Consider the following 56,144-nt stretch of genomic DNA (forward strand, 5'->3'; position numbering starts at 1 on the left):
AAGTCTGCTTTCTGTCCTTTTAAATTGAAAATGTCAGTGGCATATTTTTATTGATGTTCAGGGTCAAGTGGGAGCATCTGGTATGGGGACAGACCTTGAGGGCAGAGATAGCATGGGAAGGTGTGGGATGGTTTTCCTGTGGGAGGAGGTGTCACGGAGGTCCTGAAATGGGGAGGTACCTGAGGAGGCGGGTCACATGCAGAACTACGAATGGAGTCAAGTGCCTAGGTTGGCACACGGGTGGTTATAGAGCTAAGGTTTTTACTTCTGTTACGAAAGAACTATTTTCATACTCTAAGTTTTAAAATTTAGATTATTAAACTGTGCGTAAGTTAAGCCACACTCCTATTTTATTAGCATTTAATTAAAGTAGTACTTTGGCAAAGCAAATACTGGAAATGAAGTCTCACCAAGTCTTTTTGTGTAGTACTTTAGTTCTCTTGCAAAGGGCCAGGCCTCAGCTCTTCTGAGAAGCACTGACTTGGGTGCTTTATAGATCTGTTATCGTCTACAGAGTTCATTCTGGAAAACTGTATAATTGAGTCACAACAGATTTCAAAAGCTCATCTCAACGTCTTCAGTAAGTTTACAGCTTTGCAATGGCCGCATTCATAGCTGTCCTCTGTCACATGTGGCTGCATATACTGTGCAGGTTGGACATGCCTGTCTTAGGGTTTGAACTCTGAGCAGAAGACAGGACCAGAATATGCCAAGAAGCATTGGGCATATTGCAGTGACTAGTGTCCTCAGTCGCCAAAAAAAAATGGTGCAAATCTGTTTCGGTTGGAAACAAAGCCAAATGTGTAGGCAGATGTCATCTGATAAAATGTACAGCACATAGAGCATAGCTAAACTTTCTCATTTTTCCCTCTCATAGCATGAGAGCTGGGTGGTTGACCCTGCTCCCACTACACCCTGCCTGGTGCTCACATTCTCCTCCACCTTATCTTAGCTTGAGGTGGCTTCCCCTCTGTTTGAGGATCTTGTGCTACTAACACACGGGAGCACCTCAGGTCTCATTCATATAGCTGGGCTTCCTCTTACAGCATGTAATGAGCACGCCTGCAGTTTTCTCTAAGGAAGTCTTGTGGCAGTGTCGCTGCTGGTGACAAATGGTTGAGCCTGATCTTCTCGTCCAGGACTGACCTCGGTACTAGAAATGCACAGCCTCGTGTCCCATGATTCCAGGACTACTCCATTTGTTCTAGCGCTCTGGAGAAGTTTTCCAAAGCAGTTTTGAAAGCTTGCAGCAAGAAAGTACCAAGTTCATTGCTGGTTTCATGAATGTCTGGATCAAAACTTCCAAAAAGTGGGGTGGAGGCCTGAATGTCCTCCCGGTTAGCTCGAAGCAGCACTGCTTGCAGATCCTCTGCAATCATGTCATATTTTTGTTGGTCGAATTTGGACACTGACAGCTCGTCCTGGGGGTAGATGGCACCCTCAGGGTAGCAGTCCTTTGGCACTGGGAACTCGATGCGGCGCAGCCTAGGGAGTTCGCAGAGTGCAGCAAAAAGGCGCCGGAGAGCACTGCCTGACAATGGGTTCCCAAGGAACTTGAACTGCTGGAGCTGGCTGCAAGGGCTGAGGCCCAGAATCATCATGTTAACATGGCTGTCCGTGATGTTGCACTCCTCTAGGGTGAGCACTCTCAGCGTTTGGGCAGCCTGGCTCAGCAGCCTGAAGAAGGTAGAAGGGTACAAGTGTACCAGGTTGTGTCCACTGAGGTCCAGCACCTCCAAGTGGGCAGTGTGGTTACAGTTTGCTAAGAAGGATATGTCTTCATGATTAAGGGCACAGTTGGCTAGGTCCAGCACTCTTAGTGGGGTCTTCAGGGGGCTGTGAGGTAGGCAAAAACATCACAAACGTCATGAGGGTCTCAGTTGAGCTAAAGTTTTGGTGAAGGTGAACAATCTAACCACTTTTCTATCTTAGAGATCACTGACTGCAGCCTGCTAGGAACTCCAGCTGACATTTCATTTCACATTGGCATATAAGTTAAGAATGATATTTTAGGGCTGGAGAGATGGCTCAGCGGTTAAGAGCACTGACTGCCCTTCCAGAGGTCCTGAGTTCAATTCCCAGCAACCACATGGTGGCTCACAACCATCTATAATGAGATCCGATGCCCTCTTCTGGTGTGTCTGAAGACAGCTAAAGTGTACTCATATATAATAAATAAATCTTTAAAAAAAAAGATTTATAAAAAAGAATTATTTTAAAGCAGTATCTAAAAAAAAATCAAAATAGTTTGTGAAACATGGAAGTCACAGTCTTCCTAGAAATCTATGGCTGCTGGGCCTGCTTAGCAGTCAATAATTGAACCTAAAATGGACCAACACCACCTTTCAAGTTGGGTAGGGAAATTATGCACATGTTCTCAGGACCATCAGAATATTGGCTGTGGGAACAGCAAAATATAGAATTAGCTTGAGAGAGAGTGCTGCCACTCTGATGACAATAGAGCCAATTCAGTTCTCAGGGCTGAGATGTCCAGCAGCCTGAACATGGCCTCCATAATCCCCAACTCACTAGGCATCCTGTGTTACCTGGGGGGAAGTGTGTCTGGACTAACTTCCCCACCCAGGGTTTATGAGAAGATACACATTTTCTGGCACCCTGGATGTTTCTGGGAACATCCCCTTCACTGCCCGTGTTAAACAAGGCAGTATGTGGTGGGGGTCTTGTTCTGTCCCTACTATCCTGTTCTTGCTGCCTCTCCACTGCTTGCCCATGAGTGATAACCTACTACTGGAATAGTACTCTCCACATGAAATCACCCTGACCGCAGAACTACCTGGCAGCTACCCTCCTGCCCTTCTTCATAGTACAGCTGCTGAGGAGGAGAGAGCAGTACCAGGTTTTCAGGTGAGACCACAATCCAGCTGACAACTGACAACGTTCTCACTATGCTGAGCTACCCTCCCATTCCTATCCTGAGAAAACGTTGATTTAAGGCAATAAATATTGGGTAACTCATTATACAATACTAGTCAGTAGAAGGTCTGGTGACTCCTGTACTTTCTAGCTAGCTCCCTCCTTCCTCTTTCTCTTATGCCTTCTTCCTCCTCCTCCCTCTCTGAGAACTAAAACTAGGGTCCTGCTATTGTTTTAGTACACAACTAGCCTATACTCTCAGCCCTTGTTCTGTTTGTTGAAATAGGGCCTCTCTTTGTAGCTGATCTCAAACTTAAAATGCTACTAGCTATGCCTTCTGAGCACTGGGATTATGGGCAAGCCCCATGTCTGGGTTTTGTTAATTGAAAGGCATCTTCCAATTTGGTTCAGTGTTCTGATTCTCTCCTGATGGCTCTTAACTCTTGCTGGTCTGGTCAACACATTCCCAGAGAACATTGTGTAAACAGATCCTATCCCTATTCCTCAGTGACTCCAGCATGCTGTACCAGACCCTGTACCCAGTTATCTGAGACTTACCTAAGCAGTGTTTGGATCTTCCCAGTCAGAGTAGAGAAAGCTACACTTAGCTCAGTGAGCTGGTTCATCTGGCTAAGCTCCCAGGCAATAGAGGTAAGGAGGAGATCCTCACCCTCTGGATCTGGAGCACAGGTTGGAGGAGCATCGAACGCCCTGGTGGGCAAGGTGAGTGAGGTCAGCTGAGGGAAGCCCACCTGGGCCAGCAGCTGCTGCACATGGCCAGCATGCAACCGTACATTGTGTACTACCTCCAACTTTCTAAGCTTGCCTGGCCCAGCCAGGCCAAGCACTTGTAGGAGCTGCCCAGGGCTCAGGCTGTCTGCCCGGAGTGAAGGGCAACAGACCTGCAGAGGTGCTGGGCCTGACGGCTTCAGGGCCTGCACCACCATGTCAAAGTTGCCTTCTGTGACAAAGAGGTCAGCAAAGACTTCAATGGGGTGCCCAACTGTGCAGGGCTGTCCTTGGAGCTGGCAGCAGATTCTGGCCAGCACCTTGGTACGGCCCCACCTTCCTAGTGCCCTCCCACAAGGACATTGCTGCACCTGTACATCCTGGATGCCGGTGAAATCAGCTACCCGAAGGCGGTTGCTCCCACTTCTCAGCACATGGTCAGCTATGCCCTGCATACAGGCCTCCAGGCAGGCCTTGCAGGCACGATCACGCAGGTCTTCAGGGTGGTCAATGTTTGGCCCTAGTAGCACAGCCAGCCGGAACTCCTCTAGCGGCCAGTGACTCAGCAGAGCACGGGTTATGTCCGCCTGTTCTAGCAGGTAACTGGTCTTGAACAGAAGTGGGTAGAGGTTGTAGGCTATGCTGTCCAGGTTCTCCTGGACCAGCTGGGGGTGGGACGCTAAAGCTTTAGCCGAAATGAAACGAAGCGACCTCATCGTGTCAGAATGGTGCTGTCCCTGCGGTTCCTCCCAAAGCCTGTGGGGTTTGTGGCTATTTTTAGCTGCTGCTGCTTCTGGGCTCAGGACAGAAAGTGGTAAACTGGCCCTGGTGGTCATCTGACTGCTATTTTGGTTCTTGGGTATCAGTTTGGCTGTAACCGTGGAGGCATTTGTCTGTCTTAGGGCACCCTCCTGGTGAAAGCAGAGCTGCTTGTTTTGTTGCACAGTGTGGGACCACTAAGAGGCAAACCTCTAGGTTCTTGGACAAGTAGCCTCAGGCTTACAATACAAATGGATATTCTGCCCGGCTGGGGCCCATCCCAGTCAAAAGATCTGAGTGAAGCAAAATCCTGAGCTGCTTTGTGGGTGGGTGGTGATCTTTGGGTAAAACCCTTCTTTTCCTAATACCTAGGAGTATGTGACTAAGTTATTATTGATTTATGTCTAAGTTCACTTTGAAATGTGTGTGGAAATATTAGTATACATAGTGAATTATATAAATTTTACATGTTCCATGAGTACCTTGAATTTCCTGTCATGCTTATGGAATTTCACAGGTGAAATGGATACTTAAAATAGTGTACTTATTTGTGTGTGTGTGTGCGTGTGTGTGTGTGTGTGTGTGTGTGTGTGTGTGTGTGTGTGTGTACAAGCACAGGCATGTGTGTACCACAGTATGCATGTGGAGATCAGAGGACAGCCTGCATGAGGTAATTCTTTTCTTTTAAATGTGAGTTCTGGGGATCTAACTCTGGTTGTCAGGCAGCAAGTGCAGGTGCCTACAAAACCACCTGTTGGCCCTGAAATGGATAATTTGACATCATATATCTGCTTGTGCAATAAAGATTGTTTTTGTATTGATTCTCATTGCGATTGCTTCTCAAATAAAGTTGTATTGCAAAGCTTATGTTCCTCTTTGGTCTGTAACTTCTCATGACTTCGTATTTCTAATTGCAAGTGAAACCAGGTCTCCAACATTCACTTGAAATCTCCAGATTTCAACTTGAAGAGAAATATCACTCTTTTTCTCTCTCTCTATTTTGATACAGAATTTCATGTAGCCTAGGGTAGTCTAGAACTTGCCATATAAATTTGAACCCCTGATCCTCCTGACTCTGCCTCCCAAGTACTGGTATTATAGGAATGCACCACCATACCAATCTAAGGAACCTCCTTTGAGTTCATTTCTAAGCCACCTCGCCCTTTCTCTTTACAATAAAAAAACAGTTAGCACTTCTTCCCAATCCTAGAAAGTTTTGACTTGCAAAGCTCTCTCTCTGGTTGCTGCTTCATCAATATTAGAAATGTTTCCCTGTTAAAATATGAATTCAATCATCCACCTTCTCATACACAAAACCACTGAATGTTTCTATTTTTATCTTATTTGGCAGGAAATAAAGTTGAGCCAAGAGGATTATTTGTGATAATTTTGTGATTATTTTTCTTTAAAAAATCATGAGATTCATATGTGTTTTGATCCAGTCCACACCTCATTTTCTCTGCCCCAATTCCTCTCCTACTCCCACCCTATGTCAACTATTTCCTCCCAATGCAACGTGTTCCAGTGTTGCCAATATGTGAATAGGTATAAGACTATTTACTGAAGTATGAGTAGCTGAAGGGGAAGTTTCGATTTGGGTCATGTGATGCAAACTTATGTGATGTTTTGCTGAGGTAGACTCATGTGTGTTTCTGTGAAAGGATTGATGTCAGGACAGAGTATAAACAGAACTCAGCTGACAGTGACAGGGCGCTTGCATAGCTAGCCTTGCAACGCTTCATTGATCTCGTGTCTTTGCTGATCTTCATTTTGTTGAGAGAAGCATAGCAAACAACTTCTCGTGGTATCCCTCTGGTTTTGGTTGGTCCTACTGACTCTTGCCAATGGGGAGGAGGCCTAGTTGTTTCTATGGATTGTACCACTGCTGCTGATTCATGTTTGGTAACCTGACATTACTGAACTGGGCAGCTGGTATCCTCACAGCAGAGATTGGAATCACCCCCGAAGAACTACTTCTAAACAGGTCCACATCCCCTTGTCCTATTTACCAGCTTTTCTTCCCTACCTGTGAACAGTGGTCTAGAAGGGGGGTTGAGGCATTTGAGAACCCTTATTAAAAGTAGCCTCTCAGGGGTCACATCCTTAAAGAAAACTGAGTAGAGGCCATCACTTGCCAATATCTTCTCAGCTAGAGGTGAGATTTCATACCTACATTGCATTTCCATGATGGTACTTTGTCTTGATTTTTGTACTGTTTTTTTTCTACATGCTGTCACAACCCATATCAATTCATGTGTTCAACTTGTGTCTTGAAAATACTGTTTTGTTGTAGTCATTTAGCCTCACTGTGTCGTACAACCTTTCCATCCCATCTTCTGTGGTAATCCCTGAGCCCAGGAGGAGAGGAGATATGATATAGATGTCCCAATTATTGCTAAACACTCCACAGTAACTTATTCTCTGCACGCTGAATAGTTGTGTATCTATGTATTAATCTCCATCTTCTGCTAAAGGATGCTTCTTTGATTAGGATTGAGAGATGCACTAATCTATGGTTATGATAATAGAAAAATCACTGGGAGTCAATTTAATATTATGTCCATTTAGCAGAATATTAATTGTAGGTTCTCCCCTAGGGTCTCTGACCTTCTAACCATGGGTTATTGGCCTCTATAATAATACCAGACATGCATCCTTTCTTGTGCAGTGGACCATAAATCCAATCAGAAAATGATTGATTACTCCCAGAGTTCATACCACTTTCATACAGTGGTCATATTCTGTTAGTCTGGTCATTGTTGTAACTTTAAGAGTCTACAGATTACTTTTTTTCCCCATTAGCATGCATTGCACCCTCCAGCACTAGGAAAAGTAGCTAGAACTGACACTGATTTCTCCATGTGCCATGACTCCAGTATATGGTATCTTCAGCAATGTGTCTCACCAGGAAGTTCTGGAGAGTAACCAAAAACAATGGTGATAGCCGTGAAAGACTGTAATGTTGTGGGTTTATGGAACTCTACTGACCAAAACTTAAAAATGGTAACCAATTCCTGGCTCAGGGTTTTTTATTTGATAGCATATAGTGTCCAGGAGAGGGAATTTTAACCCCATTAAAGGGTAACTCTATTTAAACCCTTTATATATTTTATGAAGTGTCTACAGTAGTAGACTTTCACATGACTCAAGGATCTTTAGTTTTAGTTCTCCCTCTTCAGACTCTTGCCTAACTTGCTATCACATCCCCCACCCCACCCACATTTTCCTGCTCAGTTCTTCACCATTCCTCCTTCGTATCATCCATGATCTATCTTCCCTGCCTTGAAATCCCATTCCCCTCCCCCCCATGATCCTCCAACAACTTTCTGACCTTTTTGAGTACTGAAATTTATATCGAAAGATTCAAAGTACAAAAAAAGAAAGAAAGATTCAAAGTTAGCATCTAGGTATAAGAAAGAACACGTAGTGTTTGTTTTTCTGGGTCTGGGTTACCTCGCTCAGAATGATTGCTTCCATTCCATCTAAATCCTATACATTTCATTTTTTTATTAAAAATTTCTAAAACTTTATGAGTATGGGTGTTTTGCATGCCTATATATTTGTGGACTTTGTGTATGCCTAGTTCCTGTAGAGTTCAAAAGAAGAGGGTATTGAATCCCCTGACACCTGAGTTACAGATAGTTGTGAGACATCATGTGAGTACTGGGAACTGAGCATGGGAATTATTCTTATCTTCTGGTATCTTCAATCTCTTTCTTCAGTGTCATAATGTTTTCCTTATACAAGCCTTTCATTCAGTTCATTAATTTTATTCCAAGATATTTTTGAGACTATTGGGAGCTTCAAAGAGCCTCTTTGTATGTTTGTTGTTGGTATATAAGAAAGTTACTAAATTTTGTATTATAATTTTGTATCCTGTTTCTTTGCTGAATTTTATCCGCTCTAAGAGTTTCTAGTGGAATCTTTTATGCACAGAACTATACCATTTGCAAATAAGGATATTCTGATTTCACTTTCTATTGCTATCCCTTTTCTCTCCTTCCCTTACCATGTTGATTTAGGATCCCATGTCTGAAATTGGACAGCAGTGGAAATAACACCACAAAAGGTACTGGCACACTCTTTAATATCAACACTCAGAAGGCAAAGACAGGATAATCTGTATGAGTTCTGGGCCAGCCTGGTCTCATAGTAAGTCCTAGACCAGCCAAGGCCACATCGTGAGAATTTGTCTCAAAAACAAACAAACAAAAAACCACATCACTGAGTAATAACTGGTTCAAGAAAGAAGTAAAAATGAAATTTTAGAATGTTTAGACTTCAATAAAAATAAAACATACCAAAATCCAATGGACACAATGAAAGCAATCCTAAGGGGGAAGCTTATAGCACCAAATATCAGTATAAATAATGATATTCAGAATGATGTGTGCTGGCTAGTTTGGAGTTATTTGATAAGGGCTAATTTCAACTTAGAAAATGCCCCCATCAGGTTATCCTGTAGGCAAGCTTGTGGGGTATTTTCTTGATTAATGATTGATAGGGAAGGGCACAGCCTATTGTGGGCCATGCTTGGAAGGCAGCTCTGAGAGGTATAAGAAAGCAAGCTGAGCAAGCCAGCAAGCAACATTACTCCTTGGCCTCTGCATCAGCATCTGCCTCTAGATTCCTGCCTTGAGTTCCTGTCCCTACTTCTCTAGATTATGGACTATAAGCTGTAAGATAAATCCTTTCTCATACAAGTTATATTAGCCATGGTGTTTTACCACAGCAGTTGAAACTCTAAGACAGAAATTGGTACCAAGAACGGGGTATTACTATGACAGGCCTGACCATATTTTGGAAAGAGTTGTGGTCATATTTGGGTTAGAAAAGCCATTGAGTGTTCAGAGCTCAAATGAGCTGGACAGGAGCTTAGAAGTGTGTGGGCCTGTGAAGGGCAGCTTGGTTCCTGATTGAGATAAGGCTAGAGACCCTGGTGACCCTGAATGGACGGTAGGCATTTTGCCTGACTCCTGGGCACCAGGCCCCTGTCACTAGCCACAGCCCTCCATAGATCTGTGGCCATCAGTCATGTAAGGGCAACACCCCAAGGCCCTCCACAGGTAGACGACATGACCACAGACCACATCGGCTCAAGACAGATCTCCATTATAATGGGGTACCTAAAGGCCTGGAGGCTTAGCCTTTCCTTCCTAAACACTCCTCCCTGCAAAAGGAGGCCCGCCCTGAGAAGTGGGGTATGGTTTTACTCATCTACTTTTTGCCCCCACAATAAATGCCTTAAAGCCGTGGACTGCCTCTTTTCATCGGGATTCACCACAGGGAGCCACGGAGAAGGTCTTCACCCACAGAGCTGTGGTCTAAGCTCTGCTAGAAGGCCTCTCTGTGCTCCCAGCCAACCACTACCAAGCCAAGCTCAAGCCCACCACCATCAAGCTAAAGACTCTCCCCGCAGGACCGGCTGGAGCTTCCCCCTTTCCCCCTTCAGCCCCGGGTTAGATCCAGCCTGCACGACCCACTCCATTCTCAGCTCTTCCGTGGCTTCCAGTGGTGCCAGAATGCCAGAGAGCCTGAGAACCAGAGGACCCCGGCCTCTCCACCGGTTTGGGACCCTCAAGTCTCAGACTGTGCTTCCCTACCCCTTGGAACAGTGTCCTGGGACTTCCCTTCAGCCAGACATCCGCTCTGCGATGGGGTAAGCGGGTCAACTTCCCACGTCCTGCCTCCCTGAGTGGTGGTGCCCTGTGGCAGAGCAGCCGCGGGACCCCTAAAACCCACAGAAGATAATCCAAGAACAGTGCAGTTGATGGAGGTGTGGCTTGTGAAATTTCAGAGGGAAGTTTGAAAGTCCTTCAAAGGCTCTACCAAGGCAATTTATGAGATACTTTGGATTAAGAACCATTAAATTTAGGTTAAGAACCATGATAACTTTGGTTCACTGGGACAATCATCAATCATTATCGATCATCTGGGTCTGAAGAATCAGCTGTGATTATGAAGACCAGGATCATGGAGGTGAAATCTTCTGTGAACTGTTTCCTCAGGGCCAGCATACAGAAACTCTGGTCCAGAGAGGTCCAGTGCTGAATCTTATGTTGGCAACTGTACTTTGAAACCTACAAGAGTTACATCATCAAGGTGGGAGGAACATGACAGTGCCTAGGCAGGTACAGTACTGCAGGGACTGAGAGTTGTATGTCTTCGTCCAAAGTCAAGCAGGAGAAGACTATTGTCTTTCAGGTAGCTAGAAGAGGGCCTCAAAGCCTACCCTCACAGTGACACACTTCCTCCAACAAAACAACACCTACTCTGACAAGGCCACACCTCCTAATAGTGCCATTCCCTGGGCCAAGGATATTCAAACCACCACAGAGGTAGATAGAGGGAAGAAACTAGGTGGGAAACGGAATGGGGAGGGAAATGAAGGGGGCAGGGAATCAGGTGTAGGGCAAGCTGGGGAGAAAGGGCTGGGAGAGTGAACAGAAATGGCAGGGAATCTCTAGGACATATCAGAGACCTGGGATGGGGGAGGCTCCAGGGAGTCTTTGAGGGTGACTCTAGCTGAGACTAACAGCAGTATGTATATGGAGCAGTACGTATATGGCCACCTTCTGTGGGCAGGGCTCCCAGTGGAGGAATAAGGACACCCTCCCACCCACAAAACCTTCAACCCAGAATTTGTCCTGCCTATAAGAGGTATAGGGACAAAGGTGGAACACAGACTGATAAAGATGGACCAGAGACTGAGGGAGTGGCCAATCAATGGACGGCCCAATTTGAGATCCACCCCATGGGCAAGAACTAATTCCTGACACTATTAGTGATACTCTGTTGTGCTTGCAGACAGGAAACTAGCATAACTGTCCTCTGATAGGCCCCACCCAGCAGCTGACCAAACAGATGCAGTGACCCACAGTCTAACTGTCTTGTGGAAGTCTTGTGGAAGAGCTGGGAGAAGAATTGAGGAACCCAGAGGGGGCAGAGACGACACTACAAGAAGACAAACAGAGTCAACTGACCCAGACACTTGGGTGTCTCTAGAGTCTCAACCATCAACCAAAGAGCAGGCATGGGCTGAACCTAGCGCCCCCCACCCCCACATATGTAGCAGATGTGCAGTTTCATCTTCATGTGGGTCCCCAACAACTGGAGTAGGGGCTTATGTTGGCTCTGTTACCTGCCTGTGTATCCTGTTCCCTTAAAGGAGCTGTGTTATCTGGCCTCAATGGGAAAGGAGGTGCATAGTCCTACAGTGACTCGAGGTGTCAGGATGGATGGGTACCCAGGGGGACCTTCCCCTTCTCAGAGATGAAAGGGAGGGGAAGTAAAGGGAGGGGCCGTGTGAAGGGGAGACTGGGAGGAAGAAGGTTACAATCAGGACGTTAAGTGAATAAATAAATGAGAAAAATTGATTGCTATAACCAATCTGAAATAATCCAAATATATGAATTATATTGTAGACTCTTTTTAGCTTCGGAAACACATATAAGATGAAGCTAAAAGAATATAAAATATTTTTGTGTAAATAGTGACCAAAAGGGATGGACAGTTTTTTGTATATAAAATTTAAAACAAAGTAAGTCATGTCAAAGACAATTATCTATTAAAATATTTTAGTGTGCGTGCATGCGTTGTGTTGTGGTGTGTGTGTGTGGTGTGTGTGTATGTGGGTATGTGTGTGTCTGTGTATGTGTGCCTGTGTGTGCCTGTGTGTGTGTGTGTGTGTGTATGTGTGTGTGTGTGTGGTGTGGTGTGGTGTGTGTGTGTGTGTGTGTGTGTGTGTGTGTGTGTGTGTGTGTTCCTATGAAGGCCAGAGGTGGCACAGCACTCTGAAGCAAGATTCGCTATTGGTTGTGAGTTGCCTGACGTGTGATTGGAAACCAACTCAGGACCTCTGCAAGCGCTGTTCTTAAACACATGCCATTCCTTCAGGTCCAGAAAATATTTATGTAGAAAAACTATTTGAATAAGATAATCAAGACTACTCTATGATAATAAAAAGTATAATTAATGTGAATAAAACTCACTTCATGTTTCTTAAACATAGGAAGCTATTGTAAGTAAAACTGAAGAAAGAAAAATTACTGTACTATCTAGTCAGAGACTTGAATCCCCCAGTTTATAGAAGCAAAAGAGGCTTTTAATCAAGAAACAGAAAAATCTTTAAATTTCTCTAGTTATTCTGCAGTCTCTGAGTCTCTGTACTTGAAGACAGTACAGAGGAACTCTGTGCTATTGCCACTACTGTTTAAAGGAGCTTTCTAATGAGGGGTGAGAGAGATACTAATCTATGGCTTTAATAAGTCATTAGGAGTCATCGTAATATCGCCTTAGGTTTCTATCGCTGTGAGAAAACACTACAACCAAAAGCAACTTGGAGGATTTGTTTCACCTCACAGGTCTCAATCTATCAAGGGAAGTCAAGGCAGCAAAAAGCTGGAGGCAGACACTGAAGCAGAGACCATGGATGAGTGCTGGGGTTGGCTTGAGACCAGGGCTTGATCAGCCTGCGTTCTTATGCACTCTGGGACTCGAGGAGTAAGGTCCGACAGGCTCGCCTACTCCCCAATCTGTTAGGTGCACTTTCTCAATTGATGTTCCCTCTTCTCAAAAACTCTAGCTTGTGTCACGTGACCAAAAACAAATGTCATGAATTAATTGTAAAAAGAGCTGGAGACAGGGTTGGGGATTTAGCTCAGTGGTAGAGCGCTTGCCTAGGAAGCGCAAGGCCCTGGGTTCGGTCCCCAGCTCCGAAAAAAAGAACCAAAAAACCTCTTCCAGAGGTTCTGAGTTTAATTCCCAGTAACCACATGGTGGCTCACAACCATCTATAATAGAATCTGATGACCTCTTCTGGTGTGTCTGAAGACAGCTACAGTGTACTCATATACATAAAATGAATAAATTAATTTTAATTAATTTTCAAAAAAATAGCTGCATCACCCAAAATAATGTACAGATTCTATGTAATCCTCATCAAAAATCACATGACATTTTCCATAGACTTAGAGAAAAAATAGCCCTAAAATTCAGAACACAAAGGCTTTAAAAGGCTAACACAATCCTTAGTGGGAAAACAATGTTGGTGGTGTCATAATACATAATCTTATACAGCTATAGCAAGAAAACCATCATGGCACCAGCACAGAAAGACTTGTAGGCCCATGGACTAGAATACACAATCTAGATGTAAATCCACACAGTTGCAGCCTGAGAAATGGATTTTAGGTCCCATTTCTATGTGTTAAAGTGTTTTGCCTTCATGTGTATATGGAGTACCACATGCATGATTGGTGTCCATCTATGCCACAAGGGGGAGGGGATCAGATCCTCTTGAACTGGAGTTACAAATGGTTGTAAGCCATGAGATTTGGGAGTCAAGAATAGAGCCTTTGTCCTTTACAAGAGCAATAAATACTCCTAACCATTTATGAGTCCTCTCCATCCTGTTAATTTTTTATAAAGCTTTAAAATGTACGTTAAAGATGTCCTCTTTATTGCATTCTGCTGGAACAAATAATAAAATGTGATATGTATCACATATGGGTCATGCATTATCATGAAAATATCCCTTACATTACGTGGTTTGAATAGAAATGGCCCCTGTAGACTCATGTATTTCTGTAAGTAGATTTCTTTGTTATCTGAGTCAGTTGGATTCAACTGGAGTCTGTTATAGTAAATATTATAAATAATACACCAACTCATGCTATCCTGGTACTGTAGGGCTACATGGCATCTGCCAGGTATTTTCATCTCAATGGCAAATCATCTCCACCCTACTCACTATATACCCAATTTCCATCCCACATTATAGCTGGCTACTTTTTGGGCCCTGCAGCAATCTCGATGACATGGCTAGCACCATCAGCGGCCACCCATCTAGTTCTCAAGGCAGGTCGCTGCCACGCCAGTCCCATACAGAGACCGCTTATCTTGAGGCTCACAGTTCCAGCATCCTTCCACTATGGTTACTGTCATAATTCCCAGTATCCCAGGAAAATCAAAACTCTAGAAGCTTGTAATTTGTCAATCAGATTTATATCAGTAAATTCTCACTCCACAAAATGTCCACACGATAAACTCAGTGCCAATTAATATTGACATAAACTGCTCACCTACATAAGACAAATTGTTCTGAAATAATCCATCCATTATAAAATATTCATATCTACCTGTGGCCATTTAAGTCCACATGGATCGGGGTTGTCCTTCTCGTCCTCCTTCTTGGCTCTTCTCCCTTCTTCTCCAAAACTCTGTGCCCACCTTACTTTTTCACTGCCCAATCGCAGGCCTTGCCTTATCTTGTGCCTGCCCTCACCTGAATATAGACACCAATCCACAGGAGTCAATGACTTGTAAAACCTTGTTAAAGATTTCTATAAAGGATCCTTCATACCTTCCCTAAGTGATTTCTGTGCTCTCTGGGCAAGGGCTTGTGAGTGTTAATCTAGACGAGTGTTTTTTACCTCTAAAGTTGGTTAGAAAAAGTGATTTTTATTTTAAAAACTTCCAAGTTTTGTTTTTTGAGAGGGAGAGAGAGAAAGAACATAAAATTGTGTAAGGAGGGAAGGGACTATCTCAGAGGTATTCGGGGAGGAGAAAGAATAGGAAAGGAAGGAACAAAAAATTCTGAGTGATTAAAAAATTTTGAAAACAAAATGTGTCATATAGAACAGTAAGTTCCAAATTACTTGAAGAATATTAATACTGGTCAAAGAATAACAAGTCGTTTCACCAATCCCCAGCAATAAATCTGCTGTCTGTATCCTTGAGTTAAGTGGAATACTTTTATTTGTGATAGAATTATATGTCATCCAATATACAACAATGATAATACATTAAGAAATACTTTTATTTATTAAAGCAATTACACTTCAAAATCTAACACATGGCCTCTGGAAGTAAACAATTCTTGAGAACCAGCTTTTTTCTTTTGATATAATCATTTGAGACATCTGGTCTTCATTTAGTTTTGAAAAGTGAGGCTATACAGTAAATTCAATTTTATAATACATTAATATTTGTACAGATAAGTTATCTGCAAGATTCTGAAGTCTGTGATGTTTCTTATTTTTTTTTTTTTTGAAAGTTAAAAGGGTCAGGTTTATTTAGGGGCAGCTCTTGGGTAGGTTCACCTCTCCCAAGAAGTAGGGCCAGAGAAATCACCAAGCAGATAGGAAGATGGGGGAAGGAAGGGGAAGCATCCCCATGCAGGGTGAAATTCAGAATGGGGGGCGGGGCAGAGAGAGAGAGAGAGAGAGAGAGAGAGAGAGAGAGAGAGAGAGAGAGACAGAGACACAGAGAGACAGAGACACAGACAGATGAGAGACAGAGACAAAGATCGTGATGTTTCTTTATATCAAATAATGATGGCCTTTAAATTATAACCAAGCCCTCAAGTTTTTGTGCCATTCCATATATTCACTGGATTTGTCTCATAATAATTTCCTTATATTCAGTAAGATCTGAGGTGTACAGAAAGGCTTGTTTATATTTTTTATTTATGTGTTTTGTAGTATAAATACTTTGCTTTTCTGAGGTACAAATATGAGAGTACATTCCTCCCAGTCATTACATGTATAAAGTTTCTGTTTAATATGAATTCACTGATGGTTAATGAAGATCCAGCTTCAGTTAAAGGCCATGCAATATTATTTCTATTTGCAAGGTTTCTTACTAATACAAAATCCCTGGTCATTGATTATGGCATGAATAAAAGATATGACACATATTTTAATTTGTAGGGTTTCTGATGTATAAAATTTTGATGTTGCAGAAGTGTAAAAGAACTGTTAAATACTTTGCCTCCATCTCTGCATTATAGGGTTACTCTTCAGTATGTATGGATTCTATGGTATTGAGGAAGGGTGTCATGATTATTAAAGGCTTTGCCAGAATCTTCACCGTTGTAGAGTCTTTCTCTCGTATGAATTCTTTGGTGCTGTTTAAGGTTTGAAGAACAGTTAAAGCCCTGTCCACATTCTTCACACTTGTAGGGTTTCTCTCCAGTATGAATTCTTTGGTGTTGACTAAGAGCTGAGCAATTATTAAAGGCTTTGCTACATTTCTCACACTTGTAAGGTTTCTCTCCAGTATGGATTCTTTGGTGTTGAATAAGGGCTGAAAAATTATTAAAGGCTTTGCTACATTCCTCACATCTATAGGGTTTCTCTCCGGTATGAATTCTGTGATGATAATTAAGGTGTGAAGAAGAGTTAAAGGCCTTGCCACACTCTTTGCACTTGTAAGGTTTTTCTCCAGTGTGAATTCTTTGGTGATGAGTAAGGCTTGAACTATTATTAAAGGCTTTGCCACAGTCTCTGCATTTGTAGGGTTTCTCTCCAGTATGAATTCTTTGGTGTTGAATTAGGGCAGAACAATTACTAAACGCTTTGTCACATTCTTTACATTTATAGGGTTTTTCACCAGTATGAATTCTCTGGTGGCGAGTAAGGTAGGAGACCATGGTAAAGGCTTTGCCACAGTCTCTACATTTGTAGGGTTTCTCTCCGGTATGGAGTATCTGATGATAATTAAGGTATGAAGAACAGTTAAAGGCCTTGCCACACTCTTTGCATTTGTAAAGTTTTTCGCCCGTGTGAATTCTCTGGTGCCTATACAGGTGAGACGAGCAGTTAAAGGACAAGCCACATTCTTCACATTTGTAGGGCTTCTCTCCAGTGTGAATTCTTTGATGCTGGGTAAGGCTTGAAGACCAGTTAAAAGCTTTGCCACAGTCTGTGCATTTATAGGGTTTCTCGCCAGTGTGGATTCTCTGATGCTTATACAGGTGAGAAGAACAGTTAAAGGCCTGGCCACATTGTTCACACTTGTAGGGTTTCTCTCCAGTGTGAATTCTCTGATGTGGGGTAAGGCTTGAAGAACAGCTAAAAGCTTTGCCACACTGTTCACATTTGTAGGGTTTCTCTCCTGTATGAACTCTCTGGTGTTGAATAAGGAGTGAATTCCGAACAAAGGCCTTGTTACATTCTTTACATTTAAAGGGCTTTGTTCCTGTTGAATAAATGAGGAGGTACTAATAAAAATGATAATCATTATATTTTTAATATTTATCATTAACATAGATATTTGTATTCAGTTGCATTTTTATATAAAATTTACTCTCACATCAACCAGAAAATATAAACATATTTCTACAGCCCAAATCACTGTAGCATTACTCAGAAAAAACCACAGGCAGAAATAACCTAGACTTCCATTGTACTGAAATGATGAAGACAATGTGGAATATACAAAAATGGACCACTATTCAACCTGTAAATGGTAATCATATTCTATCTGCCATGAGGACAATTCTCAAAAGAAAAATGAAATCAAGCACAAAGACATATATGACCTGAATTACCTGAAGATTCTATACTAACAAAACTTAGAAAACTTACAGTAGAATGGTAAACAGAATAGTTTACCTGGAGACAAAAGTGCACAATTTTTTTCATAAATATAGTTAGTTTCAAAAGCAAAATTATTTTCTAAAAATATATTGCATAAGAACTTGAATATACTTAACTACTGGGTAGTATATTCAAAGTACTTAATAGTCTTTTATATTTTTTTATACAACTAAATTTAAATTTGTCAAATTTATTGTTAATAAATTTAAATTTATCTGTAGATCACAGATAAAGGCAATGTATCTATTCATAAACAGAAGATAAAATTAGCATAATTTCTACAAATACTCATTTAGTAGGATAAAACAAATATTGAGTGTGGTATGAAAACTTGGGAACAGGTAAATAAAAACTAAATTATATTGGAACTATAGATACAGTTAATAGATATTTTATTGTCTTATATTTTCTTTTCTACCTCCAGTAGAATAAATTATTTATTATTATTATTATTATATTATTATTATTATTATTATTATTATTAACTTATTCACTTTACACCCCATTCACTACACCCCTCACGGTCGGTCACCTCTTCCCACAATCCCTCCCCTTTCCCCCTTCCCTTCTCTGAGTGGGTGGAGCTCTCCCTGGGTACCCCCGACCATGGCCCATCAAGTCTCTATGAGACTAGGCACATCCTATCCCACTGAGGCCAGACAAGGCAGCCCAGCTAGAAGAACATATCCCACAAGCACCAATCCCTGACACTATTAATAAGCATAATCTGTTATGTTTGCAGAGGAAGCCTGGCGATCCTCTGAGAGTCTCCACTCAACATCTGACTCAGACAGATGTGGATACCAGCAGCCAAACAGTGGGTGGACCTTGGAAGCTCTTACGGAAAAGACTAGGAGGAAAGATTACAGCCCCTAAGGGACTAAGAACTCCATGAGAAGACCAACAAAGCCAACTAACCTGGACCCCTGAGGTTCTCAGAGACTAAATGACCAACCAAAGAACACAGGCTGGGCCTGGGCCTCCCGGTACATGTGTAGCAGATGTGCAGCTTGGACTTCATGTGAGTCCTGAATAACTGAAGCAGGGGCCATCCCAAAAACTGTTGCCTATCTGTGGGATATGGTCTTACATTTTTGTTAACTGCCATCTGATTAGATTATATCTAAAAACTTCTTTGTGAGAAAGTGGACTGGAAAAACAAATCCACAGACAATGGATTCCAAGTAAAACAAGAAGTATCTTGAACCTATAAAATTCTGAAAGAATACTAATGAATTACCAAAAATTTTCTTCCAGATATGTATCCTTTTGGTTGGGACTATAAAAACACATGTATTTTAAATCATTGACATTCGGAGTTTGAAAAGTCATAAAAAAGTACATTCACAGAGAGCTCTGAGGAGACAATTTTAAAAAATGAGCATATAGATAAAAATGGAGAAATTCACTTGTGGCTACTATATTATAATGGTTTGACATAAGATTCCTTTAGAAGTGTGTATAAAAGTCTGAGGTCTATACAGTAATGAAACACCTATCATGTTGTAGGTCTTCATAGGCAAAAGGAATTACTTTGGTTGGTGGTCATGAATGAGCACAGAGATCCCTGGAGGGGAAGAACAAGACTCAGAGGACTTAAAAGTATGATATGATAGCCACACGAGATGTCTTTGTTCAGTAGTAAGAGAAATAAATGGAGATCCCTAAAAATTATTCCACGAAACAGCTTATCCACCCACATTTTAGAAGCCTAGCATTCTGGTGGAGTTTTGGGCCTCTCATCTATGTCTGCTCATTCACACTGCCCTAGCCCTGACCACTCATTCACACTGCCCTAGCCCTGACCACTCATTCACACTGCCCTAGCCCTGACCACTCATTCACACCGCCCTAGCCCTGTCCACTCATTCACACCGCCCTAGCCCTGTCCACTCATTCACACTGCCCTAGCCCTGACCACTCATTCACACTGCCCTAGCCCTGTCCACTCATTCACACTGCCCTAGCCCTGTCCGCTCATTCACACTGCCCTAGCCCTGTCCGCTCATTCACACTGCCCTAGCCCTGTCCACTCATTCACACTGCCCTAGCCCTGACCACTCATTCACACTGCCCTAGCCTTGTCCGCTCATTCACACCGCCCTAGCCCTGTCCGCTCATTCACACCGCCCTAGCCCTGTCCGCTCATTCACACTGCCCTAGCCCTGTCTGCTCATTTATACCTCCCTCTTTGTGTTCTTTCATTCATACCGTCCTACGCACCTGGGTATGTAGCCACGGTTGCTTGTTGTTTCCCATCCCAAGACTGTTGTCTTTGTTCCAGAAATGTGACCAGATATGGCTTAGAGAGAGCAAGACCTGTTTGTAGAAATGGAGTGTGATGCTCTATGTTGTTCTCTGGGAAATCAGCGTTTCGATCTTAGTATTGTGCTTATAAGGAAAGGAGACTAATGAAACCTTGTAGGAAACACATTTCTCTAAAGTTTTCCTGATAAACATATTATAATACATAGGGAGATTTAACAATTTGTAAATCATGAGCTTTACTTACAAACACAGAAAATTTTAAATTAAAGGGTGTATTGTTTCACTTTAAGATGTATGAGGTACGCCTCATTCAACTGGATTTATAAAATTACTACTAGAGTAAAAAATTTATAATTTAAAACAAAAGAGGTTAAAAACAGAAGAAACATAATAAAACTTATCTGAACTATTAAAAACCATCACTTTATTTTTTCTTTAAGAGTGTAAATATAAAATTCATTGATATGAAACATAAACTCCTATGACCTCCTACATAAATGCTGACAGTGAATTTCAAATCCAGTAGGGAAGTGATCCTCACCCAGAGAGACAAGGTTGCTGTAATTCTCTAACATCACATCACTGTACAAATCCCACTGAGCACGGTCCAGGCATTCACACTCCTCTGCAGAGAAATCAATGGCCACATCTCTGAATGACAACCGCTCCTTAAATAGAACAAATTGATTGCAAAAGTAAATAGTTACCAATCAATAAAGTTATGTATTTGCTGACAGTGTAAAGTGTCCTTCATAAGTACTCAGCATAATTTAAATTGGTATTGGTTAAAAACAATCACTAACTTTAACACAAAAAGATTTATTACATTTATGGATGGAAACTCAGTTTGAGTATATGACAGCACAGACTTTGATAAATATAAACAGCCAACTATCTACTTCTGTCAACCTATAACATAAATGTTGAACTATGGTTAAAGTTTACATGGAGCCTTAAAGCTAAAAGGTAATTTTAATTTCACTCTCAACATACTACTATTATGGACCTAGGAGTAAGTTTCTAGGATCAGTCCCAGAAGAAATTCCATCCTTCAGCATTATGCTGAGGAATAATTTACAACACTCACTAAGAGGGACAAAAGGTTTTGCACTTAGATGTTTTGATATGGGTGGAGCGTTCCAGTTCCATTACGGTCCTTAATGTGTCACACGCAAATCGTTTTGAAGACCGTGAGCAGCAAGACCTGGACGTGGGACAAGGTATGTGAAAGCACACTTCCACATCAAGCGTGTGAAATCCAAGATCCAGAACAATGTGAGCATCCCCGCATGACTAGCAGAGGTTCACACCAACAAGCAAGCAGGTGAAAGGTCGCCACACTTTTTTGATTACAACATCCAGAAAGAATCAACCTTATATCTAGACCTCTGTCTGACCGGTGACTAATCTTCAGTCTGCATTTCTGGTGGACAGTGAAGGCATTACTCTATACAATAGTTGTTTACCCAGTTTAAGTTTAGAAATAACAAGTTTCAGTAATAGCCAAAGAACCTCTGTTGAAAATGGTAATAAAGGCTTTGTTGTATGGGTAAAATGCTAATTAATATTTAATGTTTGATGCTGGTGGTTTGAGGGCAGGAAACTGACAAGAGCAATGGCCTTGACAGAAGGCTCCTGGGCATGTAGAAGTCCGTGCACACATATTAGTAATTCTTAGTGGTTAAGAATGCAAACAAATGTCGGGTGTTGTGGCAGATACCTTTAATTATACCACTTTGGAGGTAAGCAGATCTCTATGAGTTGGAGGCTGGCCTGATCTACATTGCAAAACAGTGTTATAGGCCATCAAGGGCTGCACAGTGAGACCTCTTCAAAAATGCAAATGAGTATCATGAAATTGAACCACGTTAGAAAAAGAGTAAAATTTCTTTTTTCAACATAAAATAACATAACACACAAACTGGTGTCCTATCAATGACAAGAAAATATGTTAGTTCATATCAAATCCAAGAACAGTGGACAACAAATACTAAATTTTTTGTTATTGCTCTTGACATACAGAATTCATTACAGTGGCTAAATCTCTTCATGGTTTCTTGCATGTCTGAAGCTGTATGTCTTACGTCACTGCCAGCATCAAAATCTTAGGGCTGCTTTGTTTTCTTCTTTAGTCTTTATCACCATTCATTATGATAGGTAGATTCCTTCATGGTCTTTTGTAAATCCGAAGCCATGTTTCTGAAAACTGTAATAGTGCAAGTTCATTTTTCCTTGGCGTTGTAAGGGAAGAGACTATTTCAAACTCTTCTGAGTTAGATGGGAAATGAACACCTTTCTCTTCAATGTGCTTTGATTGATTCATGTGCATCAAGCTGATGGAACAACAATGTATTATAAATATAACATTGGCACTCCCTCAGGAATATGTAAAGGCCCATATATTTCCAGTGGGACTGTAGTCTATCAGTGACTTCCAATATATAATTGTCACAATGAAAATACTTTCTTTCTTTTTAAAGATTTATTTATTTATTTAATATATGTTCGTGTCCTGTCTGCACATGTCAGAAGAGGGCATCAGATCCCATTACAGATGGTTGTGAGCCACCCACCATGTGGTTGCTGGTCATTGAACTCAGGACCTCTGGAAGAGCAGTCAGTGCTCTTAACCTCTGAGCCATCTCTCCAGCCCCAGTGAAAATACTTTCAATACAACAGTTTATTAATTCAAGGTTAAAAATTATTAATGGCTTGGAAGACAAGGGTAAAAGAATGGGAAGAGACTCTGAATATAGGAAAGATATATTTTACAGAGATAACCTTGGCTATAAGAAGGGGGAAAGCATTTAAAATATTTACGAAGTGTATAAAAGTATAGATTTGCACGTTTTAAATACAATATACTTTGGGAGGCAAATTAAGACCAAGCCCTTGTCTTGGGCTGCATTTACCTTAGAACCAGCCATTTCTTCTCCCTGCTCTGGTTTTCTTTCCATATTTGACTCAATCATGTAGATCAGGTTGACCGTCCCAGACCTCCTTTCATAGGCTCAAGGTTGCTGTTAGCTTTCACTCAGTCTTTGAGGTAGCTCTGCTTCTTTATTTTACTGATAGTTTTAAGTGAGATGGTATTCAGCTTAATTCCAGAAAAATCGCTCAAGGTCATTGTTTCTACATAAGGAGGGAAAAATTATGAGGCTTGATATTTCATACCTAAAAAGGAAAAGAAAGTTTATAATTTTCAGAAAATGAATTAATTTACTTGTTTCTTCCTTGATAAACTATTAATTCAACAATAAATCATACACGGACTGTTGTAGGATTGCCCATTCCTTCCCATATAGTTTACTATTAAACTTCAGTGGCCAGGTAACAAGATAGAGAATCATCCGTCAGAAGAAGCCTTCAAAAAAGGACTGTTCATTGTATTTTTGAATCACTAAAAGATTTTCAATTATGAGTTATCTACTTTATTTTTTTGAGGAATTTTCCTCCCATATCTGGCAGTCACAATGAAATAGAGATTTTTCCCTATTGACTTTGTCATTACCAGTAAAGTCATGTAACTCTATTCAAGGCTATCTGCCAAGAAGAATAATCGGAGAAAGTCATTCAGTAATTACTAATAGAATGTAAAAAGTCAATGTTCTATTTTGCTTTCTGCTATTGGGATAAACACCATGATACAGACCAACTTTGGGGAAGAAAAGGTGTTTATGCTTTATAGTTTATATTCCCTCACTGAGGGAACTTGTGGCAAGGACCTGGGGGCTACAATTGAAACAGAGATCAGGAAGGAATGCTGCTTACTGCCCACATCTTGCTCAGCTTGGTTTCTCTCTCTCTCTCTCTCTCTCTCTCCTCCTCTCTCTCTCTCTCCCTTCCTCCCTCCTCTTCCTTCTTTTTTATTATAAATTTCAGGATCTAAGAAGTCATGTTACATGACTAAGATAATTCTGAGATGACTTCTTATCAAGCATGTGTGTATTCGGGGTGGTACCGTGTCCCTCAGGCATGAGAGGGACAGGTCCCACGCCTCCTTGAAGGATGGGGTCAGCCAGGTGATGGAAGATTTGGCTGAGTTCCACTAGCTATGGTGAGTACATGGCATCCTCTGGGTCCGTTGCCCTGGTGCTGGGCTAAGTTCGGGCCAAGAAGACTCTTTACTAAAGACCAAACCAGAACTTCAGCAGCAGTCTTGATCTGGATAAGTTTCTGTCCCACTTTTCATTTAAGTGATTTCCAATGATAAAACTTTATCATTTCAATGATTTACATTGAGTAAGAGTTGTGAGCCAACTGGTTCTGTAAGCCAAAGGATGGCACTGCTTCCTACATGCAGAGACCCACAGAACAGCTTGTGATATTGCAGTGCCTGAGGATAGGTACTGGGAAACACAGTAACCTAGGGTTCTAGGTGGCAGGCATGCCATCAGAGGTGTCACTGCTCAATCATAGGCACATGGGGTGGCTGGCTGGCTGTACCTGTAAGAGCTCAAATTGACCTTGATGGGCCATGTCAACCACTTTCCTGCCTCGAAGACCAATGACTGCAGCCTGTTCCCTGCACTGGCAATCAGAGTTGGGATTCCAAAGTCCCCTATACAGCTTGAGTGTATTTATCCCTTTTCTTGGGACAGGTGTCACCATGAAGTCCTGGCTGGTCTCAAACTCCTTATGTATACCACGCTAGTTTTGAACTCTTTGCCTTCACTTCATAATTGCTGGGCTTACAGGCAGGTGCCATCACACCTGGACTGTGTATTCATCATCTAAAATGTCCCTAAATGCTTCATCTTCGAAAGACAGAGCCATGGGAAGCTTCAGGAGCTTGTTGGGTATGAAAGAGGTACAGAATGAGACACTGCGCTGCTGCAGTACCTGAGAGGTGGTTTGATGTGGGAGAGCACCTCATGCTATAGAATGGGAACCAGCAAAACAAAAACAAAAACAAAACAGCTGCAGAGCACAGCCAGCTCACCTGTTCTGAGACACTGCAACAGAATGAACAGCTGGCCATCCCAACTGCAGGTTCCTCTCCCAGATTCTCCTAATTGAATTCTATCCCTTAAAGCAGTAGCCCTCTAAAGGGAGATGACTTTGTCCACAGGGGACATATGTCAATGTAGGAGATATTTTTGGCTACTGTCACTGGGAGTGGGGTGCCAGTGGCATCTAGTGGGTAGAAGGCAGGGATGTTGCTGATCATTACACAATACACAAAGAAGTCTCCCATGGAGAATTACTGAAAGGCCAATGGTGCCCAAGTTGACAAATCTGTTGTAGATGGGAACTTCTCTCTTGCCCTCTGAATCCGGCAAGAGCCAAGGCCCTTAAAATGACAGCCAGGCCAGTGTGAACACACTACCTCAAGCCATTGCCATGCTGGGCAGAAAGCCCAGCTCCCCCAGTGTCCTGTAAATGTCTAGTCAGCTGCTGGTAGTCTAAGTTTCAGTGAATATAACTAAGCCATGGGTCTTTTTGTCTTGTCTCTCCTCTGAAATGGCTGTTACTTCTTTCTTAAAGCCAGTGCAACTCCAACTGCAACTGACAAGATGGCGACTGCAGCAGCGCCCTTCAAAGAGCAGCACAGCCTCACCCTCAGTGAGCAGGGCACCCTTTGCACCCCTGGCAGCAGTGTCTTCTCCAGTGTTGCTCTTTTTCTTGCTCCCAGCCCCTCCTCGCTCAGCTGAGAAGCCCCTTCCACCCTCTCCACAGCAGCAGGTCTCACCGTTACTGCTTCCAGCTCTTCCTCACCAAGCTCCACAAACACAGATGGAGTGGGGCTGGCTTTCTCAACTCTCATCATTTCTGGGGCTTCCTTGGTAGTGACCTGTGGGAGCGAGGGAGCAGTCGCTCCCAGGAATGCTTCCTCTGGTACATCCTCCTCCACACGCACGATGTCAGAGTTAGATGAGTTGTTCTCACTGTCCTATCCAGCCTCACTGCTGTCTAAGCTCTCACTTCTTCAGGATCCATCACAATCTGTTGCCATGACTCAGGCCCAAGGGACACCGGGAGGCTTTCTGTGTGCCAACTCTGGCTAGCAGATAGTAAGACAGGCAGGCTCTCAGACTGCCAAGATGATGTCACTGTTGGAGACTGGGTGTGTGTGGGGGGCACCTAAATTGTCCAGAGTTGTCACGGGCAGTATAAAAATGTCATTGGTATCTTCCACAATGATCCTAGGATATTCCTCCTCTTTAGACTCAAGACTAAAGACATGTCCCAGCCACCTTGCTGAATGATGAACTCTGCTACACAGTCCTCTAGATAAATTACTGCCAAACTGTAGCAGCATACTCAAAAGCTCTTGACCACGTCATGTCAACTCCACAAACATTTGTTGTAGCAAAACCAGATGCACCAAAATCTTATTCCATCTGCTGGTATGGACTGCATGCTCTCCACTGTACATTCATGATATGCCTCATATGTCACTGGCTGGCTGAGGATCATCTACAAGGTTTATGAAGGTTTAGATCTTGTGATACCCTTTCTTCAAGATGGGCCAAGCAGTCTTCTAAGGAGCTTTCAGGGGTATCAAGGCTAAACACCAATGAGGTGTGACAGTCAAAGCCTGTGCTGGTGAAGGCTTCAGAGACTTCTTTGTCCAAAGATTTCAGTTCCTCCTCAATCTCAGATTTAACTTTTAATAAAACTTCTGGATTCAGAGACCATGGTGCGCAATCTAGATGAACTCCTTGGGGTGAAGGACCTTTTTGTTTCTTCTGCGAGAGAGGTCCCAAGTAGCTGAGAACAGCATACTTTGTTTCATGGTGAATCCTAGAGATATAATCCTCAACCATGGAATTGGCTGAAAAAGTTCCAAGGAGGTCTAGTAGATGGTAGAAGTCTGGCTCTGGCCCTGCCCCAGAAGGGATGAAGGAGGTGGTGGAGGCAGTAGGTGCTTCTCACAGGGTGAAGGGGTAGGCCTCAACTTGCTCTCTTATAACCCATGATCACCTGACAAGGGATGGCACTGCATACAATGGGTTAGGTCTTTCCACATCAATCGTTAATCAAGAAAATGCCCCACAGATACGCCCATAGGGCAATCTAATGGAGGCAATTCTTCAACTTAGGTTCCCTCTTTCTTGGGGGACTTTAGTTTGCATCAACTTGACATAAACTAACCAGAACAATCCCAGAGAAAGAACCAGGGAGTTTTACTGTTAGCCTCCCTCCCATCCTCCCTGAGAAGGACCTAAAGCATCTACAAGGATAACTGTACAACAGGAAAAAGGAAACGGATTTTCAGGGGACCATAGGAGACTGGTTCTGAACTCACACGGATTCCAGGATGTGAGTGCCATTAAGGAGATGCTTGCTTTACAATGGAACAAAAGGAGGGATGACCTCAGGATAAGTCCCTATGCACCTAAGCTTCCATCACGGTGAAGGGAAACTTCTTGTTTGTTTGTTTGCTTGTTTTTAGCTTCTAGAAAGCTGCTGCTTATGTGATTTAAGGCAGGGTCCATTCAAAGCTGGCAGCAGGATTTGGCAGTATTGTCCATGTGGTACTAGCCTTAGGGGCATGAAGTGGTCTTTTATTTTTATTATTTTTTTTGTCCATGGTTTCAAGAGTGCTGTACACATGCAGTTCTCTATGTGAAGGCCCTGAGAGGGCAAACGGCTGTGAGATGTCACTATGAAAGTGAAGCCTGGGGTACAGTGGAGACCCAAAGATGTCGGAGATGCCAGAGACGGGAGGACATCTGCTAAGGAAAGCTGCACACAGGAAGTGGAACTGAGCTTAGAATGCATGTTGCAGAGCTGTCTAAGCCTCTTACACCAGGCATGCAGCTCAGAATTTGGAGTTTGCCCTGCTGTGTTCCAGTCTTGCTATAACAGTCCATTATTTTTTCCCCTCTGTCCTTATTCCTTCCTTTTGAAGTGGTAATATATATTCCATGCTATTGAATGTTGGAAGTATATAATTGCCTTTTGATTTTACAGAAGGTTGCAGTTAAGAAATTACTGTGAGTCTCAAGAGACTTTGGACTTTTAAACAGCATTGAAATTGCAAGAGACTACAGGGAGTTGTATACCAGGGACTGAATGTAGTAGTTTGAATGATAGTTATTCCCCACAGGTATGAGTATCTGAACACTTGGTTCCCAGCTGGTGATGCAGTTTGGGAAGGTGGTGGCCAGGGAGCCAGCCCAGCATGGAATGGCTTGAAGTGGGACAAAGAGACACAGTTTAAAGACTGAAGGTCTCAGAGGTAGCTTTCTAACTATACCGAATGCTTGCTGATGGCCTCTGTGGACTTAACAGTCTCTTGCTTATTCTATGGCTTAGAACTGCTGGAGTTTTTTCTCTTTAACTCTCTGTGGCTTCTTTTTTCTTTATAAACCTCTGTGCTTTATTAAATGCTGTATCATTATTTTAATTACTGTTATTGTTCTGTGCTTCAGTCAACACTGAAAATTTAGGTCTTTGTTACTGTTCTGTGCTTCATTAAGCACTAGGGAAACCTAACTCTTTAATAGCTCTTTATTACTAGTACTTTAATAAGAGCTAATATCTAGCAATTAACACTTGCTGTTTAGCAGCAGGGAATTAAGTAAAAGGATTTATTGCTGGTACTCCTTTTTCTGGTGAGTAAGCCAGAAGCCTCTCTGGCTATGCTGGTTAACTCTTTGTGAACCAGAGAGGAAGAAAAAAAAAGAATCAAAATGCTTTATACAGGCAAATATGCACAGATACATATACATTCATACACCCACACTCTGGGCCCGGCCAACTGTCACAATCAGGGCCACAAGTATTCATGCATGGTTACATATATACAAATACCAACACACATACTGTAAGAATCCGTCGGAAGACCCCCACTCAATAAGGCCACAGAGACCAGAATCGCTGCAATCCGCAAGAGGTTTATTGTTCCAACGTACGTTGGGGTCCCTCAGCACACAGGTAAGAGGAGACCCCGAGCACACACTTTTTATAAACATTTTGGTGGGGAATTCAGCAGTCGCCTGAGTTGGACGATTGCAATTGGTTACCCTGAGCAATATTTAAAATTATTGGTCAACTCGAATGGGAAGGTTGTCTCCTACATTTGGCCCTGTCCTGCCCACCTTGTCGAATTTGTGGTATGTCCTGGCATTGTCTTTTCTCCGTGTCACTTCCCTCTCTGTCCTCACCCTAGGCAGGGTGGTTCCCTGTTTAGGCCATTTCCTTATCTGTCCTCACCCCAGGCAGGGTTCTCACAATACATATAGACAAACAGACACATACAGATGGGTGGATTGGGGCAGAGCTCCCCAAGCCAAACCATCCAACCATCTATTTCTTTTCTCTGGCCTTTTTATACTGGCTTAGACAAAAAGTTCTTTAGAAAACTACCTCAGAGATAAAATGTTACATAAAATGGGAGTTACAGAAGGATGCTGTTCAAAGCAATGTTTCATTCTATATGCTCATTATAAGTTCAAAGCAACAGTTTTTACACAGCCTTGCTTTATCTTAGTGTATATCTACGGCTATATCCTTGAATATCAATGTTTTCCTTGAATAAAAATTTGTCCCACGTCTATTTCTTTTTTTAGTGTAATTATGAAAGCTCATTATATTTCTTATTATGCAGCCTTTACTTACTACTATGAGGAATGGGCACATTCTATTCTTGATTCTAACTTTGTTACATCTTTCCAGCAAAGCCACTAAGACCATCTCTTAAAACGTTCTTCCTAAAGTTATTTGAATCAAGAATTCTATAGAATCATTCATTTATCTAAACATCATTAATTCATGAAAGTTCATCTTTATGCTGATATGCAGAAAATTTGGTCAACAGGGTGAGCTAATGCCACGGATTATTATACTAATTTAATAATGACAGGAGGGATTTGGCTCAGTGGTAGAGCGCTTGCCTGGGAAGCGCAAGGCCTTGGGTTCGGTCCCCAGCTCCCAAAAAAAGAAAAAGAAAAAAAAAAAAAAAAAAAAAAAAAAAAAAAGGGGGTTTTTAAAATTACTGATCATGATTTTTTTTGGGAAAATATAAAAACCCAAGCTCAAAAAAAAAAAAAAAAGAACAAAAAAAAAATAATGACAGGAAAGACATATTCGCTGCAAGAAACAATCCTGAGGTTTCTTTGGAACCGTGCCATTGGGCTCACCCATCGCAGATTATGTAAAACACTGCGGGGCCACCTCCAGGAAGGCCACCTGCTAGCTCCTGACAGGTGGTACAACCTTACTTCACGGGAGCAGGCTTGAGACTGTATAGCTTTGCCCTCTATCCGGTTAAACTTTCTCTGCTTCATGCTTGTGGTAAAGATGTAATCTCTCAGCTTCTGACTCCTATGCCATGCTTCCCCACAGTGCACCGTAATTTAAAATATATTTCTTCTGTAGGTTGCTATTGGTCGTGATGTTTTATTACAGCAACAGAAAAGTACTAATTCAATTTTTTGAAGTGCATCTTAACTTGAAAATTTTTCCTCATCCTTTACTATCTACCCAATGAGGAAAACGTATTTACAAGTAGTGGAAAATAGAAGCAGAAATTAGTAAAAATGTATTTTCAAGGATAAGATTCCTGGTGGCCACAAACTTATGGTAATCTTCGCTTTCCCAGTGCTCAAATTGCAGGTAGGAAAGAGTAGAGATCTAAGAATGTGTAGGTTTGTGTCAGTTTTTAAGAAACTATTAAAAAAAATCAAAGTTAATAAATTTTATGGAACAAGTATATGAAACAGAAAACAGCAATAAAAGGACTCCTAATTATATTGTCTGGTTCAACATCATCAGAGAAGTTGCTTCTTGTAGTAAATAGGGGGGGCAGAAAGACTGTAACAGTTAGAGGGGACGAATGACTCCAATTGACATTTGCTTACAAAGGAAAAGTTAGCTTTCTCTCATGGAGTCTCACTGGATACACTACTCATACTAGGGGCAGACCTGCTCACCAGTAGATGACCAATGTTACAGGACATTTGATCACATTGTGAACCCCAAGATTGTGAGCTGGAAAAACCTTGTTGCTGTGTGGCTCAGCTGGAGCACACACCTTTAACCCAAGAGCTAAATAAAGTCAACCCCAGGTTACCAGGCAGAGCAAGCAACCAGCAGGCAGGGAGTGAACATACGTAACTGGAAAGGGGAGACCCTGAGCTGGAAGGTATTTAAGACAGTGAAGAGAAGAAGTTTTTCCTTCTGGGAGGTCAGTGGAGTAGGAAGGACAGCTGGGTGCTTTCTCTGCCTCTTTAAACTAGTGGGCTTTTACCATGGCCTCTGGCTCCTGAGTCTCTATTTGGTAAAATCTAATGGTTACGATTAAAAAAAAAACAAAACAAAAAACAAGTCAACACAAAGCAAACTCAATAGTATTTTTGTATGCCTTTTTCTCATGTTGTCTTTTGGTCTTTTGCTTAAATATTATGGTCTCTGATTTTGTGTCTTTGTGGGTCTTGTATGTGCATGTCTGTGAGGTTTTTTTCATTGGTTTTTTTTTTTTCCGTTTTTGTTTGCCTTATTTTTTTTTTAAAGATTTATTCATTTATTATATATAAGTACACTGTAGCTGTCTTCAGATATACCAGAAGAGGGCATCAGATCTCTTTACAGATGGTTGTGAGCCACCATGTGGTTGCTGGGAATTGAACTCATAACCTCTGGAAGAGCAGTCGGGTGCTCTTAACCGCTGAGCCATCTCTCCAGCCCTTGTTTGCCTTATTTTCTAAAGATAGAAAGAAATGGCATGGTGGATGGGTAGGAAGGATCTGGAATGGGTGAGGGAAAATCATGATCAGACTATATTATCTGAAAAATTTTTTTTTACTATTTATTTTTTATTTTAATACAAGTAAATTAATTAAAAAAGAAAGAAAAGAAAAAACTTAAAGTATACCCAAAGTATAGCCCCCCCCCCAAAAATGTTTTTTTGCATAATCCAGACAACCTGAGTTCTAACCCTGGAACCCAAGTGGAATGAGAATACCAACTTCCAAATGTTGTTCTCTGACTTCCAATATGCATGCAGTCACAAGTGTATGGCTGCACTCACATACAGTCATCTTACATGCACGTATGCATTTACACACACAACAACAACAATAATAATAAAAATAAAACTTTAATCAAAGGCACCAAAGCTATAAAAAAAAAGGGATAAGAATGCAAAATTAGAGAGTTGTTTCAGTCAGGGAGAACTGCAGAATAGAAACATGATTGATGTCTTAGATTAAATATGAAACGAATACGAACCTATAAAATTCAGGTAGAAACAGAAGAAACTGGTAGGGTTACACACATGTGCAATGGGGAAGGATCTGAAACTCGTTTATCCTCAACTGCATAAGACCCTGTCTCTGAGGTATCTGCATATCACAATTCTAGCAGTTGAGAAGCCTGAGGTAGTGGGGGAATCTGTGACGTTGAGACCAGTCTGGTCTACACAGAGTTCCAGATCAGCCAGGGCTACATATTAAGACCCTGTCTCAAAACCAAAGGAAACCCAAGAATACTGTAATAGAATTTCCTATCCGGGTATGGTGGCTGTCCTAGACAGGGTTTCTACCCAGGTATGGTGGCTGTCCTAGACAGGGTTTCTACTGCTGTGATAAAACACAACGACCAAAAGCAAGTTGGGAGGAAGGGGTTTATTTGGCTTGCACATACACATCTTAGTCCATCACTGAAGGAAGTGGGTACAAGGACTCAAACAGGGCAGGAACCTGGGAGCGGGAGCTGACGCAGAGGCCACTGCGGGTCAGTGATTACTGACTTGCTCACTATGACTTGCTGAGTCTGCTTTTTTATAGAATCTAGGACCCAGGAACAGCACCACTCACAACGTACTTGTCCTCCCTCTTCAATCATTAATCTCCATAATCCTATCCTATGCAGGCATTTTCTCAATCCAGGTTCACTCCTTTCAGAAAACTCTAGTTTGTATCAAGTTGTCATAAAACTAGCCACGGTAGTGTCTCACGGCAAAAGCTAATTAAAATGAGTACCCAGAAGAAAATGATAAACATTTCATTAACTATGGCAGAAACAAAGGCTAGAAAGTATCACTGGGTTTGAATATACTTTCGGCTATTGATAAGCCCTTAAAGAATGAACTGAATTAAAGAGCAAAGGAGTGAGGAGAATATATGTGCATGCATGCAAACACACACATAATACTGTGCTTCATGTTCTGCATGGAGAGATAAACTGAGAAAAGTGTCTGGAAATGACTCACGTACTTGATGCTGACTCAATGAGCCTCAGAAGATGTAGTAGACAAGTTATGCTTTAGCAATAAGCCAGTATTTTCTCTGTAAAACATTAAACATGTTTAACTCTAAGTGGGTAATAAACATTCGACTATATCCTATGTATAAGAAAAAATGTTATTTTAGACAGCGAATCTTCATGTTCAATGAAAAGCTTTTAAGTAAATTTTCCTTTGGTTCATTTACATCATAAAAATTTGTGCCTACCAGGACACATAAAAGGGTAAGATAAATTTAAATTTAATTTAAACAACTAGTTCTTATAACCTGGTATTGTATAGAAAGCTGGAGTATTCTAAAAGGAGGTAAAATCTTCCATCCCGGAGGGAAACTCTTAAGATACAATCTGTTCTAAATATAAGTGGGTCTCAGGCCCTTTAGGGGTTGAATAACTCTCACAGTGATGGCCTGAGATCATGGGAAAACATAGATATTTACATTATGCTTCATAACAGTAGCAAAATTACCATCATGAAGTAGCAATGAAAATAATTTTACGATTGGGAATCACCACAACAGGAGAAACTGTAGTAAAGGGTTGTAGCATTAAGAAGGTTGAGAACCACTATTTAGGAATTCCCTCAAACTGATCAGATAAATACACTAGGCCCCTCTGTCTCCAGGCCTCTGTGTGTGTGTGTGTGTGTGTGTGTGTGTGTGTGTACATTTATATATATACATATATAATTTATTAACTAAATTATATATATATGTATTTTTTTTAGACAGGGTATCGTTATGCGTGCTTGGCAGGCCTAGCACTTACTATGTAAATCATGCTGTCCTCAGGCATCACAGAGAGTCACCTCTGCCTCTAGAATCCAGGGATTAAAGGCATGCATTATCACAGGCATCCTGGCCTTGAACTTTTGACCCAGTCCTGTTTCACTATTTCTCAAGTTTAACTTTAAATCATAGATCCAAGTACAAGCACACAAAATGTAGAAATAAGGTGAAGAATAACGACTCCTCTCATGTCAACTTTTGTTGTTCTTGGAGATTCCAAAAACACTGATGGAGTGACTAAAGACTTGTTTGGCCACAATCCCCTTCTCCTCCCCATACATTAACTGGAAAGCACCAGAAAGCACCAGAAATGTATGTATGAAAATACAGCTGAAGGAGGTACAAAAGGGACTCAGTAAAGATGCATCTATGAGTGCAGTAGTGGAGATCAGTCGTATAATTGATTCGGAGTTAATACAAATATATATTTCCTACCAATTGAATAGTATGTAATGCTACTTAAAATACTGTTTAATCACAAAACAGAACAAACATTGTTCTTACTGAACTTGACATTGTATGTAAAAGTAAATATTAAAATCCTGGCCAAAACACCAAAGTCCAACAACCAATCATTCGTTGACCAATCAGGATTTAGCAACTCACCTTAACAGAGACGCCCCAACCCTTCTCTCCTTAAAACCCCATTCCTGCAGAAACACTCTTGTTCTCTCGCTTTTCTCACTTGTTTGTGCTGCTGCTGCTGCTGCTGCTGCTGCTGCTGCTGCTGCTGCTGCTGCTGCTGCTGTCTTTGCAGCATTCCCTGCTCCCCTCGCCTCCTCCCACACTCGATGTGCTCAGAATTTGTAAGTGACCCTGTCTCAAATAAAAGGAAGTTGATGCCCAAGGAAGGATATCTAAGGTTTTCTGGCTTCTGAGCATATGCATGCGTGATGTGTGTGTGTGTGTGTGTGTGTGTGTGTGTGTGGTGTGGTGTGGTGTGGTGTGTGTTATATACTCTATAGTCCTCATGCTTGCAAGGCATGCCATCGTGGATGTAGTCCACTCACCAGCACCCTCACTTTGAGCCTAGAGTCTCTTGTAGTCCAGGATGTCCTTGAATCTGCTCTACAGCCAAAGACAGTTTTTTAATCAGGAGCCTTCCATAGCTGGTTTGTTGTTGTTTGTTTGTTTGCCTTTGCAGTGCTTGGGACTGAACCCAGGAATCTGCATATGCTGGGGTTATGGTCTAGGCAAGGGCTCCACTGGTGAGGTATATACCCCAACCTTGCCAAGGATCATCTTGAAGTTCTGATTCTCTGGCCACTACCTACCAAACGCCTTGCTGTCAGGCATGTACCACAAATTTTACTTATGTAAAAAGCAAAAATATGCATCAGGCAATATACTTTTCCTATTTTAAGTAATGTTTAATAGACTACTATTATTTTCCTGAGTATCAGAGACACTCTGATGGCTTGTTTTTCTTATAAAATTTATATAGTCCACAAAAATATTGGTATTTAAGATGGTTAAAAGCACATGTTCATCCTAAGCAGGCTTTAATGCTATAAAAAGCACTTATAACAAATGGTGTGACTTAATTAAAAGTGGCAAAATAGTAAAAATCAGAACAAAACATTAGGAGTCCAGTATCCACAAATCTTGAGACCCTGAGCAAGTCAGATCTCTTTTCACTTATTTCTCACCGTTCAAAGTATAAATATATTAGCACATCTTTCCAGGAAGAACTGTCATGCGCATGGGGCATCAGTGTAGTAGATGTTACATTAGATGACAGAGTTGTTTGAGAGCTTAGACTCTGTAGATAATGTTGACAGATGGAAGAAATCTGAGTAGAGACTGTATAGACAGAGTTTATCAGGTATGCCCAGGCATGCTCCTCTCCCCTCTTTAGTCTCCTCTAACGTTAGTAATAATCCCTAAGATTACGCACAACACAACTCTCCTGAAAACTGCTCCAAAGCTTCCAACATCACACAGCCCCTGATAGGTATTCGACTGTTTTCACTCTAGAGAACAGGATCAACGATTGATTGGACTAAGCATATCTAAGGTGGTCGTCCTCTTTCCGGGACTTTTATCTCTTATATGGAACTGTTGTTCCGAGGGTTCATGTCAGAGTGGTAATGTACCTGGGTTATTTAACCTCCAAGAGGTCCCTTTTAAAATATGTCATGACTTATTCCCAAGAAAAGGGAATGATTTTCCAATACATCAACTTCCCCCACAGAACTCTGTTCCCAGAAATTGTTTTTTATAAACTGTTAAAGGGTACTAGGCAGGCTAGAGACCATACTTGGTTAAATGTGACAAAAATCTCACAAGTACAACAGACATGTAAATTTCATTAAGCGGGTAACACGATCTTTCCACGGCAAAGCTGGAAAATGAGCTCACATTATACAACTCCCAAGATCAGGTGATCAGCTGATAGAGCCGGGTCGGGGGTCGAGGGAGGGGGTGGTGGCAATCTCGGACTCCACACGAGCCATCTTAAAAGCACAAGGTAGACAACTGGCAGCACGCTACATTCTAGTAGAGTGATCATTGAAAGCACTGTTTCAACCATACTTTCTCCAGCCATGACCAGTGCATCCTGACCCGGTAACCCAGCGTAGGTCGCCGCTAAAACCTTTAGAACAAGTTCTATCTGCCTTAAATCCACCCACGTCTCCGCTCCCTGTCCAACCTGCAGAGTGCCTCCGGCTTGTAGGGCTCCTCTCTCCGGGCTGGCAGCTACCTTCAAGGTCAAATAATCCAAACCCAAATTTGTAGAACAGCGAACCGTACGTTAAGAGGACAAAACTCTAGGGAATATCCTTGCGACCTAAGTGCACACGAGGAATGCTAAAGCAGCTTTTCCAGGGCCCTTGCTTGTGACGTCATACCACACGAGACTACATTTCCCACAAGTCTATGAGGGGGAATTTTAGAAACCCGTGAAAGGATTTGAGTATTTCCTAGTTTTTTAGCTCTGCTTCCTGACATTGAGGGTGTCATAAAGGCAACCAGTCTCCATACACTGAGTAACTACAGATACTTTTTAATTTGTAGAATTACAAAATGAATTCACTGAGATGTTTGAATGTGATTAAACCCTTTGATAATTATTCGTTTTACTTCTATTTCTGGTTATTGTAGCTTAAAACCATTTGCCTACCTGTAGATGCTTAATGTAGCATGGAAAATTAACGTAATCAACTCAATCTTTTTGAAGATACTTAAAAATATACAAACAATAAAAGTCCCACTCTGGCTTCCTGCCCACGTGATAATTTAGGTATGGTAGTATGGTCAATTAACCCTTTCCACCTGACCCCTTTTATACCCTATTTGCGGAACAATAAAGTAGAAGTGACACACTTCGTTGGTCTCAGGGGTTCATTCTATAATACGACAGTCTCTAGCCTGTTTGCCATGGCTGCTCTTTTTGTCCTCACTGTTTGGTGGCTAACAACCACCCAAGGAGAAAGAAGACAAACACTAAACACCATCATCTTCGGTGGCCCACTAGGAAAAAAGTTGCTTCCTTTTTCTGCGATTTTTTTTGTTATTTTATTTACATTTCGAATGTTATCCCTCTTTCCCCTCCACAAATCCCCTATCCCATCCCTCTTCCCCCTTGTTTCTATGAGTGTACTCCCCCACCCACCCACCGTAGCATTCTCCTATGCTTAGGCATCGATCTTCCACAGGACCAAGGGCCTCTCCTCCCACTGATGCCAGATAAGCTACATATGCACCTGGAGCCATGGGTCCCTCCATGTGCACTCATGGTTAATGAATTAGTCCCTGGGAGCTCTGGGAGGTCTGGTTGGTTGTTATTGTTCTTCTTATGGGGTCGCAAACCCCTTAAGCTCCTTCAGTCCTTTCTCTCAACTCCACCATTAGGGTCCCTATGTTCAGTGCGATGGTTGGCTTTGAGCATCTGCATCTGTATTGGTCAGGCTCTGGCAGAGCCTCCCAGGGACAGCTATAACAGGCTCTTGTCAGCAAGCTCTTCTTGGCATCAGCAATAGTGTCTGAGTTTGGTGTCTGCAGATGGGATGGATACCTAGGTCTCTGGATGGCCTTTCCTTCAGTCTCTGCTCCAGTCTTTGTCCCTCATTTCCTTTAGACAGGAGCAATTCTGTGTTAATATTTTCGAAATGCCCACCCGGGGGCAGAGCCTAACCACGGACTATGGTTCTATCTCGGCTTTGTTGCTATTTTTCAGCTTTGTAAAAGGAAATAAGAATGGATCAATTTGCCTTCTACATGCTGACTGCCACTTGAACCAGTGCCATTTGTTGAATATGCTATCTTTTTTCCCACTGGATGGTTTTGGCTTCTTTGTCAAAGATGATAGGTGTGTGGGATTATTTCTGGGTCTTCAACTCTATTCCATTGATCTACCTGCCTCTCTCTGTACAAATACCATACAGTTTTTTTTCACTATTGCTCTGTAATACAGCTTGAGGTCAGGGATGGTGACTCCCCCCAGAAGTTCTCTTATTGTTGAGAATAGTTTTCACTATCCTAGTGTTTTTGTTATTTCAGACGAATTAGAGAATTGCTCTTTCTATCTCTGTGAAGAATTGAGTTGAGGTTTTGATAGGGATTGCTTTTGGTAGGGTGGCCATTTTTACTATATTAATCCTGCTAATTCATGAGCATGGGAGAGCTTTCCATCTTCTGAGATCTTCAATTTCTTTCTTCAGAGACTTGAAGTTCTTGTCATACAGGTCTTTCACTTGCTTGGTTAGAGTCACACCAAGGTATTTTATATTATTTGTGACCATTGTGAAGGGTGTCGTTTCCTTAATTTCTTTCTCAGCCTGTTTATCCTTTGAGGAGAGGAAGACTATTATTTGTTTGAGTTAATTTTCTACCCAGCCACTTTGCTGAAGGTGTTTATCAGTTTTAGGAGTTCTCTGATGGAACTTTTGGGATCACTTAAATATACTATCATATCATCTGCAAATAGTGATATTTTGACTTCTTCTTTTCCAATTTGTATCCCCTTGATCTCCTTTTGTTGTCTGATTGCTCTGGCTAGGTCCTTTTTCTGGGATCTTAAGTTCTGCTGGCTTACAAATTTTAGTTACAGAGAGGTGAACTCTTCTAACATGAACTATGACAAATATTCAGTTTTCCCAGTGGCCAATTTGGGCATCTAATGCTCTTAAACCAACAGGATAAGAAAGGAATAACAGTGTTAGGAAGGGTGATTAATTCATGTTTCCATGAGAGAAATTATATTGCTTCTTCAAATGGAGGTCAAAAGACTTATGTCTGGATTATAGATGTTTTTACGATGGTCCTCAACCTTCCTAATGCTGACACCCAAGAATACAGTTCTTCAATATAGTCACCCTCAGAGTATAAAATTAATTTTGTTGCTACTTTCCAAGTGTCATGCTGCAACTGTGGTGAATTGTAATATAAATATTTGATGTGCAGATGGTCTTAGGCAACACTTCTGAAAGGGTTCTTAGATCCCCCATAGGGGTTGTGACCCACAGGTTGAGAACTAGTGGTTTATGGTATCTCTTGATAATACGATGTCTTGTGATTAGAGGGAACCTACAACAGCCTTATCCAGACAGGATGACAAGGGGCACAGACCCCTCAGAAATGAAGGACTGTGCCACTCCTCCAGGAAAAGTGGCAAGATCTGCTGAGGTTATTACCAAGGGAAAAATACCAAATGGGTTTGTAGGGGAAGGTTGTTATAAATATAAACTAAGGCCACATGACTAATTTCAAAAATGAGGATTATTAGTGACATGAGTATCCCTGTCATAGTTTGTTAAGGTTGTGTTGAACAGGTAGCTGTGTTTTCCTTTCTGAATTTTGAATTCATGTGATATAAATCAATTAAGAGAATATCAATGGTTACCATACTTGAATTTGAGATACTGAAAAAATGTCCCCAGAATGAATTACATTTTATGCGTCTGTGCTTGTACAAGGGATACAAGCCTAAGACCCCGAGGACTCCCAACTGAAGGGTTGAAAGGCCGACTGTTAAGGAGATGTGTCACTGTGGTTTTTTGTGTCAGTGCTTTGTCTGTCAGATTTGTGTCTATTTGCCTTAGTTTTCCGGTTTTTCTTGAGTATTTGTTGAGGGAGGTGACTAAAGGAAGCGTGGACCTCTGCTACAGTTGTATGCCCTGGAGAGTAGGAGCCACAGGGGTTTCAAAGATGTTGTAGAGCCTCATGTATGGGACCATATAGGGCTCAATGTGCCCTGTCAGTAATTGCTGGAAAGGTTAGAACAGACGTGGAACCCTTTGACATGGCACACTGCTATCCTGTCTTCATTTTCTCCTCTGTGCAAGTGGAGGAATCTGCTGGGTGGCCTTTACCACCACCTTGTGGCTGTCTATTACGTGTGTGGCACTTTCTTATTCTGTGAGTGAAGGAGGAAATGAGACTGATTCCATTCCACAGATTTAGTTACTGACCCCCATCTTGGGTTAAATCCTTCTTACCAAGAGCATGTATACTCACTAATTTTCCCGTGACAGAAAACTCTTTGAGGCAGCATCCAGGGCAAAATCAGGCTCTCTCTACCCTGTTTTAGAGTGTGCAAAGGACAAAGATCTCATTTTACCCCTCCTGATCAACATTGTTCCCGGGTCATATGTGACTCAGCAGTTTTGCTCTTGGAGCTCTCCGTGGATGGAAGGCTGTTCTTCATCCATTCCAACAAAGTTAGCATTTCTTCCTTGGACCACCAGTCTTATTTCTAGGTCTGTCAGACAACCTGTTTTCCTGTTCACCTTCCAGCTGTTTTAGCCTCCTCATTGGTTGCACTGGCCTGGGAACCCAGCATTAAGGGCACTGTACCCCAGGGCAGCACAACCTCTGAGCTCCACATTCCAGTGTATCCTTCCCTGCCCAGAGCCAAGTGCACTTCCATTTTGTCCTGGCTCAACACAACTCCACCCCCCTCATGCAGTGGCAGGGGCTCCTGTGATTGGTATGGTTAGCTCATTGGTTTTGGGTTTTTACAACTTCCTTATTTATTCCTCTCTGTGTCCTAATTGTCTTCAGTTCTCTTAATTGACAATGTACCCTCATCATAATGACTGCTTTCTGTCCGTGAGAGATGGTGTTGATGATCGATGGGGTAAGGGTCTTCTACTGGGGGTGGCAATATTCCTAAGCAAGTGGCCCTGGGCTGGATGAGAGAGCTAGGTGAGCATGAGACAGTGACCCTCAAGAGAGCAAGCCAGGAGACAATGTTTGTCCATGGTTTGCCTTCTGTTTCTAGCTTCAGTTCCTATTCTAAGCTCCCAACAGGATGGACTGTGATCTGTGAGAACCATGTTACCTGAGATGCTTTTGCTCAGAGGATTCTGTCACAGCAGCAGAGTAGCCAGTTAGAACAACAACAAGACAAAAGAAACAAAACAAAACAAAAAACAAAAAACAAACATACAAAACAAAAACAAACCCCAAAAACCCAGTATCAAAAGGTGATTTTGGTGCTAGTCAGAATGTATATTCTCTTTTGAAGGAATGTGAAAAATACCAGTAACTGAGATGGCAAAAATCATAGAAAACTGTACATGGAAATTAATTGCTGGTTATCACAAGACTTGGAAAATTGGAGTGTTGACAGTAATGCAGCCAGAGAAAGATGAGGCTGTAATATTTCAGTGGAAAATAGACACTGTTAGAAATGTAGCTAGACGTCAATTTTGTGATATTTTCACCAAAAATTTTTCTTACTTGGCCTATGCCCTGAGATATTGAGTAGGACGAAATTTAAAAATAATGGGCTGACGTCTATATTTTTATTCTATTTATATGTATTTGTTCATTTCCCCAGTCATTTATTTATTCAATTTACACTCACCTTGCTACACCCTCCCCATCCCATCTTGCACAGTCCCTCGTCCCTGACTCCTTTTTAGTTTCCCAGGCATGGTGGGCACCACTTGAGTATTTCCTACCATGACACATCAAGTCTCTGCAGGGTTAGGCACATCTTCTCCTATGATGTTCGACAGAGCAGCCAAGTTAGGGGAATGGTTTGGACAGAGGCAACAGCTTAAGGACACCCCCCTCTCAATTTGTTGGGGGACCCACATGAACACTGAGTAACACATGTACTATATATGTGGTGGGGGTCTTGGTCTATCCTGTGTATGATTTGTGGTTGGTGGCTCAGCCTCTGAGAATCTCCTAGGGTCCAGGTTGGTTGAATCTGATGTTCTTCTTATGGACTTCCTGTTCCTTTGGAACCCCTCAGTCCTTTTCCCAAGTTTTCCAAAAGACTCCCTGAGCCCCATCCCATGTAGGCTGTGGGTCAGTCAGGTGCTTGATGGAGACTCTCAGAGGACAAGTATGTCAAGCTACTGTCTGGATGAAAGCATAACAAAGTATCCTTAGTAATATCAGGGATTGGTGCTTGCCCATTGGATGGGTCTCAAGATGGGCAGGGTATGGTTAGGCCTTTCCCTCAGTCTCTGCTCCATCTTTCTGCCTACATTTCTTGTAGTCAGGACAAATTTTGAGTCAAAAGGTTTTTGGTTTGGTTAGCTTACTTAACTGTCCACTGGGGGTTCTGCCTGGCCTCAGGCTGTGGCCTCTTCAGGGTCCATATCTCATTGCTCGGCAGCATCTCCGCCAAGATCACCCCCATAGACTCCTCGGTGTCCTCCCATTCTGGCACATCCAAAGATGCCTTCACCCGTCACCCCCCTCCAGGTGCAGGTTTTTATTCATTTTCCTGAGCCTCTGGCCTTCACTTGTCTTCATCACACCTGGTCCTGACCCACCCACGTCCTCTTTCTTATACACTCTCCCATCCAGTTCTCTGTCTTTAGTCTGCCCCCTTTAATTGTTTTACTCCCCCTTATGTTTGAGATTCAACCATGCTCACTTGTGCTTTCATTCTTGTTCATCTTATTTTGGTCTCTGGAGTGTAGGAGGATATCCTGTTCTTTATGGTTAATATTGTCTTGTAAGTGAGTATATACATGCATGTCCTTTTGCGTCTGGGTTACCTCACTCAGGACGAAAGTTTCTAGTTGTGTCCATTTGCCTGCAAAATTCATGATATCCTTGTTTTTAATAGCTGAATGGTATTCCATTTTGTAAATTTTCTGCATCTATTTTTTGTTTGAGGGACATCTGGATTCTTTCTAGTCTCTAGCTGTTATGAATAAAATGGTTCTGAACTTAGTGGAGCACATGGCCTTGTACGAACTTGTACATATATGCTTAATATGGTACCCTAAGTGCAACACTTCCTCCTGATAAGTCTTGAATTAATGGAAGGAGTTGGCAGCGTGTTCCCTCATCCCAGGAAGGAACTTTAAATAAACCCTGCTGCAACTGTGGTACAAGTAAGGCAGGGTCCATCAACTTAGAAGCAGACTTGACAGGATCACCCATATTGCACTGATTCTGGAAACTGAAAGATGAAAAACTCAAGGTCATGGATTCTTCCTGTATGGTTTCAGTTTAGCACCATTCTAGCATCTTGTGGCAGAGCCCCAGTGCACACTGTGTCAGAATTCATTGCATTGAAATTGTGAGGATGATGCTTGAGTTGCATTTTGCAACATCAAGGTCTTGAGATACCTAAGGCATTGAGAAATCTGCTGTGTAGCAATGCATTCAACAAGAGGAAGTACCCAAACTAAGATGTATGAGACGTTACAGGAACGGTGCCGTCTAAGCTAGAAACTGACGTCCAGTGTGTTTGAGACAAAGGTGTAGGATTTGATGTTTGTCCTCATGTGTTTCTTGCCTTGTTCCAATCTTCTCTCCTCATGTGCACTTTCCTACCTATTGGAATGGGAAGGGGTATTCTGATGAACTATCTCTCCTGCCCTTTCTTATTTATGATCAACATTTATATTACTAGTATTTTCTTCTGTTCATTTGTACCTGTTTAAACATGTATTCCCTGTTAATAAAATTTTATTAATGTTGCAGTTTAAACTGGTACAGTTCAGGTTTCTGTAAAATGAACACAGAACTGCAGCGAGTGTGCAATTCTTTGTGGGAACTTCAGTAAAGAACTGAGTTCTCTCTATCTTTCCTGTTTCCTTGGTTGATATTTGCAGGGGAGTGAGGGTCTTAATATGTAACTCTTGCTGTCCTAGAAGGCAATGTATAGACCATGCTGACATCCAGCTCAATGATGTACACATTCGTGTACCTCTGGGATTAAAGACATTGGGATAGATACCCAGCTTGCCCATCAATTTTGTAGTTAGTATTTTTCATACAGTTTCTCGGATGTGTGCTCAGTACTGTTGATCTGTTGTTCCCTGCATCTCTCTCTATCTCAATTGGAGGAGTTTCTCTTGTACAGTCATCCTATTCAAAGGGTTCAGAAGGGACATAGGTGAACCTTATAATTTACTTTCCTTCTAAAAAGACATGGTAATTAAATTATAACTTCTGTGTCAGGAAATAAATGGAGAATGCACCCAAATTATATGAATCTTCTGTCACGGGAGCATACATGTACTTTATAGTGATGTCAGAGTCATGCTTTGTGTTGTATACTTGTATGGGATATTTTAGGGTGCAGTGACTTATGATGATGTGCATGTGATCTTCACTTGGGAAGAGTGGATTTTGCTGGATCCTTCCCAGAAGAGTCTCTACAGAGAAGTGATGCTGGAGACCTACCAGAACCTCACCGCTATGGGTAATATTGTGAATTCTCATTTGCTTTTCAAAATAAGGAAACAGATGTTTCTTGGTTATTGATGGTGTTCTTTCTGTTTTGTTTTTTTTCTTTTTTTTAGTTGAGAATGAGGTAGTTGAGCTGAATAAATCAGGCTCATTGAATTTTCACAGCAACTTCAATAGTGCTGTGAAAATTCCCAGTAACTTGAATTTTGTTTAATTTCCAATGCTATGTGATTCATTTTCTGGTACTGTGTTTTAGGCTACAGTTGGGGCATCCATCACATTAAAGAATGTTGCCAAAGTTCTACAAGACATAGAAGGTAATTTTCCTGTGCAAGCTGATACAAATATGCCTCTGAGGATATTTTAATATTCTGTAAGTTTTAAAGAAAAGCAATATTGTAAAATATCAGTCCTTTATATGTATCTATGATTATAATATTCTCTCAAAACCATGTATCTCGATGTCAGTTATTTAATTTGTGTATTAAGGCATTCCTCTAAGAAAGAAAATCAAGGAAACAGTACCTTAAGATATACCTGTATTTGATTTTTAGATCCATTAGAGCTCTGCTGTGGAATTTCCAATATGTATCGTCTCAAAATGCTTGTATGTTGCACCTTGAATGTGATAAATATATATGTAAACCCTCCTAATAAGCAAATAGTCCATTGTAAAGTTAGTGATACTCATCTTCTTGTAGTGACATTGCTAAGTTTATTGAGATTCAGGAATGTTGTCATGGAGAAAACTTAATCGATGTACCATAGGTCTAGGAGGAACAAAATGTCAAATGGTGTGAATGCAGTATGGAATCCTTTTATTTGCTATTCTTCTTTTGTTTTTAAAGATTTTTTAATTTTACTTATGTGAGAACACTGTCCCTGTCTTCAGACACACCAGAAGAGGGCATCAGATCCCATTATTGTTGGTTGTGAGCCACCATGTGGTTACTGGGAAATGAACTCAGGACATCTCGAAGAGCAGTCAATGCTTTTAATTGCTGAGCCATCTCTACAGTTCTGTTATTCTTCTTTAATAGGTACACCCAGTGTCACCCTGGGTAAAAGCCATGTGAGCATAGGGTTATTGGAAGAAGCAAAGTACCATGTTCTATTCGAGAACAATGAGAAGATCTGTAGTATTCACCCTTTGGTAGACTTTCTGAATATCATAGAAGTTTGCAATTTATCGTATTTCTGACATTACTGGGAACATCCCCTAAGTCACACTGCAGAAAATCCCTATGGGTACTAGATATTGGGAAATTGTTCTGTGTGTCCTGGTTCACAGTCCTAATGTGATGTGATTCACACTACAGGAAAAATTATGAACGTAATCAGTTGTTCTTTACTTTAAAACTTTTACTGGATTTTATATTTACACTTTGAATGTTATTCCTTTTCCTGGTTTCCTGTCAAGAAAACCCACTAGGTCATCTTCCCGAACCCCTGCTAATATGAGGGTGTTTCCCACCTCCCCACCCTGACATTCCCCTACACTGAGCTGTGAGTTGTTCCCTTTTCTTCAGATACATGAAATATATCATATAGAAGTCTCATATAGAGAGAGGGTGTTATAATTGTGTCCATGTAATAAATGCTCTTACCATCACAGGTATATTCAAAGAGGCAAAACAACCCTTATTGTGGGAGAACACAATGAACATACAAAAATGATAAAAACTTCAGATCTGATTCTTGTTTACCATTAGGGCAAACTGTAAAGTTAATTCATCTTGATTAAATAATTGTTCAGGGTAATGAATTAATTTTTCAGGCATGTAAGAAGTCATACTGGAGAGAAACCTTATGAATGTGATCAATGTGGTAAAACCTTTGCAACATTCAGTGATTTCCAATCTCTTAAAAGAGCACATACCAGAAAGAAACCTTATGACTGTAATCAATGTGGGAAAGCCTTTACAAGGCCCAGTCATCTCCAATATCATAAAAGAACACATACTGGAGAGAAACCTTATGAATGTGATCAGTGTGTTAGAGCCTTTTGCAAGACTACGTTCTCTCCACTATCATAAAAGAACCTATACTGGAGAAAAACCTTATCAATGTAATCAATGTGGTAAAGCCTTTACAAGACTCACTTCTCTCCAATATCATAGAAGAATACATAGTAGAGAGAAATCTTCTGAATGTAATCAATGTGGACAAGATTTCTCAACACCCTGAAAACTCCAATGTCATAGAAAACCCCACACTGGAGAGAAACCTTATGACTGTAATCAGTGTGGTAAAGCCCTTTTACATCTCCGTCATTTTCAATATCATAAAAGAACACATACTGGAGAGAAAACTCATGAATGTAATCAACCTGGTAAAAGCCTTTTCACAAAGTTATCGTCTCCAAAGTCATAAAAGGACCCATTTTGGAAAGAAACCTTATGGATGTAATGAATGTGAAAAGCCTTTGCATGTCCAACTAGTCTCTACAATCATAAAAGATCCCATAGTGGACTGAAACATCATGATTATAATCAATGTGGGAAAGACTTCACCATTTTTATAGCCTCCATTATTATAGAAGAACACATAAAGGAGAGAAACCTTATGAATGTAATAAGTGTAGTTAAGCATTTACAAGTCACAGTCATCTGTAACGATACAAACAATGACACACAAGACAGAAACTGCATCATTGTTATCAACGTGGTAAAGCCATTGCATGTCATAGTTCTTTATACATACACATACGAATCTCACTGGAGAGAACCCTTATTAATATAATCACCGTAGTAAAACCATGGCAGTTCGCCATCATGTGCAGATACATAACAGAACTCATTCATGAAAATAAACCTATGAATATAACCAGTGTGTTAAGCCCTTGCCTTTCACAGTCATCACTCAATACATAAAAGAACACAGTGTAGAGTAACTGCATGAATGCACTGAACAAGGTAAAGCCCTTCCAGGACACAGTCATCTTCCAGTACACAAATGATACCTGCAGGAGAGAACCATTATGAATGTAATCAATGTGATAAAGCCTTTACACCTAACAGTCATTTCCAAAGACATTAGTGAGCATGTAGTGGAGAGAAACCTTATGAATGTAATGAATGTGGGACACCCTTTGCATTTCACTGTAGTCTTTAAAGACATAAAAGAACACAAAGTGGACAGAAATACTGTGAATATACTCAAGTTGGAAAATTCTTTACATGCTGCATGAGGCTGTGCATCCATAAAGGAACACATACTAGAAGGAAACCGTATCAATATGATCAATATGTTAAAGCCTTTGCATGTCCTAATACTATCTAAATGCATGAAATAATTCATACTAGAAATAAACTGTAGTGATTTGAATATTCTTGGCCCTAACAAGTGGCACTATTAGGAATTGTGGCCTTGTGGGAGTAGACGCTACCTTTTTGAAGGATTTGATTTACTAGGTCTTTGGAATTCCAGCCAGAGTCAAACATCCCCTTCTACCACTTGGCTGGAAGTCACTCTTTTCTGGCTGCCTTTTCATGAAAGTGCAGAACTCACAAATGCTTCTCCAGAATCATGGCTGCCTGCATGCTGCCATCCTTCCTGCTATGATGGAAATGGACTAAACATTTGAAAATGTAAGCCAAGCCCAATTAAATATTTTCCTTTAAAACAGTTGCCTTTGTCACAGTGTCTTTTCTTAGCATTGGAAATTCTATCTAAGACAGCTGTTTGTACCCCAGACTTAAGTATTGCTGTGATAGGCCTGACCATGTTTTTGTTTGGAGCAATGTGGATTTCAGACTTTGGATTTGTATATGCATTAAGTGGAACTTAATGAGCCATTCCAGTAGGCATATGGAAGACATAGGTGTTGGGGGGAGTTTTGAACTCTGTTTATGGTTTTTATGATGTTTTGCTGAAGAATGTTGCTGCCTTTTGTCCTTGTCTGAAGACTGTCTTTGAAGCTAACATAAAGAGGTTTATATTAATTGCATTGACAAAGTCTCAGAGAACCTCAGCATAGACTTTCACCTGTGATTGTCCTCATGATGATTGTTTCGATCAAGCATAATAATCTTAGAATGGAAAAATATAAAATATAAAGTTCAAAGAGAAAAAGCTCACGAGGATGTTGAGCGAAGCTAACTTCTGTCCTCAAGTATATTCTGTGGTATTAAAGGAATGTTGACATTAGGGCAAGATTCCCTCCAGCTAAACTTTTGGATTTCACCCGTACAAAAGGGAACTGTATCATGTTAAGCATTAGTATTACCTGGTTATTGTTTTCATATGGACATGAGTTCATATGAACTTAATCTGCAGTTCAAGTTCCAGGACAGTCAAGCTTAGCCAGAGAAGTTGTCACAAAATAGAAAGATGGTGATAATGTAATAGAAGGAGTCATGTTCCAGTCCCTGCAAGCAGCAGAACTCAGTAACTTTGTCCAAATTTCTCTGGATTTAGAGGCAAGAATAGAAGGGACTATTGAGGCAATTGATGGTCCTTCGCTTAGCTAAAAAATTAGCAGTGATCAAGAAGAAACCAGCATCACTGAGGTGAATATTTCTGGGAAGTGTTTTCTGAGAGGAAAGAGAAGCTGTGTTCCAGGGATCACCAAGGTTGTATCTTGTGGTGCAGATGGACTTGGTCATGTGTAAGAATCACCCAGGTGATACAGGTTTTAAAGGCATCAAGGTGTCATACAGTGCAGCTACGCCTTGAAACCAAGAAGGGAGCGGATGAGAGGAAAGCATTGAGTCCTAGTAGCATCAGAAGAACCCAGTATATTGAAAATGCCAGGCCTGTGGGATGACCAGCTAGAACAGCAGCAGCAGTAGAGTGTAGTCAGCCAGATCCTACAGTAGAGTGTAGTCAACCAGATCCTACAGTAGAGTGTAGTCAGTCAGATCCTACACTGTTATAGAGGGAAGAGCTAGAGAAGTGATCCAATCTCTTTTGAGGATCCCAGACATGGAAACAGGAAACTGGAATATTGAACTTACCTGAAGACCTTAAGATTCTGAGATTTCAGAGCTGTGGCATACCTGCTCAGGAAAACTGCTTTCTGAGAATAAAACTAGCCAAAGAGGAAGAATTGTGCTTCAGTCAACAAAGCAGAATGGAGTTGGACATCTGAAGAACACTTCTACATCAGACATGGAGAAGCAGACTTTGGAGGTTGCCTAGGTGACTTTTGGTCTTGTTTATGTCCAATATTTTCCCATGATGAAATATAGGAATGATAACATATATCCTGTGAATTTACATGTGAGTGGTGTGCTTTTTGTATTTGAAAATATAGGGGATTACATTTGCGTAATGGAGTTAATCTCAGAATAGACTTTTGACTTTGGAATTTGAACATTTTTTGAGACTGCTATAGATGATGAGGCCTTTTGAAGTTGTACCTCATGTATTTTGCATTATGCCATGTTTAAGTATGGCCCCCATACACTCACATGTTTGAAGAAGCATATGAGGACCAGGGAGTGGAATGTGATAATTTGAATATGCCTTGCTTAAAGAGTGGCACTATTAGGATGTGTAACCTTGTTAGAGTACATCACTCTTTGGGTGGCGTTTGAAGTTCCACCCAGTCTGAAGAAAGCCTTCTATTAGCTCCCTAGAAGGCAGTCTCTTCCTGGCTGCCTTTGGATCAAGATGTGTATCTCTCATTTCCTTCTCCAGCATTCGTTTGCCTGCATCCCTGCCATGATTCCTGCTATGATGAAAATGGTCTAAACCTCTTAAACTGTAAGCCATCTTCAATAAATGTTTGCTTGTATGAGAGTTGCCTTGATCATGACATCTATTTCTAACAATGGAAATCCTTAGTCAGAAATCCTGTGACTGTATTTAGTATGATGAAGTCTTTACACAATTCTGTAGTCTTCTTCATAATGTAAACTTGGTACTGGGGAGAAACCTTATGAATGTATTTAGTACGGTGAAACCTTAGCAAACCTCTGTAGTCTTTATCGTCATGAAACTATTCATACTGGAGAGAAGAGTAGGAATGTTAGCAATGTGGCAAAATCGTTGTGTTATGGGGTCCACTGAGATCTAAAAAACTGAAATATTGGGACAATGCAAATGGTAAGAATTTATTATAATCAAGTCAGTACTGATCAGACAGGGCCAGAAAATATACTCAGAAGCTTAGCTGTAATACTCCACCCCTCCCCCATCCTGAGTCAGAAAGTCATATAGCTTCCAGTCTTAAAAGTCACAAACACTTGTGTCAGGTTACATCTACATTTCCCCCCATCACCATTTTTTTCCTGTTCTTAAGGAATGCCAAGTGATACAGAATGTAGGTTGTATGTTCTAGTCTATCACAGCCATTTTTTCTTTTGCAATTAGGGAGAGACATTCAATTTTAAGGAATAAAACACGAAGAACAGAAATTATGGTTAGGAACAGTCATTATGTTTTGGGGAGCAAACCATGAATAATGAAACCTGGCCAGATATTGTTATGTATCCTGGTCCCCTATGACCTGTGACTTAAACTTAGTTTCAACTTAGGATCAAATGGATGTTGGTACCACAAAGACAGTCCTTAGGGCAAGTTTCTTTTGCATCTACCCAACATCTGTATCTTATAGTCATCACTGAATATACAACAAAACACATACTGAAGAGAAATCTTACAAATGTATTCAGTGTGATAAAACTTTTTCACAACAGAGTTATCTATGAATACATAAAACAACACATCCTGGAGAGAAATGCTAGGACTAAGCAATGTGGTAAATCCTTTGCATGTAGCAATAGTATAATAAAAAGCCTTTGAAAAAGTCACGAGAAAAAGTCATAATGCAGAGAAACCCCATAGACATAGACGATGCATTAATGTTTGTACTTTCTGGTATCTTTAAAGACGATTAATCTCTTTAGTATGTAATCAATCTAATAAAGGCTTTGCATATCACAGCAGTCTTTGTGGTGTCAACCGATTTGCACTCATTCATAACATATATGAGCATCAGAGGACTGGAAATAAATCCAACTTAAATTTAGGGGTCTTATTAAGTTTGTGAAATGCTTAGGATTCTAGCAGTGGAAGGAAATCAGAGACCAGATATTATTTGCAAGATGAAAGACAAGTCAGTGCACCTGGTCAATCCTACGGCAAAGAGAAAAGCACAACATTTCCTGGGCCTAATAGGGTTCTGGAGACAACACATCCCTCACTTGAGTGTGTTACACCAGCCAATATACCATCTGGCACAGAAAGAGGCTGGCTTTGTGTTGGAGGCCAGGAACAGAAGTGTCTGCAACAGGTCCAGGCTGCTGTTCAGATTGCTCTGCCAGTTGGACAATATCATCTAGCAAAGCTGTTGGTACTTGAAGTTCCCTGTCTGATAAGAGTACCATAAGGAATCTTGTGCAGGCCCTTATTGTGTATTACAGAGTTTGTATTTTGGATCAAGGCTCTATCCCGATCTCTATCCAAATATTTTTCCTTTTAAGAACAAATCCTGGCCTGCTACTCCATCTTAGTGGAAACTGAACAGACAGTTGACCACCAAGTTACCGTAAGACCTGAGCTGACCATCATGACGTGAATGAGTCCAGTGACACAGGAACAGCAACCCACCATCTTGAGCATGTCCTGAGGGTACAAGGAATTTATATAAAAATTTGCCTAGATGCCTATATTTTTTACTGCCATACCATTCCCTCTGCTGTCAGGCATGCACCTGGAGCTTGCTGATTTATGCCTGATCAAGTGACTGAGGAAGAGGTGAGTAGGTCCTGCTTTATAAGAATTCTGCATGTTCTGCTGGCTCCATCTAGAAGTCAACTGTGGCATGAAAACATGTTTCTGAGACAATCCTGAAAGACTCCAGTAAAGGAAATCTTCACCATGGCCAGCTCTTCATGGAAAAGTCATGGTAATACAATTGTTTGGAAATGTGTGATTATGCACTGAATCATCAGCTGTAAACAGTGGGTTAGCTTAACTGTCAGAGACTTGGAAAGAGAATGATTAAAAATTGTTGAGAAAGACAAACTGAAGGAGTATGTGGATACATCTCTTGAAAATGGTCAAATGATGTAAACATAGCTCCTATATAAATGCTCATCAAAAGGTAATTGCAGCTAAGAAACTTTCAGTAATCAAGTAGGTAGGGTGATCATTCTATGGGAAGTCAGCCTTGTCCCCTAGCTATTTCTATCATTTTCAAGTGACACCATAAGCATAGTGGCCATGGTGCCAGCAGTAGGGTTTATGCATGGCTACAAACATAGAGTGTTCCACTCACCAAGCCCATCATGCCTACATCTGCTGATGACTGCCAGATCGACTGACAGCAGAGACCAACACTGAGTCCTAGATATTGGACTATATCCTGGGTTGACCAGTCAATGACGTGGTGGTAGATTGACTAAATTGGATCATTTCTTCTGTGCAAAGGACAAAGCTTTCTTATTCCTGGAGTGGATGCATACTTTGCTAATAATTTTGACTTTCCTGCAAATATTGCTTCTGCTAAAACCATTGTCCATGGACATGTTGAGTGCCTCATTCTCCATAATGGCATTCCACACCCTATTGCTTCTGACTTAGAAACTCATTTCACAACAGAGAAGTGAGACAGTGGGCCAATGATCATGGATTCTATTGGTATTGATTACCATGTTCCTTGTTACCCTTAAGTAACTGAAGTGATAAAAAGATAAATTGATCATCAGGGGACATTTTACAAAGCCATCTGGGAGAGATGACAACCATCTGGGAAAGAGAGCTGGGAAAGGTCCCAGGCGAGATATAGCATCCAGTATTTGGTAGAATCCATGTGAAGGTAACAACCTCCTAAGCCTGAGTGGAACTCAGCCTAATATGGAGGCTTCCCATTTTCATCAGGACTTGCCTTTCTGTGGCTGGTTATCTAATGAATGCCCTTGTGAAGAGCTGACTAAATACAGCACAAAAGCTGCACTCTAGCTTCCCTGCCCACATGATAATTAGGTATACTATTATGACCAACTAACCCTACCAAACTATACTCATAAAAGCCCTCATATGCCTCATTTCTGGAGCAGTAAAGTCCTCCTTTACTACAAGTACACCTGCTTTCTTATTCTCCCACTCCCCACCAGAGAGCTAGATAGGAAAGAAAGGGTTGGGTGTGTAGATATTAAGAACTTGACACCTGCATTCTGACCAATAAAACAAGATTAAGTGGACATGAGGAATAAGAAGACCTTGGTATTCCATCCTTTAAGTTATAATAAGACATGTGGGAAAGGGAAGAATTGGGAGTGGGATGAACTAAGAAGTGCTCAAGATCACTGGAAGTTTAGTCTGCTTAACTCTTATATTGGAAGGGCTTGTTACCAGTTTCTTTGAGCAGACACGTGCAGACGACGGCTTCTGTCATTGCATAGGGGTCACAATTGTCAACTGGCCTGTGGTCTCCAAAGTAACCCTTCTCCTGGTCAAGAGTCCAGGTCATGCAGATACTGGTGCTGTGATTGGCAACACTAGCACAAAAGACATTGATGTTGGAGGTTTCATGAAGTCTAACAAGAGTAAATTCTTGAGTATGTAATCAATCTGTTAAAGCCTTTACATATCATAGTAGTCTTTGAGAACATTAAGGAATACCAAAAATAATATGTAACTACAAAAACTATGGTAAGATCTTAGCCAACACACACTGAGCTACACAAGTTATTTTTTAAGGTGACAAGAGTCAACAATCAATTCAAACTCTTTGATGTCTCTATTTTGTTTGCACTTGCAATCTCACATGGATAAAATCCTTATGAGTCAAAAGTAAGGGAACCATTTTAGATTTCATAATTCTCTTCAGTTACATGAAACAACTCTTGCTTTATGGCTATAAATTAGTGCCTTTTATGTTGTTATATTAAAATACAATGTCTAAGGCAAGTTATGGATGAGTTTAATTTGGTTTATGGTTCCAAAGGGATATGGTATCACCATAAAAGTGCAAACACAGCGTGTCTTGCAGGTGGGAGAATTAGCCTGAGGCAGAGACAACTTTCTAATTGAGTATCCAATGCAAAGTGTTCATCCCTCAACTATGTACATACATTCTCAAACATACTTAAAATGAATAACTTGGAAGAAAAGAATTAGGGAAGGCATGGAGAGAGGAGAAGAAATGACATAATATACTTTAATTAAAATGTCAAACAATTTTCAGTAAAAACACAGAGAGGCAGCATACTTGTCAAGAGCAATGATATTTATTAGAGAGAAGACAAATTTCATTATTAAAAACAATTTGGTAGCTAATCGTGTCCTGTAATTCCAGTCCCAATTGATCTGATGCTCCTTCTCACCTTGCAGGTAATGCACACAGACATATGCAGGCAACACATCCATGCACATAAAATAAAAATGAAGGTTAAAAGGAATTCTCTATAGTGTTGCCTTAGCCCTGAGAGAGGTAACAGTCAGGGCTAGTTAAAATGAACTCCTTCTGGTATGGATTTGGGCACCGCTGTGGCCTTCCTTGGAGTCTGCCTGCTCAGAGGCAAAAGTAGCCTTATTCGAAGGACAGAATAACACATCATAGCTGTTCTTTTGACATCTGCAACCACAATGATGTTAAATCATGTTTCTCGATGTTTTTTTTTTTGTATTTTTCTCTGTATGTGCGAGAATTGTGCTATTGGTACATGTTTTGTATATACCTTTTAGATCATAGATTATTATCTAGAAGATATATTTCCTTTGACTTAGTGGAAAGGCTGGCAGTCTCCTGTCCCTATTTAAATAGTCTAAAGTACACCTAAGACAGACTTATGGCTAACAGCATATGTAGAAAGCAAATTTTCCTCCAGGCTGGGGCTTTTTTGAATATTAGCCAGAGCTAAATCCATATACACAGTGAAACAGTTTATAAACCAAATGTATTTAAGAGATATATACAGAACATTTCACACTAAAACAAAAGAACGTACCTTCTTCTCAGCACCTTATGGTACCTTGTCCAAAACTGATCATGTAATTGGTAACAAAACATGCCTCAACAGATGTAAGAACATTGACATAATCCCATGCATCTTATCAAAGCACCATGGACTAAGGCTAGACTTCGTTATCAACCAAAACAACAGGAAACTCACATACCCGTGGAAACTGAAGAACTCTCTACTCAATGAAAACTTGGTAATGAAAGAAATAAAGAAATTAGAGACTTCCAATGAAAATGATGATACAGCATACCCAAACTTATGGGACACAATGAAAGCAGTGCTAAGAAGAAAATCCACAGCATTAAGTGTCATTATAAAGAAATTGGAGAGATCCTATATTTGCAAATTTACAGCACACTCAGGAAAGCTGACCTGGGAATAGGAGTGTTCAAGGTAGAACACGGCAAATGATATCATGGGGTTATTTGACAGGAAGAAGAGAAAACAGCATAGAGTATCAATATATACTCAACTCTGGTGCTTTAATGCTTATTATAAATATAAAGTTTTTGTGTCTTTTATTTGGGAACTATATGATCTAAGTGGAGTAATAAACCCCATTATAATATTTAGCACAACAAATTGGCCTTAGTTATGGTTTGTGTGCGATGACTGAGATG

General features: G+C 41.1%; 3 protein-coding genes and 1 pseudogene across 4 annotated transcripts; 1 reads left to right on the forward strand and 3 right to left on the reverse strand.

Annotated features, from left to right (window-relative positions):
* Positions 1 to 414: 414 nt before the first annotated feature.
* Positions 415 to 4,374, reverse strand: Lrrc14b (leucine rich repeat containing 14B). Its single transcript, XM_032894849.1, has 2 exons — positions 3,433 to 4,374; positions 415 to 1,836 (listed from the first exon to the last, which is right to left on the reverse strand). Exons 1-2 carry the CDS (start codon positions 4,317 to 4,319, stop codon positions 1,191 to 1,193), a joined length of 1,533 nt encoding a protein of 510 aa, XP_032750740.1. The 5' UTR covers positions 4,320 to 4,374; the 3' UTR covers positions 415 to 1,190.
* An 11,304-nt stretch (positions 4,375 to 15,678) lies between these two features.
* Positions 15,679 to 23,182, reverse strand: LOC116892914 (zinc finger protein 420-like). 2 transcript variants are annotated; one of them, XM_032894838.1, is made up of 4 exons: positions 22,925 to 23,182; positions 20,554 to 20,680; positions 19,968 to 20,063; positions 15,679 to 17,343 (listed from the first exon to the last, which is right to left on the reverse strand). In XM_032894838.1, exons 1-4 carry the CDS (start codon positions 22,982 to 22,984, stop codon positions 16,163 to 16,165), a joined length of 1,464 nt encoding a protein of 487 aa, XP_032750729.1. In that variant the 5' UTR covers positions 22,985 to 23,182; the 3' UTR covers positions 15,679 to 16,162. The 2 variants fall into 2 exon arrangements, with proteins under 2 accessions (XP_032750729.1, XP_032750730.1); XM_032894839.1 differs by lacking the exon at positions 19,968 to 20,063.
* Positions 23,183 to 25,482: 2,300 nt separating this feature from the next.
* Positions 25,483 to 26,782, reverse strand: LOC116893541 (annotated as a pseudogene).
* A 14,272-nt stretch (positions 26,783 to 41,054) lies between these two features.
* LOC116893542 (zinc finger protein 120-like) lies at positions 41,055 to 46,644 on the forward strand. The gene is made up of 4 exons (XM_032895261.1): positions 41,055 to 41,075; positions 44,495 to 44,621; positions 44,865 to 44,925; positions 46,479 to 46,644. Exons 1-4 carry the CDS (start codon positions 41,055 to 41,057, stop codon positions 46,642 to 46,644), a joined length of 375 nt encoding a protein of 124 aa, XP_032751152.1.
* Positions 46,645 to 56,144: the final 9,500 nt, after the last annotated feature.

Source organism: Rattus rattus, chromosome 2 (assembly GCF_011064425.1).
Source record: "Rattus rattus isolate New Zealand chromosome 2, Rrattus_CSIRO_v1, whole genome shotgun sequence".
NCBI lineage: Eukaryota > Metazoa > Chordata > Mammalia > Rodentia > Muridae > Rattus > Rattus rattus.

Coding starts and splice junctions, on each gene's coding strand:
- LOC116893542 (XM_032895261.1), top strand. CDS start 41,055: ATGGTGTTGATGATCGATGGG. Junction 44,622..44,864: donor CCAGAACCTCACCGCTATGG/GTAATATTGTGA, acceptor ACTGTGTTTTAG/GCTACAGTTGGGGCATCCAT. Junction 44,926..46,478: donor AGTTCTACAAGACATAGAAG/GTAATTTTCCTG, acceptor ATCTCTTAAAAG/AGCACATACCAGAAAGAAAC.
- LOC116892914 (XM_032894838.1), bottom strand. CDS start 22,984: ATGATTGAGTCAAATATGGAAAGAAAACCAGAGCAGGGAGAAGAAATG. Junction 20,681..22,924: donor AAGAAATGGCTGGTTCTAAG/GTAAATGCAGCC, acceptor GTTCTATTTAAG/GAGCGGTTGTCATTCAGAGA. Junction 17,344..19,967: donor AACCGTGGCTACATACCCAG/GTGCGTAGGACG, acceptor TTTATTCAACAG/GAACAAAGCCCTTTAAATGT.
- Lrrc14b (XM_032894849.1), bottom strand. CDS start 4,319: ATGAGGTCGCTTCGTTTCATTTCGGCTAAAGCTTTAGCGTCCCACCCC. Junction 1,837..3,432: donor AAGATCCAAACACTGCTTAG/GTAAGTCTCAGA, acceptor CCTACCTCACAG/CCCCCTGAAGACCCCACTAA.